Source organism: Clupea harengus, chromosome 2 (assembly GCF_900700415.2).
Source record: "Clupea harengus chromosome 2, Ch_v2.0.2, whole genome shotgun sequence".
Lineage (NCBI taxonomy): Eukaryota > Metazoa > Chordata > Actinopteri > Clupeiformes > Clupeidae > Clupea > Clupea harengus.
In genome coordinates this window covers 14,892,696-14,961,885 of record NC_045153.1, presented here as the reverse complement: position 1 = coordinate 14,961,885, position 69,190 = coordinate 14,892,696, and the positions used below count along the sequence as shown (strand labels likewise).

The 69,190-nt window shown below is 41.5% G+C and overlaps 7 protein-coding genes across 16 annotated transcripts; 3 read left to right on the top strand and 4 right to left on the bottom strand.

The window, feature by feature from the left end:
- The first annotated feature begins 10,497 nt into the window (after positions 1-10,497).
- On the top strand, positions 10,498-27,457 carry pou3f3a (POU class 3 homeobox 3a). Of its 4 annotated transcripts, none has more exons than XM_031584128.2 (4): positions 10,498-12,408; positions 12,712-12,801; positions 20,044-20,138; positions 27,362-27,457. In XM_031584128.2, exons 1-4 carry the CDS (start codon positions 11,200-11,202, stop codon positions 27,393-27,395), a joined length of 1,428 nt encoding a protein of 475 aa, XP_031439988.1. In that variant the 5' UTR covers positions 10,498-11,199; the 3' UTR covers positions 27,396-27,457. The 4 variants fall into 4 exon arrangements, with proteins under 4 accessions (XP_031439988.1, XP_012692693.2, XP_031439997.1 ...); XM_012837239.3 differs by having other exon boundaries at positions 10,498-12,417; XM_031584137.2 differs by lacking the exon at positions 20,044-20,138 and having other exon boundaries at positions 10,498-12,457; positions 27,362-27,439.
- On the bottom strand, positions 26,692-30,998 carry wdr74 (WD repeat domain 74). Its single transcript, XM_012837240.3, has 10 exons — positions 30,831-30,998; positions 30,510-30,616; positions 30,247-30,371; positions 29,876-29,939; positions 29,520-29,663; positions 29,311-29,412; positions 28,686-28,842; positions 27,847-27,989; positions 27,468-27,521; positions 26,692-27,235 (listed from the first exon to the last, which is right to left on the bottom strand). Exons 1-10 carry the CDS (start codon positions 30,889-30,891, stop codon positions 27,050-27,052), a joined length of 1,143 nt encoding a protein of 380 aa, XP_012692694.1. The 5' UTR covers positions 30,892-30,998; the 3' UTR covers positions 26,692-27,049.
- Positions 30,999-32,994: 1,996 nt separating this feature from the next.
- gpr45 (G protein-coupled receptor 45) lies at positions 32,995-38,193 on the top strand. Of its 3 annotated transcripts, none has more exons than XM_031584082.1 (3): positions 32,995-33,176; positions 35,519-35,668; positions 36,026-38,193. In XM_031584082.1, the coding sequence occupies exon 3, from the start codon at positions 36,166-36,168 to the stop codon at positions 37,312-37,314; it is 1,149 nt and encodes a 382-aa protein (XP_031439942.1). In that variant the 5' UTR covers positions 32,995-33,176; positions 35,519-35,668; positions 36,026-36,165; the 3' UTR covers positions 37,315-38,193. The 3 variants fall into 3 exon arrangements, with proteins under 3 accessions (XP_031439942.1, XP_031439948.1, XP_012692638.1); XM_031584088.1 differs by having other exon boundaries at positions 32,995-33,222; positions 35,519-35,664; XM_012837184.2 differs by having other exon boundaries at positions 32,995-33,222.
- Positions 38,194-39,396: 1,203 nt separating this feature from the next.
- Positions 39,397-51,318, bottom strand: cracdla (cracd like a). 5 transcript variants are annotated; one of them, XM_031584057.1, is made up of 10 exons: positions 51,028-51,318; positions 46,796-46,888; positions 46,555-46,705; positions 46,076-46,199; positions 45,833-45,994; positions 44,915-45,082; positions 43,101-44,727; positions 40,602-42,010; positions 40,188-40,287; positions 39,397-39,994 (listed from the first exon to the last, which is right to left on the bottom strand). In XM_031584057.1, the coding sequence occupies exons 2-10, from the start codon at positions 46,842-46,844 to the stop codon at positions 39,816-39,818; spliced, it is 3,969 nt and encodes a 1,322-aa protein (XP_031439917.1). In that variant the 5' UTR covers positions 46,845-46,888; positions 51,028-51,318; the 3' UTR covers positions 39,397-39,815. The 5 variants fall into 5 exon arrangements, with proteins under 5 accessions (XP_031439917.1, XP_031439902.1, XP_031439927.1 ...); XM_031584042.1 differs by having other exon boundaries at positions 51,037-51,318; XM_031584067.1 differs by having other exon boundaries at positions 43,101-44,724; positions 51,037-51,318.
- Positions 51,319-51,407: 89 nt separating this feature from the next.
- On the bottom strand, positions 51,408-54,342 carry mitd1 (MIT, microtubule interacting and transport, domain containing 1). The gene is made up of 7 exons (XM_012837210.2): positions 53,792-54,342; positions 53,569-53,670; positions 53,332-53,468; positions 53,073-53,159; positions 52,425-52,540; positions 51,954-52,014; positions 51,408-51,861 (listed from the first exon to the last, which is right to left on the bottom strand). The coding sequence occupies exons 1-7, from the start codon at positions 53,934-53,936 to the stop codon at positions 51,766-51,768; spliced, it is 744 nt and encodes a 247-aa protein (XP_012692664.1). The 5' UTR covers positions 53,937-54,342; the 3' UTR covers positions 51,408-51,765.
- Positions 54,343-54,571: 229 nt separating this feature from the next.
- On the top strand, positions 54,572-56,146 carry mrpl30 (mitochondrial ribosomal protein L30). The gene is made up of 5 exons (XM_012837204.3): positions 54,572-54,890; positions 55,169-55,246; positions 55,336-55,482; positions 55,721-55,794; positions 55,921-56,146. Exons 1-5 carry the CDS (start codon positions 54,840-54,842, stop codon positions 56,051-56,053), a joined length of 483 nt encoding a protein of 160 aa, XP_012692658.2. The 5' UTR covers positions 54,572-54,839; the 3' UTR covers positions 56,054-56,146.
- A 75-nt stretch (positions 56,147-56,221) lies between these two features.
- Positions 56,222-63,299, bottom strand: txndc9 (thioredoxin domain containing 9). Its single transcript, XM_012837242.3, has 5 exons — positions 63,188-63,299; positions 62,238-62,440; positions 61,899-62,017; positions 57,560-57,814; positions 56,222-57,421 (listed from the first exon to the last, which is right to left on the bottom strand). Exons 2-5 carry the CDS (start codon positions 62,421-62,423, stop codon positions 57,301-57,303), a joined length of 681 nt encoding a protein of 226 aa, XP_012692696.1. The 5' UTR covers positions 62,424-62,440; positions 63,188-63,299; the 3' UTR covers positions 56,222-57,300.
- Positions 63,300-69,190: the final 5,891 nt, after the last annotated feature.

The window sequence follows — 69,190 nt, the reverse complement described above, 5'->3', positions numbered from 1 at the left end:
CAGTGGGAGGATGGGTGAGGGTGGCGGGGATGAAAAACTGACATTCCTACATATAGGATTTTCCACAGCTCCTTGTGGTGCCAGATATGTTGCGGGTATTATTGCTGTTCTACTCCATACCCAGGGGCACGAGGCATTACTGAGGATTACTGGAAAACACTTGGCAACCCTCTGCAAGTTCACAGCAGCACCACTGGACCGGAGTGGTCGCAGAACAGAGAAGATTTTCCTGGTCAGTTGTATCATTTCATTGTGGGATAGCCTGATTCCAGGATTTGTCTATAAAAACTGTAATCCAATAACTAATCTTTACCTTACCTGTTTTATGAAATGCATGCTTGGATTACATAGAAAAAAATAACAATGTGTTGACTACAAGTCATTGAGAGGTGATGCTTTAAACGGTGGAGAACTGCAGGTGGAGTGTAGTCGGTGGGGTAACGGGCTTTTGGCAGATTGCTGGTGTAGCCTTTTGGAGGGAGAGAGTGAGAGAGAGAGAGAGAGGGAGGAAGAGAGAGGCAGAGAGAGAGTGCTGCAGAGGAAGTTTTAAGGTGACCCTCAGTTTCAGCTCTAGGGGGAGAGAGAGGGAGATGAAAGGGGAGCTATGTCTACAGCTTATCAAACTTTAATACACAGGCAGGGGAGAGGAGTCAAACAGCAGGCACTGCTCACTGAAAAAATCATACAGTGAGAGGGGGGAAGGGGGCAGGGGGGGGGGAAGAGAGGGAGAGAGGCAGAGAGAAGGGGAAAGAGGAGAGGAGAGAGAGAGAGGGATGGAGGAAGAGAGAGGCAGAGAGAGAGTCTGTCATGCATACTTTCTCCTTCTATCCTTTTGAAAATTAATATAGATGGGCTTTGACCCTAGTCCTTGACCATCAACCTGCTCTCCTTCTCTCTCTCTCTCCCTCCCTCCCTCCCTCTCTCCCTCTCTCTCCCTCCCTCCCTCTCTCTCTCCCTCTCTCTCTCACTCACTCTACTTTTCCCTGATGCCAACTACCATCTGTATGCAAGTGTGGTCCCACCTGAGTCTGAATGACAGGTCACCTGCTCGTGGTGGCTGAGCACAGTTCATCTGCAATTGCCCTGATGTACACATTACACCAATGATATCTCCACCACGGCACTTAAACCTTTCCTATGAGTCATCCGATAGCCTTTGTGGAACTTAAAACTGTGCATTCCTGAGTGCTTTTTGTTTGCTCAAATTGTTTTGGGACCGTCGATGTCTGAGAATGGATGGCTCATTGGCATGATCTGTATCATGTGCCACCTGTTTTTAATGGAAGCTCACTTTCATTGTTCGCAGTGAAATGGAACAAAGTGTCAGCATCTAAATGTAGTGCTCGTTCATTTACTTGGCTTTTTTGTCTTCTGGTGGGTCGAAAGGTTGGTAGATTAGACAGTAATTATGGTGTAGTTACTACGTGACTACTTTGCTATAAAAGAAGACAAAAGGTGAAGTTGTTCATCTGTTTGAAGAAAAAGATACAGACTTCAACTTATCCTCCAGACTCCAGGTGATAGACAGGTACAGGCAGATTGTTGGGGAAGTGGGGCCAGACATTTAACCCTGACTCACTCCAGTCACAGAATACCCTGTCAAACCAATGGAGCATTTGACTGTATATAGAGCGTGTGAAAGCCATACCACCAATATAGAATCTATGACCGTAACAAACCAAACGGCCGTCCTTTCCTGATGTGTTTCCCACTCATACATACACTAAATCATCAATAAATGCACCCCTCTCACATCTCATCTGACAACCGTCAACTTTACTTTGTCATTTCCCTTCACTAAAGGGCGTGTTGTGTCCTTATGTGCATACAGGCCTTGGAACACAGAATGTCAAACAGCACTGTCCCTGGAAAGGAGGCATCAGGTGGATGCTGTTCTTTGTTGCTCCAGCCCTGCTTGCCAAAAAAGCTCTAAGTCTGGAGAGAAGAGTTTGTTTTGTGCATTTATGTATTCACTCTGCTTTCAAGTCTCCTCTTTCATCTCGCCTGCTTGCCTTGGATTTACAAAGTATGCTTTAGTGCAGGCAGTGAAGTTGACCTTTCTGTAAGAATGAAGTGAAAACCTTTGGCATATCAGGATAGGGCGCTTTGCGGAGAAAGTGGAAATACTGCAGGTCTTTGTTGCACTTTGATGTTAAAAATGTGACCCTTTATTTTCTCAAATATACTCAAGTTAAAGGTAAAATCAACTGATATTGATATGCACCTATATTTCCATGTAAGTAAGTGGTTTTAGTCATGTTACACCTGGAAAATTTCCATTGATTTCCTCAGTATTGCATGTATAAGCTTTTCATTTCACAGCTATGTGTTGATTACCCAACCAGTCAACTGGCACAGGTTTGACTGGTTTTAGTACTATGTGGCTTCCTCTTTGAATTATGTCGATAGCCAATCATTATTCTAACCAGCCGTAACTCCCATTGATAAAATAAGTTGGTGTATATCTCATACCACCAGCATGACAAAAGGCACAGACACAACAGTTTTATCAAATACATTTTATTTTTGAAAGAAATGTGCATTCAAGACATGACATCCCAAAGTGTGAAGTACAATTCTGTTAAACCGTTAACTGTTAAATGTCATTACAATATTGTGGCAGTTAACACCGTTAAACTGGATGCAGAGCGGATCTTTTCTTTCATCTCTAAACTCTATATCACATGAAAGTATATTTTGAAAAACTCCAAGAACAGCAGTATGTGTATTGATGACAAACATGGCACAGAAAATAGTGATTTATTCATACTATAATAGCATTAAAGCAGCACATATTTAGTCTTATCATTAACTTCTCTCTAAGAATTGTTAAAAAAGATTTTAAATCTAGTCCTTTTCTGCATTTCCCTGGTTTGTATGTATGTGTGTGTGTGTGTGTGTGTGTGTGTGTGTGTGTGTGTGTGTGTGTGTGTGTGTGTATGAGTGCCTCTTTGTGTCTTGTGAGCGTGTGTGTGCGTGCGTGTATGGATGTGCGAGGGAGCGCGTGTGTCGTCTGTGTCTGTGAGGGAAGATGAGAATCATCATCTTGCTGTGAGTGGCATAATTGGCTCTTTTCTTCCCTGCCGCTACTTAGCGCTGATAGCCCAATTTAGCCGCCACATGCTAAAGACACTCTCAGAGTGTAATCACAACCAAAGAGAATGGGTTTTACTCACTTTAGAGCTCGTTTTTCGAGATGGTCTCTGTGGACACTGGCGCTGATGGCTCTCCTCGTTCTCCGAGGAGATGCTACAGAGGTTCCACACAAAGATATTCTAACACACCCAGAGCGCGTCCTCGGGAAACCTAACAGGGTATACATCCACGTCTCTTAGGGGCAGTGAAGCCAGCCCATGGCTTGATATAGTGGTAATACTGAGATACTCATTTAGATATTTGGACGGGAGAGGGATCCAGGATAAGACTTCATATCCCAGAGTTCCCTTTATTCTTTTGGAAGTATTTAGTTGAAGAAGGACCCTGAGTGCAGGGGATAGGGGCTTTGAGATAATCTTTCATTTCCCCCTTATTCTTATTCTTTTTTGTTGTTGTTAGTCTCTGTCTGTCTTTCACCAAGCTCTCTCAAATGGTGTTCCTTATGCTTCTTTAACTCTGTCTCTCTGTCCTTATCTCTCCTGGTTGTCCCGTCTTTTTCTACGACTCTGTGTCTGTCCGTTTTGTTTTTTTAGCTCACTTTGCTTTCTCTTTTCCTATCTCTAAAGCGCACAGTGCTTGGTTTTTCTCTCGCTGCAGGCTGTTTTCTTTGGTAGACTGAAACAAGAAATGCAAAGGCGGCAGATGAGAGAGAGAGAGTGAGAGAGAGAGAGAGAGAGAGAGAGGAGGGGGGGGTTACTAAAAAAGAGAAGAACTTTCTGTTGGCATTCATTCTTGTTCTCCAAATGCCATTAAAATACTGTCTGTTGAAGGCAATACAGTGCCTGTCCTTGCAGACAAAAACAAGGATAAAGACGTACAGAAGAAGAAGAAGACAAAGTGTTGGATTGTGCAGTCAGTGGAGCTACAGGTGTGCGGAGCTGTGGAGCCAGGCTGTGTGATACTCACATATACTCACCTCCTGCCTTAACGATAGCATAGAAACATCTGAAATGAATTTCAGTAACATATCAATGGCATACAGAAAGAAGTGTTCAAAAACAACAAAACAATATCACTGCCTAGAATGCTTTCACTCTCAAAATGGTTCTACATGCAATGCCATATGGTTATTTTACAAATAGGTCTACTATAACATGCGTGTAATATAGAACCGGTCGGTCTGAAAACACACTTAGTTCTGTGTAGAACGAATAGATCTTTTTTTCTCAACTGTGTGAGATACAAAAACGAGCCACCTAACTCGGGGCCTTAAGTGCAGGCTATCCATTAAATGCAGTTCTTACGCTGTTTATTATCATCTTCGACTTCAGTAGAAAGCTCTTCTCTGCTGCCTCTTCAATAAAAAAGAGGAAGACAGATTTAAGTCAGTGATTTGCAGTGCTTGAGGCAAATGTGTCAAAGAGATCCACAACAACACTATACCAATAAGGGAAGTAAGCACACACCCAATCAATAATAATAGTAGTCAGTAAACTGTGATGTGGTGTCAACGATGAAACATTTATCAACGCAATAAGTGGCTACTGCAGTGACTCACCCTTTTCCCTGCAAACAAAGGGAACTAGCCTGGTGGTTTAAAGGCTTTGTCTTTATTTCTCTCTTAAGTATGTGACTGAGTTTGGAATACCTGACAGGTGTGTTTTCTTTTTTTTCGGTCACTTAAAAAATTGACAAAATAATTTTCAGTTTTAGGATCAGATCAAGGCTACAGACTAGTCGTTTAGTGGTCAAAAGAGGAAGTAAATAACGGATTGACTTAGAAAACACATAAATCGATTTTGAAAGGCCAGTGTCTGTTCCTGTGTTTAAGGTGACCCATCCCGTGTGGTTCGCCCATGCAGTGCAACAATAACAACAAAAAACATACACAAAGTACTACAACACAGATCAACAAACCTTTGACTTAAAAATATTTATGAATCATTACAGAATCTGCATGTGTGGACCTCTAAAGGTGTTGGAATGGCAAGTTCTCGTGACAGGTGTGAAATGAACATAACTTGTGGACAACGCTAAACTTAGTACAAGGTTCCCAAAATGTGTAATCAAACTGGACTATCTGACTACATGGAGGAGCCTAACCCTGTGTGTCTTTGAAAAATTATAACACTCCTGTTACTTCCCATATCTGTCTCTCCAGCCCTCACTGAGAGCTGTGCACTCTTTGTAGGCCTCTGATATCTGAGCGAGGCTGAAGTACACCTGGAAGAGTTAAACATTGATTTCCCTCATGAATATCAATCGCATCTCTCTCTCCCTCTCTCAGTCTGTCTCTCTCTCTCTTTCTCTCTCTCTCTCAGTCTGTCTCTCTCTCTCTCTCAGTCTCTCTCTCTCTCTGTCTGTAGTTGAAGCACATGAGAAACACCAGAAGAAAAGAGAACACCCTGCAGAGTGATGTGCATTTGCTAAGGAAGATGGTGGGTTGTGGTTTATGTGCAAGTATGATGGGCTTTTTTTATGTCCTACACTATTGTCTGTCCAAGCTGTCTGCCAGATTGCCAGGGATGCAGTCAGCACCAGGCTCGGCAGAGACGTGAGGCCACGGAGTTCAGAGTTTCTCAAAGGAGTGGGTGTAAATATGCTTTTTTTCTCCCTCATCCACAGGAAAACTTAACTGAAAATATGCACAAGCTTAACGGTGTGCAGGTCGCTGATGTAGTTCGGTTTGTCCATGATTCAATTTCACAAGGATTTAGGCGCAATCTGTGGCAGAGGTCCCATGGGAAATATGTACTTTGATTAATGTGAACCTAGGGTATGGTAGGAAAGGGTTTGAGGGTCACCACAAGCCAAATTCCTGTGGGAATCACCACCGGAGCATCTTAACCAAACAAATAAGAACGGAATGGCCACAACGGCAGAGCCCTCCTCAGACCTGTGGCTCTGGAGGTACATCTTCCATGCCAAAGCTCCTTATGTGTTGCAACAGCAGGATTATGAGCTGGCCATAGGCAAAATGCAGGGAGATGGCTATATGACATAATCACTGGATGATAATGGAATAGAAGATTTTAAGGTTTTATTTAAGCAAATTGGCAATAGCACTTAATTGTCCATCAGGTGTGTTTTAGTCATGGTTAAAAGGTTTAAGCTTTATATGTGCAGGGAAAAGTTTAGAGAAGTTCTCCCATCTGTGTGGCAACTTCCGTTTTCTTTGGCGCTAAAGCAGATGTACTCGATTCTAGATTTCCGAACGAAATGAATTTACACTGAACAATACTCAGTTTTGCTCTGTCAGAAAATCATGCAAAATTGACGCACAAAAAAACACAAACACACACAAAAAATGTCCGTGACAAAGGTCAAGCCAATAAGTGTTTGAACAGCAGCTCGGATGGAAAAATGAACAAGAGGAGAGGCCTGAAACGCAACATTAAAATTCTGCCGTCATATCCTGCTGCCAAATTAATCATGGCCTTTTAGTATGTTACAGAGGCTTGTGCTGAAAATATGGCTGTCAAACTACAAACCATAAACATTATGTGTAATTCTGATTGGGTGTTACACTACTTTTTCTTCATTTTAATTAATGAGCATTCAATTATATCTGTTGAAAGTAATAGGCAGCACTAAATCATTCTTGTTCAGGGCTGTCTTCTGCCACATCTTATTAAATTGTTTTGTCTGATTTACATAGCCTGGTCTACATGTGGACCACGTGAACGCGTCAATTATTCCCTACATAAATGCAATAAAATGTTTCAATTCATAATTGAATTTAAGAATTATATAATAACGTTATCACGGCATTGCGCCTGATTAGCTTTTATTTAACATAAGAGGACCTTGGTCTGAAAGACAGACTTAAGTGGTATTACTGCATGCAAAACGCCGAGACATAAAAAAGGAGACGAGATTATTCTTTCTGTCCATGTAGGCCTAATGATTAATTAGATTATTATATTATTATTAAGAGCCATTCCGGGCGTCCAATGATGACAATGCGAGGCTTAGGCATAGGAGGCCACTTCAGAATGATGACAACGGCAGCTTTTCAACCTTTCAACTCCTGCAACTCTCTCCCTCTCCCTCTCTCTTTAACTATGTGCAGTGCGAGGAATCACTGATCATTTTCTTCGCTTAGTCTGAAAACATAGTTGTATGCATGCATGCATTCTTTACAAATAGAAGGCTATAAGTACAAGTTCAGAACTTTAATAAAAAACGAATTTAAGCAACAACTATGCAGGTTTAGTTGATTACGTTAGTTAGTTCGATGTTAGTTCGAAAATAAAACAACTCACCAGGTAAAGTAACGAACTCCTTCAGGATAATTTACAATAATTACAAACGTATTGAATAGTTGTCTATGAATGACATGTTATGGTGTATTTGTAATGTTCGGCTGTCTATGAACTCAAAACAATGCAGAAGCACAAAAAATGCTAAAATTGCGCAAAGTGTGACAGCATCACAGGATTACACAATTCAGATTAATGTTACGCAAAATAAACTTCGATTCATTTCACAGTTGTTTGTTTTTAACAACTTTTATCCTCAGGCTACCAGATCCATTTAAAATGACTCAAAGTCAAGTAAAACACGCTTGAGGTTTAATCAAATACTGTGCAAAATGTCCAATAAAAAGCAAAACTGCACATTCAGTTCAATTCAGTATGTCTTGACAATAACCTAATGCTAGATAGTCTATTCTGCATTTCATTATAGCCTACTTCTTGGTTCAGCATTTCTGTCATCACTGAGTAACAGTCAACTTCACTATACTACAAAATAATATTTGGATGGCTTACTACTTTTTTTTAAAAGGTTTGTACTAGTCTCAAATGAATTACCCTATTTGGAGGCCTAACTTCTCTTACGCGGTCCCTGATGTCCTTTACCCCTTCCAGTGCTGCTGCTCAAAATGCCCCCCCCCCCCCCTTCTCCATTTATCTCACCATGGCAACCGCAGTGGGGGCTCACAAATGTCTCCCCATCATTGTGACGGGCGTCCTCGCGCATCTGTGCCCGACAGTTCATTCACCATTAATCCGTGAGAAAGAGCACAGACAAACTTCACAAGATGAAAGGGGGAAACAAATCAGTTAGGTTACTATAAAATAAACTACTGTGAGACTATATCATACCCTTAGTTTATAGCAAAGTCGAAAATATGTATGCTTCAGTTATCACATAACGTGTAACACACATGGATGTTATAAGGTTATACTTCGTTAAGACCAACCGTATTTTGGGGACAAGCGAATCAAATTCTGAGGCAAGGCCTGTCCGGGAGAGTAATCTTGTGTTGTCTAAACTACCTCACTGCGATGCACCGCTTCTCCGAGACAAGTGTGAATGTGTAACTTGAGAGAAATGTATGTGACTTGTTCTGCCCGAGGGAAACTTTTCTAAAGTGAGAATGATTTATCAAGTTGTTTATCAAAGGAAAGCGCAACTAAACCGTCTATTCGCTCAGGCTGAAGGGGCTATACTCGTGTCTAGTTTTATTCAAATGCACTGTAGGAACCGCAGCATCACCCCCGACTCACGCACATGATGTTTCGCACATACACACAGTAAGAGAGAGAGAGAGTGAGAGAGAGAGAGAGAGAGAGAGAGAGAGAGAGAACAATCTTACATCTCAACCTGTCTACATATTTACTATATGGAGCAAAATATTGTATTCTCGAGTGAACCTTTACCAGTTAAAAACTCACAATTTTCCAAACCCTTTCATCTGAATCCAAATGACCAAAATGATAATAATCTCTCCACTTACCGGTTAGAAAATCTCCCCCGCTTTCACCTTCAGTTTCAAATACACAGCGGTTCCCTCACTTTCCTCAGATTGAACTGAGCTCAGCTCTCCTCTGCTCGGCTATTATTTTCACTTAAATATATGAAAATTTATGCTAATGAAAATCAGCGCTAACTGTTCGTCACTTGCTGTACTTGGGGATTTTTCCCCTCTCTCTCTCTTTGCATACAAAAGAAATCAACCCCACAGCAGGTGATGGGAAGATCTATACAAATAAACGACTGAACACATAAATAAACAGAAAGTTCCATTCTGAGAGGCAAAGCCTTTAACACGTTTTAAAAGCGATTTTCCATGTCCCGTCTGGATGGTTTTGGGGGAAATGTCTTTCCTCGCCACATCTCTGCCCTCACGTAGATCGGCGGTCGCAGGAGACACGTTTGAAACCGCGCACTGTGAAATTCATCGCGGTAATTTGGGCTAAATCCACCGTGGGTATTACTGAAAAGACGGTCCCATGGCGCTCAGCCTGTCCACCCTGCGTAATGTAAACACGACCATGGGAGCTACTCGGGCTTCTCAGCCGGAAACAAAGTGAAATCTGCAGCGAAGGAAAACATGGAATTCTGGCACCGGTTACTGAAATTGGTTAGGTGTAGATTTTTTCATTTGCATTTATTTTCTATTGCAATAAATGTGAGTTTAAAAATTACTCACATAGAGTAGGCATATCTTGATGGTCGAAAACATTAAGAGAAACCAGTTGTGACTCTACCAACCTCAAGGCCCCTTACTTATGTGAATGGTTGAAGCAATCCTTTGACATTATTTATAAATTCCAACTCCTGCTGTTCTTCACTTATCCAAAAGAGTGTGTGCTATATTTGTGGGGAGATTATATTCCAATCCAGTGTATTTGTTTGCGGGGAACCAACTATGTAATGACTGTCATTCACTGAAACCCGCGGATAAGTTACTAACTTTTGAGTTATTTAATTCACACCTCCGTTGTTGCTCAATGACTGGAATAGAAAAGGAATGTTTGGCGTTACTAAGAGTAATGAACGCTCCAGCGTTTCCCCCAAATCCCCCATGGACTGCTCAATTTGCTCTTGTTTGGGTTGCCACTCTCTTTTTCCGCGGTTCAGTGGGGTTTGCCTTTACTTTGTGGTTCCGCTTGGAAACATCTTTTCAACCATTAACTCTATGACGACCGAAGGTCTAGGAACTACTATAAGCAGTGGTTTGTCTTAACAATTTAAGTAATTAAACCATGAGATGTCTTTTTGCAGTTTCACTGTCAGTTTCTTTATATACTGTCCATTCATTATTATTTTTTTCAAGTGCTTAATTGATATAATATGTAGCTGAGTGTGTTCACATCTTTCTTTTTTCAAATAAATTATTATATAGGGTTTATTTTGTCACTTAAAATGTGTAACAAAGCAGTTGCACCCCTGACAATAATGCTCAGCGTTCTTTATTTATGTAAAAAATTGCATCTCATACTGGTAATTCCAAATAAATTATAATTGTTGTGTGGAGCAAGAAACAAGGCTTTCCTGTGCCTTGCTGTAAGCAGCTGCCCGTCGTTGAGGAGTTGGCCAATCAGCAGCTGTCTTGCATTAGGCTCAGCATCCTAATTGGATGGAAGATGTAGATGGTGTGCGCACGCCCGAGCGAAGATAAACATTCGTGTGCTTTCTAGCTGAGAGGGAGGGACAGCTCTAACTATAACAGCAAAGAGAGGGAAGGAGAAGCAGCGACAGTGGGCAATAACAACGTACCCATAAATAAAGGGTTGCATTGAACCTGTCGATAACCAATTCTGAGGCGACTTTACTGAAGCACGAGAGGAAGAGGCGCAAGGAGACAGCTCCACCAGAAAACCACAGCGGAAGCATCCCAACCACAACTTTACAAAGGAATAACAATGCGCTTCTGACATGTCTCCTCCTTTACTGAGCATGAATGGGGCGATGTACTTTCCAGGAGAAATTGAGATCCCTGAACCGCTGAGAAGTTTACGGAACGCCTGACTTTATGGAATGAGATGTTATATTTTTTTAGAACAACATCCAATTGTATTCTGTTGCTAAAGTGATGAGCGTCTCTCACGCCAATTTTTGCTATTATGGATTTAAAGTGTTAAACATTTTCCAACTATTTACTGTTTGTTTCGAAACTTGCATGTGACAGGACGTTGCCCATGGATAATTTTGTTAAAGCATTCCTTTTCTGAGTTTGATTCGGAACCGAGCGAGATACCGCCCATACTTGTGTGAATAATTCATGAAATTGAACTTGGCTGCTTGTGAAGACAAAAGTTACGACAATAGGCTGTAAGGGAGGGGGAATAACAATTTAAAGTGGTCAAGGGGATGGCCACTGCGGCTTCCAACCCCTATCTAGCCAGCAATAGTATTTTGTCGTCAGGCTCGATTATTCACTCAGAGTCGTTAGGCAGTGGTATGCAGCCGGGCAGTATTGCAGTTACCTCAGTGTCTGGCGGATACCGAGGGGACCCGAAGATGGTGCAGAGCGACTTTATGCAGGGTGCCATGGCGTCTAGTAACGGTGGACACATGCTCAGTCATGCCCACCAGTGGGTGACATCGCTGCCTCACGCCGCCGCGGCTGCAGCAGCAGCCGCCGTGGCAGCTGCAGAGGCCGCTTCGCCCTGGTCATCCAGCCCCGTCGGAATGGCGGGCAGTCCCCAGCAGCAAGATGTCAAAAACAATTCAAGCAGAGAGGACTTGCATAGCAGCGGCGCGTTGCACCACAGACCATCTCACCTGGGAGCTCACCAGACGCACCAAGGGGCGTGGGGTGGCAGTAGTGCCGCTCACATTCAAACCATCACCGGAGGACAACAGCCATCCCAGCAGTCTCTTATTTATTCTCAGCCAGGGGGATTCACTGTCAACGGCATGCTAAACGCACCGGGGAGTTTGGTCCACCCAAGTTTGGTGCGAGGGGACACTCCAGAGATGGAACATGGCAACCACCACCATCACCACCACCACCAGCACGCCCACCACCATCACCAACAGCACCACAGCGGGGTGAGCAGCCACGACTCCCACTCGGACGAAGACACACCGACCTCTGATGATTTGGAACAATTTGCCAAGCAGTTCAAACAACGCCGTATTAAATTGGGGTTTACGCAAGCTGATGTCGGCTTAGCGCTTGGCACTCTTTATGGGAACGTCTTCTCTCAGACCACAATATGTCGGTTTGAGGCGTTGCAGCTGAGTTTCAAAAACATGTGCAAGCTGAAGCCGCTGCTAAACAAGTGGCTTGAGGAGGCCGACTCTACAACCGGTAGTCCTACTAGTATTGACAAAATCGCAGCACAGGGCAGGAAACGGAAGAAGCGCACATCTATTGAAGTTAGTGTTAAAGGGGCCCTGGAAAGTCACTTTCTTAAGTGCCCCAAACCCGCCGCCCAGGAGATAACCTCTCTGGCAGACAACCTACAGCTGGAGAAAGAGGTGGTCAGGGTCTGGTTTTGCAACCGGAGGCAGAAAGAGAAGAGGATGACGCCTCCTGGAGTGCCCCAAACACCGGAGGACGTTTACTCTCAGGTCGGCAACGTGAGTGCAGACACACCGCCTCCGTCCATGGACTGCAAACGTATGTTCAGTGAGACATAAAAAAAAAAAAAAAAAACTTTTGTTACAATATACTAATTGGACCATTATCGTACAAGATATTATATTCAATATTTTTGCTACTGTGATATCAAATAGAACCATACTGACATTTGATATTTTTTTCCAAAAGAAACGAAACAAAGTACCCCAGCTCAATCCCGTCTAAAAAGCCGCCCTACGTTTTCAGGATCAAATGTCTCTAACACCCATGACTCTCTGTGCTCTGTCTTTCAGGGGACTTTTTTAATAGATTACTTAAAAGATGCAAGTTTGAACGATGAACGCGACGACCAGAGGGTGACAGCGACACACTCTCTCCGTCAGGTAATTTTGGCGCATTGACAACACAATCAAATCATCTCCCGAAAAGCGAAAAACAAACACGGACTGCTCCCCTTTGTTGTCCAAAGTTGGATTGTTGTCATTTGGGAAGTTTTGGAGGCGAATGGGATCAATCAGTGTTGACCACAAAGGATTTCTGGACACCTCAGTGTTTGACCGAGGACTGACGTTTAACATTTTGACAAAAGAGAACATAGCCTCGACCCCCCCCCCCCCCCCCCCCCCCCCAAATAACTCTTCATCCTCACCTGACCCCAAAGATAGCCTCCCTTTTGTATTTTGTAGTGTTTTGTGGACCAAATTTACGTCAATGGATTTAGAAAAACAGAAGAAGAGAAAATGGCGAAATTGTTCATTTTGAAATTGCACTTACTAGAATTTTTCTTCTCCCGTTGATCCATACACCAGCTTTAGCTGAAGGGTTGTGGCTTTTTCCACTTTACTGCCCTTTCCTTGCAGTATTTTTTATTATTTCTTTCTTTTTTGGTAATTGTAAATCCAGCAATATTGATTCTCATGGTCACATGTTGATTGGGGTTATGTGCTTTATATTTTAATTGAAAGGGTTTGACTATTTTAATCGAATTTAAATATTGCGAGCTGTAATTAATGTTTTCCTGACATTTATCGTTAGCATATATGTGTATCATCTCCCCTGTTTTTATAGAAATTAACTTCTGTTCATTTAATTGTAGGCCCACTGTCTTTCTTCTGGTTATGATAATAATAATAATTATTATTATTTTCAAAATGGCATAAAAGGACAAAGGTGATATCGATCGCTGTTAAAGGAAGGTTTATTTTGTTGTGGATGTAATTTAATTTTAGTTGTGATACCGTCCAAAATGACTGAGGAAAAAAATAAATTGGTTTGTACTGAAATTACGTAATATTATTCTTCGAGTATGTTTTCTGGATGTTGTGAACGCACGCCTGGCATCTATTTGAGCTCTTTTTGATGAGCCGTCATTACAAAGGCTGTTCCTGAAGCGGTCATGCTTTCATATCGGAAATAAGTTTGCATTGTTTTGAGATGTCATAATAGGCTGCTTTGACCTTCTCACAGGTAGGGCGTGTTGAAAAACAAAAACAACTTTCCGCTTTCTTGGCATTAAAGTTTGTGGCCTACAGGAAACTGCTAAGTCAAATGTTGACATGCCTGAAAGGTTTCATATCAGGGTAAAATAAAGCTGGTGAATATGTTGTTCTTCACCTAACATGTAACTTATAATAGTAATGCAAAATAATACGGAATCAATAATATAAAGAGAATTTTGTGACTAATGTTTGACTCGGTAAACCCAAACATATCACATGCTTCGCTTCGTTGTCATTACAAATACAGTACAAACTGCATAGGATCGGAAATATTGAGGTCAACTTGTCGATACTACTCAGTAGCATAAACCATAAACCTACATCATTAAAAAAGGCTAATGCTATCTCATGGATCGGTCTGGCTTATAGTATTCTTCACTGATTTTCTCTGTGCATTCCTTTTTGGCAGACACTTTGATCTATGTTCACTTGTCTGGGGTCTTGTTTGTTTGGGCCATGCAGAAGTGTCATGCAGGGTACCTGTGCTGCATGCCTAAATGTTAGGAAACTTTAATATTTAGTTAAACGCCGAATATGAACTTGTATGAACCATACACAGAGGTAGGCTGTTTATTTAATGAAAGTAACTATTTCCTATGTTCACGACAGGGTTATATTTTATACGCGCTTCCCAAACATAAAATAGATGTTCTATTCTATTTGAACAATGTGCAATCAAATGTTCTACCTTCACTCAGCTAGGTGACGTCACATGAAGGCCATTGGGAGCATGCTTGTGAGCAGAAGGGAATTTGTATGCATGGAAATTCGTATGCAGGCCACGTAGCTGAACGAGTGCAAGATGACCGAGATCGACCATCAGATTGCAGTGCAGACCAAAAAAATATATCGCGCAAATCGTTTGTCTTGCTCCAAATTGCCAACATTGTAAATCTTGTTGTAAGTTGTGCAAGGCTTTGTTATAGTAAATTCTATGAAATCTTTAGCCTATTTTTATTTTGCACTGACCTTGATTTTCTCAGGCTAGTTGTCCTCGCAGAGGTGTAGAGCTGCCACAACCTTCCAGGTTTCACGCTCTTGGGCCATGGATTAAAAAGTTTCTTTTTTCTTCCCAGAAGCTATTGTCTTGGTGACTATTCAGCCAAACGTCGGTCCCCTCTCTTACAGATTTAAATTTCGCGGATGATTTACCAGACACTGGTTGCTTGGCAACTGAATTCAACCTGTGCTAAAAGATTAGGCCTATGCAGCTGTTTTACCCGTGGCCTTATCAATAAAAGCGCAGAATGTGACCTCGAGGAAGGGAAAGCACACAACCAAACACAAACCTGCTGTAGTACCCAGATTACGCCGTATGAAAATTGAATTAAAAAAGGTAGCCTATGCTATTTGTTCTAATAAACAAGGAAGAGACTTGGCGAGATAGTCTACTTAAAATGTTCTTTTCTCTCAGTTGATTAGTTAAATGGTCAAAAGCTGCGTGTTATTCTGTAAAGTGTTTTTTTTGCAAGAGAATTTGAAATGAATTTTGGAACAATATGACAATATGCCTCTCAACCTAAGCAAACGATGGATGTATCGATGTCATTACTGTTCATATCAATTTACAACACTACAGCAATTTGTGGCTATACGGGCAGAGAATCAAATTAAGCTTCTCGTTTTAAGACTCATTTAAGGGAAAATGCATAGAAAAAAAGAAATGATGAGGACCAAACAGAGATCTTTTGGCAGAAAGGGCAAACACACACACACACTCACACGCGCGCGCGGAATCGTTGCTTTTGTGCCCTTTGCTTGCATTGTGGGTAATTAATTTCATTACTGACATTTTTATATAATATAATTTAAAAATCAAGGACATCAAACCATGCGTGACCAAATCAAGCACAAAACCGTAGGCTTACTTGATATTGGAAATGTAATAAGTTGGCAAGCATCATATCCATAGACATTTTCAGTACACTGCAAACTTGAAAGGCCTAAGGAAGAATAGACATATATACTTCGACATATACATAATTAGACAGAAAGTGAATATTTCACGGATATCATGCTCTTAACAGATCCTGTAGCTTAAATCACTTTACAGAAAGCAGATGTTATTTACGGGACTTTGTCACATGTCTCTTTAGCGCCATCTCTTGTTAAACATGCAGAGGGTTTTTTGTTGGTGAGCAGATCAGTCCTTTTAAACTTTCAAAGTTTGATGAAAAATAGCATATATAGAGAGTGGATTTGTATACGAGAGGTTTATTCATGGCCTTCATCTGTAACTAACTAGCCAAGGTCTATATGACAGCATGGCTCGGTGAGGTTTTTTTTTTTGCACTGATATAAGGACCTTGAACTTGAACTGTTATTGCAGTCAGGTGTTATCTAATCTGATTGGTAGCATCTGATCTTATTCTAGAGTTTTCTTGATGATATTTAAATCTTTATACAACAGATACCATTATTCCTTGTTTTTTCAAATGGTCAAACAGTAATAACAGTAATAATAGTAATAATAATAATAATAATAATAATAATAATAATAATATAATGAGGGATTAAGGGAGATGCCAGGCAGGCTCCTCTCCCAGAGGCCTGCTGGCCCACCGTGGCTTACGGCCAGCACAGACCAGCTGCCCAGCAGGTTCCTCACCTCCACAGCGCCTGACAAGGTGAGGACATGTCAGGGCCAGCAGCCCTGGGAGGACGGCTGAAGAGCAGGGGGCCGGAGGGGCCAGGGGCCAGGGCAGCGCTGGAGCCCAACAGGTCCCTCTATAAACAAATGTGTGCACAGAGACACACACATGCAGACACATGCATACACCCACACACATGCAGACACATACATACACACACACACAGGTGCAGGCATATGCATGCATTTTCGTGTACACGCAGGCACATACACGAACACATTCAGACAACAACATATATGCATACATACACAATCAATAATATGTATGCACAAACAAAATATGGAACTATAGAACACAGACACATTTAAAAAAAAAAAAAAAAAAACATGATCAAGCAGACATACAAGAATGCAGAGTTGAACACCTTCTACATTTATCCAAAAATTCTCATATGTGTTCAAGCCACATAGATATTTGTAAGCTACTGAGATACTGGGAGACACACACAGCAACAGTCAGGTTGTTGTTGAGAAGATCACAAGGATGTTGATTCAACCAACCGTCACTTTGAGAAGCGCAGCAAGAACAGAGAAGAAAGCAGAACACCCAGAGGGTGAAGTAACACATAAACCTGTTAGAACAGCACACACACAATAGGTGACAGTGAGGGAGATATGTCAGAAGCAGTAGGAGGTTAAAGCTTGCACTGCCATTCCAGTGCTCCTCTGGAAGCTCTTAAGCAGTGACAAACTGGCCCCTGGACTGTTAATGGATTACCGGCACAAGTGCTCTAGTCAGCCATTTAACAGAGCAAGCCACCGGTGTGAAGAAGGGGTGGATTTACTGTTGTAAGCAGTGCTGTTTTAGCTGTCCTGTAGTCATCCGTTATTACCATACCTTCAGATTCCATGAAAAATAACACAACTCAGAAACGTCATATTATCTCTGAATGAGTGAGAACTATCACATGCTATAAAGGCTGAACATCATAGTGCTTAACACACATGTGTGCAGATGTACACAAGGTGGCAGGCTCATGCTCAGACACACACACACACGCACACGCACACGCACACGCACACGCACATGCACACACACATGCACACACAGACACACAGACACACACGCATGCACACACACAAAGCATGTAACACACACCTTCATCTGCTTATGCGCGTGTCACATGACGGCGCAGGTGATTTTATTCTCATGTTGGGGGTCATCAGAAACACAATCATCATTCATGCGGAGCGCCTGATTCCGATCAGCCAGCAGAACTTCAATCCCCTTCTGATAGGGAGGACAAAAAGTGTAAGGCCCTCTCCACTGAAATGCCATCCCACTAGCAGCTCACTGATGTAGAGATAAGCGATAAAGTGGGAATTAGGAGATAAAAGGGCTTTTTTCTCCAACCCATCGCAACATGGCCTTTGCCCTTCATTTCAGAGTCTGCAAGCCCAGGTTTCAGGTTTTGCCTGTGAAAAGTGAAATAGTTCGGTGAAAAACCTTGCACAGATTACAGCACACAACACGCTCTAGCAATAATTACCCGACGCATAATTGCGATCAGATGCACTTATCCATCCATAGCTTTCAGAAATGTGTCACTTACTACTGGGCTGAGTTTTTGAGAAATAAAAGTAGTTAATTGGTGCAATACACAGAGGACATAATTATCTCTTTGAATAACTGGCAGTGCTTTAATTGCTGGTAATTGTTCCCCAAACCTTGCTCAGAAGTGCTGAACACTAGACGGTTATTATGCATCGTGTGCTAATCCCACTATTCAGTTTCAGTCATTAGGGCCTGTGTATCAAAGCATGATGATAAAGGCTGCAACATGAGAGGGGAGTAACACAGACACGTACACACACACACACACACACACACACACACACACACACACACACACACACACACACACACACACACATGCACACACACATGCACACACTCACATGCATGGTCGTATGCACATGATACTCACACACACACACATACTTAGATGCATGCACTTATGCACATGATACTCACACGCAACCACAGGCATACACACACACACACACACACACACTCACATTCCACACACTCACATTCACGGTTGTATGCACATGATACTCACAAGCAATTACAGGCGTGCACACACACACATGCACACTCACACTCATGCACACCAACCAGCGCACAACCACATTTACATGACCAGTTCCACCATCACACATCCTTTTAACGACACTCTTACACTTTTCTTTGTTGTCCTCACTCAGACAGAAGTAGCACATATACACGCATACGTACACACTCACACACAAACACGAATGCAGTTGCACACACTCAGACACACATACACACTCCACACACGCACACACACCATATGGCAAATTTATAGTCAGGCTGCAGGTCATTGCCATCCTTTCCAGTCGGTGTTAATTATTGCCACATTGCAAAGGCTGGCTAAGCCCGCCACAGAAAGCAAATACTGATTAACATTCTGCGACTTTTGTAGATTTGAGGTCTCGTCTGAATGTGTGAACGTCTGAACTATTCTCAGCCCTTGCCCTCACAGTCTGGCCCTCTGGCACCTCCCCTCCAGCCAACTGGGGTGTTGAAACCAGTCTTCCATGTTCTGTAGGCTGTGCGTCGTCAGGAGTTAGGATAGGATAGTGGCACACATGGTGCAGACACGCTAGTTGGGTTTTTGTCTCGGATGCTTTACTCTTATCGGCTGCAGGTTCACAGCAGCGTGCATGAGTATGCATACCAAAGCTTCAGGAGCACGCCTTCTAAGTGTGCATATCAAAGCATGGTTGTTAAGACTGTAACACATACTTGCATTTGCAATTTCTGTAGTCACAGAGACAAACACACAGACACATGCACAAGCACACATACACAGTTATCATGGGATTAACCTAAAGCAGATTACATTCAACAATATATGCTTTGCATTTTTTTGGGTTGTGTTCATACAGTAATCCCTCTCATGTAGTTATCCATATGGTCCGGCGCTGTGCACATGTGTGTTTCTTGTGCTGTGCTGATTTGCACTGAAATTCAGGCGTTCCAGGCGTTCCGCCCCGCCGGGAATAGGCAGCGAGGAAGTTTCTCTTTCTTGCTTAATTTCCCAGGTTTCAGGTTTCCCCTGTCAACTCAGAAGTCTGGGATATCTTCCTTTGCCAGAGAGACCCAGCCTCTCGCCGCATGGTGCCCCCCCCCCCCCCCCCCCCCTCTCCTCTTCGCACTGAGCAGGGGGAAGTCTGTAATGGTTTCCTTCCTCCAGACACCAAAGGGCCTGACTGGCTGCTCTCTAGCATGCCCCATGGGCTCAGCTAGTGAGATGGGAGAAAAAGTGCGAAGAGACTTCTTCACATCGGAAAACGTGTGAGCGCTGCGGCCATCGTTATGGGCCTGTAGGAATGTTTAGGCAAGCACAAAAAAAAGGTTTTTGACAGTCAGTACGTTTCCTCTGTTGTTCCTGCTGGGCTCTTTTCGGCTAACTATTGATATGTTAAATATTCTTATGGTCTTTTCACAGATGTTGTTACAGGACCACACAGGAATACAGCAGCTAGACAGATATGTGGGCTTTAGAGAGGAAGCCAAAGAAGTACCCAGCTGGAACCAGACAAGGTGAAAGAAAACATGAATTTTCAAAAGGATGTGCATGTTGACAGCCTTATGATGGATAGCCTTCATCTGAATATTCTGCATAAACCTGCACAATGGGAATCACTGATAGGGTGTGAGGAACATATAATATGTTTTTGGGGGGGGGAAATAAGGACTTCAAAGACTGTTTTATTATTCTATTATGTTGCATATAAAGTTCCCAGAAGGCTTACCTGGTGACCCCTTTTTTAGGGATCAGAGAGATGGCTTCAGTTTAAGAGCAAACACTGACCCTATGAAACTAACATGAAGCTCTCCATGGACACATAGGGTGCAGTGATGTGTGAAGATTTTTTTTCTCTCCAAAAATCCATCTATGACAACATGCCCTGTAACTCACATGGAAGAGCACACATCGCTACCCATAAGCCCATGGCACTGCGGTCTCTTGGGCATAGTTTGTTGTTGAAGTAGAGTGTGATCTATGGTCCACCTCTTGGCCCCCTGCTGAGCGTAAAAGAGCAGGGGTCAAGACTATTTCTCTCCTCATTCAGGCACTCGGTTGGGGGCTAGCATCAGGCAGAGTGGCTGATAATCATCTCCAAGACTACAAGTCTGGTTGGGCAAAATCCATCAGCACTGCACACATGAGAACAGGTGTGCTGTGGATTACTCTGCTTCTTCACGTTTCCAGATACCTGGATTCCCCAAAAGACAAGATCAAAATACTTATCCAAGGATGCCATATTTTATCTATAACACATGCTATAAATTCAATTCATACCCCACACTATAAATCCTTAATCTAATCTCAAAACTCCAGTAAGAATTTTTTAGTTTACAGGTGTTCGATCCCAAGGGGCTCTCCCGTGTTTAATCAATTTGACAGCATGCCAGTAGAATCAGAGCATGCCTTAATCTAATCACTGACAGGGAAATATCTAACATTAGCATAGTTGATCTGCAGTGTCATCCCAGTTCCACATAGCCCCTACTAAAGAGAGAGTTCCTAACTCCAGAGCTCTCCAGAGCGTTCACATTACAAACCCATCTGAAAACACCAACATGCATTATGTATTATATTACCATATGCCATTTGCTATTACCGTGAGGCCAGACTATAGGCATCCCGCAATCGCAGGCTCTGTCAGAGACGCTTTAGATGTCATCACAGGGCTGAAATGAAGTGAAAACCATTTGTGAGTAAAGAAACAGATGTTGACACTGCGTCGCTACGGCACTCAGTCCTGTTTACGTAAGGACAGGAGTGGCACTCGCGGGCAGGCCCCGGTAGGCCCCGGCAGGCAGGTGGCTCTCAAATGGATGTTTAATGGTGAATCAGGAACGCTCACCAGGGGAACGGCTAGCATTTTTTATTCTCCCCCCTTCTCTTATCTGCGCAAATCACATCTGCAATTACAGGGCGGAAAGCATCGCCTTTAATTGATCTGGCTTGCCGATTTGTTTCGATTTCTCGTTAGCTCAGTGCACACTCTCACCCGCCCACCGCTGATAATGAATTGAGTCGTTAGGCAGGGTGTGCCTAAGCGAAAGTGACTCTAAACACTCAGGGTGCCAGCTGTGAGGTGGCACCCAGGCATGGAAGTGGGCACTAAAATGGCACCTTGCAGCGGAAGAGTCATGCACCTGTCCATTAGGCGTTCCTGAGGCCTCTAGGCTGAACAGTTGGGGTTGAGTGAGCAGCAGCTGGACACAGACAGAGAAACAGGATAGTGATGAAGTCGCTAAACTAGACAGGGCTGTACAACTTCTACTGCCTGAACTAAGGTAACGTCTACGTATCTACCATAGATACTGTTTACAATCTTAATGCTGTTTATGAAAGTCAGTCCAGTATTAGTGTCATAACTGCTCTCTTTCAACTTTAGGAAATGAATGGGCCGTTGTAGGTATTTTAGTCCCCCCCCCTTCCATGCTGTAGTTTGTGTAAACTTGTGCAGGCAGGCATAGTGTATAAACGTTTGCCTCTATGTGTCTTTGAGTATGGACATGATACTAGTCATTTTTCTCATGTAAAGATGATACATTTTTGTCATTTTATATTGTTTTCTCCTGAAGGTAGAAATGTCCATGTACAGTTGTGGGAGGGTTTCAGCTAGGCCTTGTGTGCAAAAGTGTTCAACCCCCCTGAAAGTCATCACTATTTTCTGATTTTCAAAAGATACTTACACATATTTTCCCGATCAGTATTTTAATTATGAACACCTATGTTGTAGTATATCTCTAAAGGCTACATCAGTTATATCTACTAAAAATAAGTAAATTAAAAACTAAAATATTCTGCTTGTATTCAACCACTATACATGAATGCTTGATAGAGAACCCTTATTTTGCAATAACAACCTTAAGTCTTTTGAAGTGAGAGCTTTGGACATCATTCGCATTGTTTTTCCCTCTTGCAAGAGTTTAAATGGTTTATCTAGGTTGATGGGATGGTGGTCCTGGACTGTAGTACCACAGTAGGATTCTCTCAAACCGTTATGAAAAAAAAAAAGTTTTTGATAGTCAGTACGTTTCCTCTGTTTTTTAGTGATGGTGTCACTAAACTAGACAGGGCTGTACAACTACCACTGCCTGAACTGAGGTAACGTCTATCTACCACAGATACTTTTTACAGTCTTAATGATGTTTCTAAAAGTCAGTCCACTTTTAGTATCATAACTGCTATTTTTCAACTTTAGGAAGTTCTTGGGCCATTGTAGGTATTTCACAAAAGACTGCAACACGTTTTCTTGTGAGTTTGTGTAGAATTTATTACCATTCAGTTATTACCATTTATTCAATTCTTAAAAGTTTCAGCAGATGACAATTATCCCCACAGCATGATGTTACCACTGCCATATTTCACTATTGAGATGGTGTTTCTTGAGACGTTGGCAATGTTAGATTTGCGCCACGTCACTTCAAGGATTGACGAGAAAGTTCTATCTTGGTCTCATATGACCATACAAACCTTTTCCTATATCTTAAAAACCTTTTCCTATATCTTAAGCAACATCCATTCATGCTTTAATGTGGATCTTCTAAAACAATGGCTTCTTTTGCCACCCAGTAGAGTCTAGTTTTATGGAGAGCTCTTAAGATTGTGTACATCAATGCACCCCGATTCCAGATACAGAACTCTGTAGATTTTTCAGGGGTGATGGTTGGACTGTTGTGGCCTCCCTCCTCAGTGAATATCTTTCTCAGATGCTTGGATTGGGGGACAGCCTTTTCTACAAAACATCTGGGTGGTGTGATGAAATTTCTACTTGGCTCAATTGGACATCAAATCACTTTTCCTCACTTAAAGCATCTGAAACACATTGTCTCTAGTCTTTGTTTCCTCTGCTATTTCACAACCTGGCTGATGACTCTTAGACGGAGAGATTTCTATATCCAGAGGGGTATCTCTACTTGAGCCACTCATAGGCAGTTCCTAATTATGATCAGTTGTGGTCAAATAAATCGTGCCTCTGTATTATTTTGGAATAATGTATCCGGAGCTGAAATGCACAGGGGTTTTTAATACTTATATGCAAACTTTTCATTTATTAATTTTTAGTGTTAGCTGACAAATAACTTACATCGCGTTTGGAAATATACTAGAGCATAAACGTCTGCAATAATAATACTGACTGGGAAAAAATGTGTATCTTTTGTAATTGTAAAAATGGCGATGACTTCAATACCTTTGTAAGCCACTGTAATTATGAACGAAGGCCTCTGTGTGCTCAGTACAAGTTTTACATATCCAGGCCCTTGGCTATTGTCTGAATATTACTTATGTGTCTCTACCAATAATTCATTTTTTTTACACTCATGGCTAAAGTACAAGCTGTTTATGTAGGAGTATAAGGACTTATCATAAGACTTAAATTGTGTCAAATAATTTTACATTGATAATGTAATACCAAGTTTTGACATTATATTGCTTATTTTGCCAACTACCAATATAATTAATGAATACAAAATATACAGAATGCATTCATCACTGGAGGCATTATGTACATATGTTAGTTTGATATAAGTCAGACTCTCACATTGTAATGTATACTGATATATAAAAAAAGATCACAATATGTGTCCAGTTAATTCACGTGGCCATTGCTGTATATTGAGATGCCATTACCAAATAAAATTTGAGACATTTCACTAGACATTAACTCTTTTGAAACAGCGGGTGAGTGATACCACTTGAGTGATACCACAAAGTGTCCTTCTGCAAAGCAAGTTCATTTTCTACTATTTTCTACTACAATTTCAGAATGAGCCGTTGCGAGTATTTGTACTGCCCCCATGTGGTTACTCAGTTATACTCTGGGTCTTTCATGTTCAGTTTGATTGCTAGTAACACAACCTAGGAATTGTCTACTGCATAGTTTGGCAAGTTGCAGAAAGATTGCACTTGTGTTAGAATCTACAGAACCGTAAACTAGAGTTATGTTCTCCCCAAAATAACTGATGACATTCTATAATACCTGCTGTGCAAGCTGACTGTGGACTATGGTCTCAGTTCAGGCCCTTCACAAAAACACTGACCAAAGTCTTGAATAGCAATCTTTTTTTTTTATATAAATATCGATGAGCTGAGATGATTATGCCATTGCTCAGTGTGTGTGTGTGTGTGTGTGTGTGTGTGCCATTGCTCAGTGTGTGTGTGAGTGTGTGTGTGTGTGTCATTGCTCAGTGTGTGTGTGTGTGTGTGTGTGTGTGTGTGTGTATGTGTGTGTGTGTGTGTGTTTGTGTGTGTGCCATTGCTCAGTGTTTGTGTGTGTGCCATTGGTCAGTGTGTGTGTGTGTGTGTGTGTGTGTATGCCATTGCTCAGTGTGTGTGTGTGTGTGTGTGTGTGTCATTGCTCAGTGTGTGTGTGTGTGTGTGTGTGTGTGTGTGTGTATGTGTGTGTGTGTGTGTGTGTGTGTTTGTGTGTGTGCCATTGCTCAGTGTGTGTGTGTGTGTGTGTTTGTGGTTATGTGTGTGTGTGTGTGTGTGTGTGTGTGTGTGTGTGTGTGTGCCATTGCTCAGTGTATGTGTGTGTGTGTGTATATGTGTGTGTGTGTGTGTGTATGTGTGTGTGTGTGTGAGACAAGAGAGACAGAGAAAGTGAGATTGTTAGTCTGCCCATGATTGCTCATTGTGACCTTTGGTCCATGAGATGAGAGAAGGGAGAGCTTGCCCCTTGGTGTGCACAGAGTGATGGGAGTGTAGAGCGGGCCCCAGCCCCTGGCACTAAAGCGCCCCATTATAGGAGCTTTGTTCCCCGGGGTGAAAACACCATCAAGTCCCATTTCACCGTAAAAGACATCAGAATAAACATAGAAATGAATCGGAGGGGCACAAACAGTGATGAGCACTCACAGCAGGTCAGTGTCTCAGAGGGACAGGAGTCTGCCAGGCATTTGTCCTTTGTCCTCAGGAACTGTCCTTTAAGGGAACTGGTTCCCTAATGTCTCTCCCAGTGCCACATCTTTGGCCCTGATTTACAATTTTAAATACGACATCTACTCATCTGCCAACTCCATTCGCTCTCATCTGTCCCTTTCCTTTTTTTTTTACCCCGTCAGGGTTATGGGTTCACCTTGGGCAGGAGCCTGTGCTTCGTCTATGATGGAGCAGGGAGGTACGTGTGTGGGGATGGGGGGTTGGGTTGATAGATGGTAAGCGTGTGTATATGTGTGTGTGTGTGTGAATGTGCATGTAAGTGCGTGTGTCTGAATAATGCGTCAGCATTGTCCTCTCTCCCGCTGCACCCCCACCCCATCTCTTGGACAGCCTCAAGGATCCCTGCTGCTCATTTAAATAGATATACACCCTAAGATCTGCTCAGACTTCACCTTTTATCACAGAGGGGGAGGGGGAGAGGGAGGACGAGAGGGACAAGGATGGGCCCAACTCCTGTAATAAATAAGCATGGGGACAGACGGGAGACAGGTCACTAGGTGTCCTTCTCTCCAAGTGCAGGGTTGTTTCGAGCTTTGGAACTGAAGGCCAGTCAGCAATGGATATTCTGCTTTTTCACATAGCCAATGATTCTGCTTTAGTAGTAGCAACTTCCTTACAACAAAGGTGACCATATAAAAGCAGGCAAAGATTTCTGATAGGTGGCTAGGCATGACTTCTTTTACTGCTGAATGTGAACTCTTGACAGTACACAACTACCCTGCCATATCTGAGATTTATGGTTTCATGTACTTCTTTTAAACACATAAATACAAGAGTAATCTGCTATTAAGCAACATACAGCTACAAACACACGTCAATGAACAAAGACAGATAGACGGATGAACTCCAATCCTAAATATATTTCCTGTCTAGGAATCCACAACCCTCTTCATTCCGGGTCTGTTTACTTCTCTATATTGAATGAGATTTCATTAGATAGCTATAAAGTGTTTCACAAGCACACAGCCTTAGCAGTCAGAGACAGTGGACATGTTTAACACCACGCCCTCTATCCCCATGGGCAAGTGTCATGACCGTGACAGTCCGTGATGGACACAAATTGGATGTTTGTTTTGGTCTCTTCAACTCACACAAATTTGGCTGAGTCATGAAATTAAGGCACGGACCATATTTTAAAAGGTAATACAGAGTATATTTACACGTACATATGTCATAGTACAGTTCATGTAAATAGATGACAGCAGAGAATTGCAGTCTTTTAAATCCTGCTCATCATTTCAGTATGACTACAGTATGATACCTGCCTGATTCCTACAGAGGAAAACAAGCAGAGCAGAGTGGAGTTATACCACTTGAATGACCAAGTCACAACAAAGATTCCATTCCACTCATATTTAATAACATGAAGGGTTAGGTATAGTAAAGAATCTGGAGATGCTAGCCATCAGTTTCAAAATACGTGAAAAATCTATGCATGGTTTGGTTTCTCTTCATCATGTATAGTTCTGTCTTTCCCGTCCATTTTCAGTCATTTCTTTGCCATTTTTCTTTTCTTCTTCGACTCTGCCTCTGTGACAACTGCTTCTGGCTCTTCATTAGCGCGTTTTTTCGTTTTATCCGTCACCGTTTCCATGGCGTCCCACACCTCATCCTCTTCGGCATCTCCCTCCTGTTTGACCTCCTCCACGTCCCCAGACAGGTCTTCTCCACTAAGCTGAGGAGCAAAGAAAAACAAAAACAAATTCATTATTGCAATCTCTAATTTTACAAAAGTGAATGACAAACCCTTCAAAATCTTGTTTTCCTTTCCCCCCCCCCTCTTCATACCATCTCTCTACAGATGCCATCAACATATGATTCCCTTGAGAGATTGAGTCAACCCTCAACACAAAACTGTCTACATAAAAGTATCCGTCACGTCTGCCACACACCAGCTGGCTACCTACCTCCAAACAACTACTGGAGAGCAGCACACAGTTGAGTCTTGACTTCAAGTACACCTACCGGGGAGGAGAGAAGAAGAAGAACAAGAAGGAGGCTGATTGTGATGTCACAGAGACCAGACAGCAAAAGGAGGCAATCTTGACAAAACTGATGGATTGCACTTGTTGTTAGATTAAATCATTATCATGTGTCTGTGGGTGGGGCTATGCAGAGCATTCCTTTATAAGAGCTCTGCGTAAGTCCTGTCCATGAAATGCTTACAAGGATGGATGGTAATATGCATACAGGAAATGTAATTAAGTATTTCTTTTTTTTCATATATTACAAAAATATATATTACTATGTGTGAGCGTGAGTTTGTCTATGTGTGTTTATCCAGACCTTGTGCTGTAGTTTGTGGTCCTCGAGGTTGTGTACTCTCAGGAAGCGGTCCAGACCACAGGAGGCCACTAGGGGGAGTGTTGGGTGACACTCCAGCCCCCGAACGCCCCCTGCCAAATTCTTCAGACACCCACGCACCAGGCCTAGAGCAAAGAGACAAGACACAATGTCAAAGCACTCCCAAACACACACACACACACACACACACCTAGGTAAAATAAGCGCATGAACGATTTGCGCTCTGGTGCCTCAAAGTTCTGCGTAATTTTTAACTGTGAACATCTTAAAAGGGATGGCAAAGATGATGCACAAAAACTCTTAACTTGCCAACTTGCTGAGAACCTCACATTCACACAACAAGATTGACTGAGTGAAGTGAGAATGAAGGAGAAGGAAGAGAAAGAAACAGAGAGGGAGATGAGTCCAGGTTAGCAGTGTGGTCCTGAGATAACACAAACAGGTGAGCAGACACGGTTTACTTTGAATCCCCCGGGTGGATCTGTTACTGTGGTGGCAGCAGGTACATCAGTTTATATCTGTGTGGTTACATAACGCCTGAATATCCCATACCTGTTCGCCCCTCTGAATCCGCAACCATACAAGCTCTCAGTGAACACAGCCTTGTCTCAACACCAAGATCAAGGGATTGAAAGGGAAGATGTTGTATTAGGCCTAACACTTAGTTCCCCAAGGAAGTCAAGTGAAGTTTGACAGGAGACACGTAGATCCTCTAATTACTAAAATATGCTAACAGAGCGCACAAAAGGAAATGGGTTTACATCCGCAGAAAAAAAAAAAGCCACCACCAGGACAACAGCAAACCCATGCCCGAAATTAACCTTTTCGCAGGTCCAAGATGGCCAGCTGTCCCTGTGTGTTCCCCACCACCACTGATCCCCCGCTGGCCGGCAGAGCGAGAGCAGTCAGCGGATACTCCCCAAACTTCGCCTCCAGGACCGGCCGCCTCTGAGGGGAAGATGGGTCATACACCCGCACCTACCAACCAAGGAGCAGAGAGAGCCTGGATGATTCATATATACATACATACATATATATACAGTACATACATACATACATACATATATATATATATATACACACACACACACACACACACACACATATACACACACACACACACACATTTATATATATACATACACATACATATTCATACAGACTTACATACACATACACACCATCCTCAATTACAAAACTAGATTTGTGTACAGACTCCTAGTAACAGAGGACCTTGAGGTGATGGGTCAGCACAGGGAAAGGCACTGGCACAACTACAGGCAATCCTGGACGCAGGAGTCACACCTGACCCACACACTTCATCAAGTATGGTATAAACTTGATGCATTCTTTATTACACAGTTCCACAGGAGACATCTGTCTAAAGATGCTGTGTTTTACATGGATTGAGACCAAATGAGTTTGTCCAAGCAAAGAATAACATACCTGGTGATGCCCTGTGCATGTAACGATCTTGTCTGAGTCTGGGATGAAGGCTATGTCTCTGACCCAAATTGGTACTCTCAAGTCCAACCAATCTTGTGCCACCTGCCAGACAATTCAACACACAAAATATCATGACAAAAATGCACCCAATAGGAACGAAGACCTGACCTATCATAACTGCTCAAAATCGTGTAATTGAGTACACTTACGTTTTTGGCTATAAAAATGGGCTTGTCTGGTCTCTCAAGGTCCCATACTTTCAGTGGATTTTCCTTCCCTCCCGTGGCCACTCGACTGCGCTGTGATTTGTTCTGTCGCATTCGACACACGCCACCTCCCGCATTCATCTCAACCTAGCCCCAGACCAACATAAGTATTCAGGGCATGAGGGGGGTGGGGGGAGGCAAAAACATTAAAAAAATTACACCAGATTCATTCAAATCCAATCAATTTCAGATTCTCTATTCTGGATGTTGATATAATGAGCACAAAGCAGATGATCAAGTGCATTCTGAGTCACAAATCGTAAGACTACCCATGTTGAGTGAGTGCGCAACGCACTTACCGTGTCAGTGCTACCCTCCTTCCAGACCTTTAATAGTCCTGACTCCACACAGGTGACCAGAGCACTGAGAAAAACAGCAGCAGAAAATTGTCATGAGTTGAAGAGACCAAAACAAGCATATCCAATTTGTTTCAAAAACTCATGCACTGACTGAGACTTTTAAACACATAGTGACGTGATGTCATAGGACAATGGATGTTAGCACAGATTGCATGAAAAATCTTGAGTGAATTTATGGTATGAAATAATATCTACGGTGAACATCACTGTCCATTGCCTTACTGTTGACAAATGTGAACGGAATGTCACATAGCATGGAGAGGAATCGCTTAGAATTGAAATTGTACATACACACACAATTCATGACTAACCTGTCAGTAACAGCCAGGCCAGTGAACTTGCCCTGTGTGTGGTCCCCACATTCCCTAGTCTCTGTGAAAATGCCCTTTTCTGTGCTGAACGTTTTCACCACACCATTGGCACAGCCTACTAGTACCTGGAGGAAAACAATAGGCATAACACAGCAGACAAAACAGATTGGCCACTAACAAGGCAAAGCATTACATGCTACTAAAATGGTGAAACGTCAATGGTCAATATTATAGTCAATGGTCAAGCTTCCATCGCTCCTCACCTCTGACTCCTGTGGATCTCCCCATCCCAGAGCACAAACTTCCTGGTCTCGACTCAGACAACTCATCTCACAGAAGTTGAAAGCTTGCTTCTTTTTTAAACTTATCCCTTTAAACCAAAACACATGTCAAACATAAATATTCAAGAACGTGCATTTTAAGACTTTAGAGTACAGTCACACAAAGCCTAACACAACTACTTGCAAGCTAACGTGCAAAGTTAACACTGGTTAGCTGGCTAGCACTAGCTTTCTCTCTCGTTGACAACCCACGTGTTCCCACAAGCACCCTATGAATCTTAAATATGCATCGCATGATGGTACCTTTCAGTATTCCAGTTTCGGAGCCGACCCATATCGAACAATCCAGGCTATTAGAAACCATTTTAACTCCCGTTTCTTAGTCTAGAGGATGACAAGTACCTAACACGCACAAAACAAACTACGGTACACGGTACATTACTTCTTCGTGGATATTTCAGGAGAAGCATAGGCCAATAAAAGGGAACATTACCGCCCTCTTTTGGCTTGGTGTATATACTATGGAATCAGGACCATGGAAAGCAGTGGACGTTGTCCCGTGATGCTGCTTTTGTAGGCTACTCGAGACAGAAAGTATTAATTAGCCCATGTGTACGCCTTAATATGAAGGAGCGAAATGGATGCTGCCTCCATACCAAGGTCATGCAACGCGCATATTTTTAAGACCATGTACAACTTTGTGTGTTTGCAACACATGCCTCATCCTGTGAAGTCAATCTGTATAACCATCTCAATTTTGCAAAGTAATACACTCTTTTTTGGGGGGAGGTGAGAGGGGATCATTTTTTTCTCAGTTTCAAATACTTCATGTCTAAATAAAGTGACACATGTATAATTATATTCAGAACAGAAGACCATAAAAGGGCCTCAGAAAAATACTTGCAGGCTACTCTACGTCGTTATTGCATTAGAAAAGTTCTTTCAACAGGATACATTTTCTCCATGATATATTTCCTCGGCGTCTCGTCTTGAAATGACTCTCACTCTGATATACTTTCCTTTTCAAACAGATAGCGTAGGATTAAATCTTGTCTGTTGGGATTGAATTAGGGCAAACATGTGACTTGTAATTGGCAGCGAGATGAATTTTCACACCGTTGCCCAGAACGCGTACGTGATCCGCATAACTGCGTAGGTCCTATATGCTGAAAGCACAGAGTGGAAAAGACCTGAACTGCCGCGCTGTCTAACGGCTTGGCTTGATCCCAATTTAGACAAGCACACCGCACACCAGTTAATGGCGTCTTGCCCCGCATGACCAGCTCCTAGAATGGAAACGTGCGGATGCAATTAAAACCACTCCAAATACTGATCTATATGCCTATGGTAAGAAATAGACTTGGGGTGTAATATTTATTATTGTGCGAGTCCTGTCAGTGTTTGAGTTCGTTTAAGATGGCATGTTGCTATACACCCTAACTTAAACACACAACTAAAGTGTTGCAGTGTTCACTAGGCAATTTTGAAGTTCTAGCGAGATTTGTTGGAGAGTGTCGCCATCTGCTGACCAAATCTTAATTTTTCAGAATGAGAGCGCGAATTTCAAATTAGATTAGCAGCTATAAATCAAAATTATATTTTAGGAGAATGTTGCAAAATGTCGACTTCCTTGTCTGTGGTTTGTGGGGGTTGCAATGACCAGACAAGTAGGCCTAAGGTAGCACACGATGTGCTCTTTTATTGGAAGGTAATCCAGTACAGTGTTATGTACTCTACGCAGTTCTTTAACATATCAAAAGCGTTTTGAAAGAAAAAAAAGTTTGACTAGATTATTGAACGAGAACAAAGCACTTTAACATCTAGCCATACTAGCTATACTACCCTACTCTACATTTTGTCCTAAAATGAAATTAATGTTTCCTATCTCAAACACATCGTTGCATTTTGATATCTATGAGACTCACATGCTTTGTGTGTGTGTGTGTGTGTGTGTGTGTGCTCGCGCGCGCGCGTTTGTGTGTGTTATTACATGTATGTGTGTATTAGGGGGATGATCCAAAGTACGATTTAATATAATATTGTTGGCCCATGAGACCGTAGGTAATGAAACATTAACGTGTATGCAGCACACATTGCGCACTGGTTATTGGTCGTTGTTCACGAAGTACAGTAGCTTTCGCTGATTGTCAGAGACTTGTTTACTCTAGGGAATGAACAAGGATGTTGCCAGGCATGATCACAGTACTCGTGCTGTTTTTTTTAACAGTGTGGTCCATTTAACCCTGTCAATTCTTTGTAAACGAGTGAGAGACATCCAAGCGAACAAGAGCGTGTGTGTGTGTGTGTGTGTGCACGGTGGGTGCGTATGGGGAGAGAGTGTTGTGGTGGCGCACCCTGTTTTATGGTTTTGGAACATTCAGTCATATTCACAGCGCGACTGTAGACACCATACTATCTCTGTATACCCCGTCAAACCCTCTGCTGACTTGTAATGAAAACGGCACAGCAAATCGATTAAGTCCCTTTCCTGACGTCACTAGTCGGTCACGTGTTGATCCGCACTGTGGCTGGCAGATGGGGTCTGTGGTCTAAGGACGAGTCTCGGATTGTGGATTTTAATCAACACTGGTTAAATCGTGATACACTGTTATTAGGCTCAGGCAATCCAGAGAGGATCTAAAAATGCTGGTATGAATGCAGTTTTATGAGTGATTAGTCGGATTACTTAAAAAAGGTAATTAGATCACTTCACATAATTCGAATTATAAAGTAATAAGCGCAATATCTCGCTCTCATTAAAGAGGCGCTTGTTTTCCTCTGCTGTTGTAGTATTGGCAAACGAGAGGGTTAGCCTACGTGTCATCAGTTTAGCATTTTCAGATGTTAATGTATCTGTAATGTAAAGATTTAATGTTAACCTATCTTAATCGAGCGCATCATTGAAATCTAAGTCTGTCTCGTTTTCTATGATGCTTTTTTAATTATTATTTGCCTATATCGCGTTTGAGTCTACATATAGCCTACATAACGTGCATTATCTTTTCCAATATTTTACTCAGGCGATACATTAGCTCCCACCCCTTGTCTGCTACATTCCACTAGCATAAATCAATCACTTAAAGACACTGTAAGATACGTAATGTCGGATTTCTGTGGTATTTAACCGAATCTAAATGGACTATATCTTGCCTGACAAAGAGACCATTTCATTTACATTTTCATTTCAATTGGCTGTCAGGTGATGGTCCAAATGTCTGCATCTCTGTTAACACCTCCATCTGAGGACTCTTAAAATCCATACTAGAGTGCATTCTGTTTTCATCATCATATTTTTTATTCCAGCAGTTGTGATCAAGGTCCAGCTTTTTTCTGTGTAATTGTCAATAACACTCGCAATGGAAAGATGCTGTCAGTGAAGGGCCACTATGGTATCTTAGCAACTATGCAAGGAGGTAGTGCTGCTGGGGTTAGATCAGTTAGTTTTGCATCTTGTATGTTGTTTATTACAGTGTATTTGTGTGTTTATGTGTGTGTGTGAGTGTGGGAGGGGGGGGGGGGGGGGGGGGGGGCTTCTGTGTTGCATTATCCCAGAATCAAGTACTTTAAATTTTAAGGTGAAAGGAATCTCCTGGGTTTTTTTTGCATTCAAAGTTCTCGGCTATTGAAACCTTTTCCTTTGCAATGGAATGGAATGTAATTAATTAGTTAATTAATGAATACGCTTGTTGTGCTCTTAAGGCTATAGTGTATCTTCCTGAAAGCTTATACCAGCTTATAGCTCAGTTGTAATGGCGGAGTGAAATCTTACTCAAGAACAGTCCATATGTGTACAATGCTGATGCTCTGCAAGTGAAAGCCCATGTGTCCACTGATGGAAAATGACTATCTGCTGTTGAGCGCATTGTCTGGTTGCCATGGAGCTGATGACCTGGTTGTCTCAGAAAAACATAGAGATGTGATAGGAATTTTAAAGCCTTTTGCCGCTTAAAACATTCCTCCTTTTGAATGAAGCCAAATGATACACAGGATGTCAGAACACAACCATAAAGCTCATCTACCTTTTCTTCACATAAATATTTCTAAATAAGTATTCATTACTAATATCTGCTGTAAGGTTATATTTGGTGTATAATAGATGTTTTGATCAATGAGACTTGCATTATGGTAGGTAGGCCTACATAACTCTGAAAATCTGGAAAGTAAAACTTTTCAAGGTGCTAGTTGTAGAAACAGATCTGATTAGAGAACATGTACTTTGTTCCTGTCACGTATTGCCTGCCTTTCCTAATATTAGGTTTATGGCCTCTAATGATGTCACTCTCAGGTTTGTTTTTGAAAATCTAGCCTGTCTTTTTTGCTTAATGAGAACAATTTGAAAGAAAAAGAGATTTCAATCTCAATAGGACTAACTTGGTTAAATAAATAAAAGATAGAAGAAATGATCCTACTCATACCAAGAGATTTATCCTGCTCTTCACCAATATGGCCTTTTGAAGACATTTCTGTCTCAAAACAGTCTGATTTTCATTTGTATTGTTAATTGGTGCCATTAACCACTGACTGTTTGATTACTTACATTACACCTCTTTACTCAGCTGAAAAGTCTTATTCCTGTTGTCCTGCTATTAGTCTCCAATATATCTTGTTCTTGCGGAGAGGGAAAATGCAAAAATAATTTGTCATCTCTTTCGTCATTTGACTTAAATATGGTCAGATTGACCAATAACCAACCAATATAGCAAACTTGAGGACACATACTTGATGGTTTCCTAGTGATAGTATCCTGATGATATTGCGCTGGGAGTTTCCCCTTTCATAGCTTTCAGCAAAAGCAAACATGAACTCACCACTGATGGGCTTTTGCCATTGGGGCAGAACATGCATTGATTCAACATCTATATAAAAGTGTTTGCCCCACGGGCAGGATTCTCAAATAATAAATGATTTATATCACTCCTGATTCTGCAGGTTCTGCAACACAATACAACTGGTTTTATTTTATGTTTCTAAAAATGTGATCTTTCTTACAGGGTCTCGAATGCTTGATTTTCTTGGAAGTGGATTCTGGGTGCATCTAGGATCTTGTGGTCCTTTGCTGTGGAGAATTAAACCCCAGCATCCCCATTCCCTCCTAGTGCAGTGCAACCCTGTGTAACCATGGCAACTGCAGCATCCTGTGAGTGAGTAGCCTTTGAATTGCTCTGTTTGAAATAGTGATGCTGCATATGATTGGAGGTGTTAATGTGTGTGCCCGTGCCTGAGCGCAAGTACCTCTATTACCTGACCTCAATGTTTCAATGAAAATGTGTCTTGATTGAAATTGACCTTTGACTCGTGCACATTTCTGTAGCCGTCAAAGCTGAGTGCACAGCTAATCTACTGCTTAACAGTTTATGGTAATTCTTCAATCCCCAGTGACGTCATTGCCACCAAACCTGTTACGAGTGGCGTTTTGAATTTTTCGTCATTCCTCGTCTTAACTTGACGCCCAAAGAGTTATTCACTGGGTACATGAGTGTATGTTCTCTCTGTTCTAGATTGATCCATTCAAATCAAGCTAGGGAGGAGTGACGGACAAACAGAGTCTTGCAAACACACACACACACACACACGCACACAATAAAGGATGCAGCATGCATCTTTGACCCTGGATTGACGTATCCTGGTAACAGTTGCCATGTCGGGGTGCAACATGAGCTCATTGGAGGGCTGTGCCCTGCTGGAGCCCCTGGAGATGGAGCTGCCCGAGGCGGAGGAGGATGAGGGGGACACCAGCCTGATGCCCGTGTCTCTGCGGGTCACGTTGGCGGCCATCATGATCTTCATGATCACCATCGGCTTCCTGGGCAACTCCATCGTCTGCCTGATCGTCTACCAGAAACCCGCCATGCGCTCGGCCATCAACCTGTTGCTGGCCACGCTGGCCTTCTCTGACATTATGCTCTCGCTGCTTTGCATGCCTTTCACTGCCGTCACCGTGGCCACCACCGACTGGCACTTCGGCGTTGGCTTCTGCCGCACCTCTGTCATGCTCTACTGGCTGTTCGTGCTCGAGGGCGTGTCCATCCTGCTGATCATCAGCGTAGACCGCTTCCTGATCATCGTGCAGCGGCAGGACAAGCTGACCCCACACCGGGCCAAGGTGCTCATCGCCGCCTCCTGGGTGCTGTCGCTCTGTGTCTCGCTGCCCTCGGTAATGGGCTGGCGTGCCGGCAAAGCGGAGGCGCCGCGCGCGCCCCAGTGCATCCTCGGCTACAGCGAGTCGCTGGCTGACCGCGGCTACACGGTGCTGCTGGCGGTAGCCGTGTTCTTCGTGCCGTTCAGCGTCATGCTTTACTCGTACCTGTGCATCCTCAACACGGTGCGCCGCAACGCCACGCGCATCCACAACCACGCCAGCGAGGGAAGCTTGGGCATCAGCCACTCCAGCAAGCTGGGCCTGATGGGCCTGCAGCGCCCGCCGCCGCTCAGCGTCGACATGAGCTTCAAGACGCGGGCCTTCACCACCATCCTCATCCTCTTCATCGGCTTCTCCGTGTGCTGGCTGCCGCACACGGTGGTGAGCCTGCTGGCCGTGTTCAGCCGCCGGTTCTACTTCAGCGCCGCCTTCTACCCGGTGAGCGTGGGCGCGCTGTGGCTCAGCTACCTGAAGGCCGTCTTCAACCCCGTCATCTACTGCTGGAGGATCCGCAAGTTCCGGGAGGCGTGCCTGGAGTTCATGCCCAAGACCTGTCGCTTCTGCCCCAAGGTGCCCGGGCGGAGCCGGCGGAGAATACGGCCCAGTAACATCTACATCTGCAGCAGCGAGAGCCAGTCGGCAGTATGAGGCACAACACACATTTCCTATTCCTAAAAGAAAAAATGGAAGGGCTACACTCTCTGAATATTTACTGTGGTTGTTTCTATGGTTGTACGTTTTAAGTCACTTGATGTCAAAGTGAGGACAGTGTTACTGTGTGATGATATGATGTCACGTTTTTACAATATAATTCATCTGTAACGGTTCCCTTAATCATGATCATTGATCATGAGGGTCATGTTTGTTGGGGAGACATTCTCTGTTCCGTTCTCACGCCATACTGTTATGCTGTACTTTTTATGCAATGTGTTTTGGTTAACGGGTGGTCCGACCGTGAGGGACAGGTGTGTTCTCTTCTGTGTAATATCTCTGAAAGTGCAGTTTTGCCCCTGGCTATAAACATCCAGCCAGTGGTGTTTGTAAATGGACTACATTCAAACTGATATTTGCTTTACTTAAAGTAAAATAAAAACAAACAACAGAGAGGATTTTGAAAAGAAGAAAAAAAAAACATTTCTCTCACCCACTCCTTCATTTCAGACCAGTCGAAATGTCAAAGTAAAGTCTGGATGGAGGTGGAGGCGTCTCCCTCTCTCTCAAGTTCCTTGTCATTAGATTTAATTGTAAGGTCTTATTTCAACACAAAGATGGAGTTAGAGTGTTACTTCTTTGCTTTATTAAAGCATTGATACAAGAATGTCGTATGTGTATCCATCATGTTTTTGACAACCAAGGAAAACTCGAGCAAGGTTTATAATGGAGAATGTTAATACCACAATGAACTGTATATGAATATAAGCAATATAACCATGATTTACACAGATGTATCTTGTATCTTGTTTCTTAAAGAAATGTTTTTGTCCTGAATTGTGAGGAAAGAATGTAATAAAATCGTTTGTGTTATAACTGATGTATATAGTTCTAATCCTTTATGCAATAGCCTATTTAAAATCCTATTAGAATAGCTTTAAGCAGATAATTATTCATTAATAGCAACATTAAGCAGGCATTTAGTCATCACAGTGTACAACATTTCCACCTGTAACAGTGATTGATTGTTGTTTCATTGTTGTACATTTTACCCAGTTTGATTTTTCAATTCTCACTCTTACATAACCATCTCACCCACACTCTTTCAGTCTTAGGAATCATGTTGGATCCTGAAGCATAGTGATAGTAGATGTTACTATACTGGTATTAGTACTAGCACTAGTATTAGTAAATCATTTTTTTACTAGGACGAGAGGGAACCTTTGCTCTGAGTAAGGCACCTGTAGCCAAACAATGTTAATGAGTGAACTGAAATCTCTTTTATTTCCCTGCACCTCTTAACAGAAAAAACTGAAGGGAGCTGGAAAGCAGTGATATCTTCCCAGATGGTTTTAGGCAAATTCGCAACAGACAGATAGCAATGATAGAGTCCTAAACCCTTGTTCAAAACTTTATCGTCTGTACAATCCTGTTTCCTCAAAAATGGTTGGACCAAAGTCAAGTGAAAGTGTTCTGATAAGAAGGGACTGAATTGTTGTCAGAGAGACATTTCTCTTCAGTAAGCTCGCTGTCTGTGCTGACCTGAGGGTCATTACTTTATGTATTTTAGATGATCATTGTCATTTCTAAAGTTAGTTGTTATTGTGTATTTGTAAAGACTAGAAGAGGGTGGCACCATACACCCCTTTCACTTCAACTCCACCCACCGTGGAGGACCATTAGTTAAACATCACACACCACTTCACCTTAGCTCCCTCTGAGCCCTTTCCAGTTCATTATCTGCAGATCATGGCCCTACAATTACAGTATTGTGCAGGGCAAGGAATCCAGCGTTAATTAACCCCCCCGGGACATTTTATGGGCCAGTGGTTCTGCATTTGCAAAGCATTTTTTTTTCACAATCTTGGATGGAAGTCATTCATGCCTACATATGGTACCCATGTCAACCACGTTTACCAACAGTTTTTCAGATGTTGTTTCAAATGATCTTTAGAGGTAGAGAAAATGTATCTGTTTGGAAGTAAGAAAATGAGCAATGTAGCTATGTGATGAACTGCAACAGCTAATGCTGGCTCTAACAGCATGATTAATATCAAAATCATTAACATCGCCACAATGTTTTTCATCAACAAACAAGGCTTTACCTATTTTATTTATTTTATTTTACTTAATTGACATTGGTATAATCTGTTCATGAGGCAAAGTCAACAGAATGGGTTAGCCCAGGTTGGTTACTTAACTATACACCTTAATTACTCCATATTTACACAATTCTTATATATTTAAATGTGAATGTTACATATTTATATTTTAAATATAATAAATATTTACCTGAAATTATACACCTCTCACATATATGATCAAGGGCATCATGAATTAAGGACAAAGAGATAAAAAAAAAGGAACATAGTGGTAGGAGGTCAAGAAGTCAATTGATTGTTCCCAAACACAAGACCACAAAGGGTGCTGGAAATCTGTCTGATCTGTCAGGGTGCCAGGTATCAGGAGCTTCCTCATTCCGTCCTTCCTAAGCCCTCTCAGTCCGTGGTGCTCTTATCACTCCATGCTAAAGACTTCCTCTTGGCCACCTCCATCCAGGACGGCTGGCCTCCCTCAGAAATAGGCTGCTGGGGCGAGGACGCAGAAGCAAGTGACCTCTTCAGTGACCTGTCCTCTCTGTCTGTAGGTCTCGAGGGGACAGAGCTTGGCACCAAATCTGTGGAAACCAGACAAAACCACTGAAAATCAGCATCCACCTCACATGTGTAGCACACACATACCACAATGTATATGAAAAACAGGAGACAAAAACAGACAGGAAAAATATAAATGCACAGAAGCATGCAGAAACATGCACACAATATTCACACTAAAAACTACAAGACACACTTAAGATCCGGTACCAGTACCTGTGTCAGTCTTTGAGTCTCTGTTGAGGTGCCCTGTTCTAACTGACGTCAAAGACTGAGGTGAGGATTGGGCCTCTGAGGTGGTTTTCGATGACTCAATCTACAAAAAGACATGCATAGGAGGTATTATATATTATATAATATTACATATTATTATATAAGACTAAACAAAATACCCCAAATTTGAACATCTGTATTTATGTAACATGCCATGTTTTCTTTTGGCCATTCAAATAAAAACATCGAAAAACATTTCATGTCAGTGCATTATTAGTACAGTACAACACGCTGATTCTAGGTCTATAGTCTATTACTCTATTCTATTACTACACACGCAGAATTGGGTCTAGAGCAAAGGCAGTCTGCTAAATAGGTCAGCTGTGTATTTTTATCAGGAACACAAGTCGGAGCTACCTTGGTGCCTGCAGAGGCTCCTTTGTCTCCCCACTTCTCCAAAAAGGCAGCCTTGCTACCTGAAGGAGTCGTCCGAGGCTCCCATGCCTCTGCTGTATTTGCCCCGCTGCCTCTTCCTGAGGCAGGTTGGGGCAGATCACCTCTCTTCTTGACTGAGTTGAGTCCATCATTGTTACCTTGTGGGATGGACGGTGGAGCTGGCTGACTCTGTTGTTTTAGATGGGAAGGAGGCTTTGGGCTGGATGACAGATGTGAGGTATCTGTGGACTGTGACGGGTGGGGTATCGATTGGGTGGAGGAGGGTGGTGGTGATGGCTGTGTTTTATTTATGATGGAGGAAGGTGGTGTTGATTGAGCTGTGGCCTGCTGAGATTGAGCCTGTTTCACCAATTGTTTTGTGGAGATGTTAGGCTGTGTGGCTATGGACTGTGATGCACGGAGCTGTGTTCCTCTTATGATGGTTTGTGTTGCTGGTGATTGACTTGCAGTGGGGGGTATTGGTTTTGGATTGGATGCTGCTACTGGTAGCTGTTTTGTGATTGGCTGAACTTGGATGGAATGGAGGACAGCTGTTGGTGACTGGCTTGATTCTGTTGGTGATGCATCCGGCAGGGCGGTCTGTTTGGGCTTTCTGGTAGGCTGTCCAGATGGTTTTTCACTGATGGTAGACTGTGCTGGTCTTACAGCAGGTTGTAACACTGCAGGCTGAGTTTCAGTTGTAGGCGTGGGTTTCATGTCTGTTTGTGGCCCAGGGAACTCTGAGGGTTTGCTATTGAAAAGCTGCTGGAAGGTTCTTGTCTTCTCCATTGCCATACTCATCCAGGACACTTCAGAGGAAGCAGTCTCTGATTCTTTAACAGATTGGGCTGTAGACTTTACATCATCTGATTGTGGAGGTGGAACCTCCTTTGAGGGCAAGGGTACAGATGCCGTCTGCTTAGTTGGTGAAGATGCAGCCTTCCTCTTAATAGAGGGCGAGGGTACAGGTGCTGCTTCCACAGTGGGAGAAGGTATGAACTCCTTTTTGGCCGGAGGTGCCACCGGCAGAGTGGGTCCTTCGGGGAACTCTGGGAGTTTGCTGGTCAGGAGCTGCTGAATGGTCCTGGTCTTCTCCATGGCCATGCCTATCCATGAGGAATCAGAGCTGGCAGCTTCTGGCTCTTTAACAGGTGGAGGTGTAGGCAATACATCATCTGACTGAGATGGACTGGCCTCCTTTGAAGGTAAAGGTGCAGATGACACCTGTTTGGATGGTGCGGGTGCAGATGACACCTGTTTGGATGGTGTGGGTGCAGATGACACCTGTTTGGATGGTGTGGGTGCAGATGACACCTGTTTGGATGGTGTGGGTGCAGGTGACTCCTTGGAAAAAGATGAAGATGCAGACACAGCTGATTGGTTTGCTTCACCTGTGGGTAGTATAAGGAATTATATTAGATGGAGAATGAAAATCAGCTACAGCTAAACACTGACAATGTAAGATAATTTGTGCTTATTCGGCCCTGAAAACATGCAACATACAGTATCTAGGAATCCAGGGCAAACCAGGAATGTACCAAGAACCAGTCACAACCATGGAAGTCATGCCTACTGTTTCATACCATGTTTTTAAATAATTCTCCTTGAAAAGTTAGACTGGCAGTGATTGTTCGAGATTCTGATAAAAAGACAGTTGTTGTTTGAGCAAAACAATGGCAAACCAAACTAATTGGTTTATGCTGGTATTATAACCCTTGACCAGCTTCACAGATAACCCTAATGATTCTTGATAACCTTAAAGATTCACTTCAGTGTGTTTTACTGACTACATTTGAGCATGCCTAACCTACTTCAGAGATGTACAAATGTATTTTGTACTCCCTCCTAACACAGACAAGCTGTTGTTTTTTCAACATCTGGTTTGGTAGACTTTTTGCTGATCAGGTGTAATAGTCACGTGTTATTGAATAATGTTGACTTTTACAGCAGGTTGTCACTGAAGACATAAAAACAATCAGTTTGGGTGAGATAGAAGGAGGCATGGTCAAACTGAGAGAACAGATTTCCAAGGTTGTTGACACGTGGCTATCAAACGATAACAGACAGATTGGGCGGTTAAGTGTTTTATGAGAGGTGGTAGGGACAGCCTTAGTGGCCGTCTTCCTATAATGTCTGCCTATGTTTATGATGGCAATGGCACATGAAACTTAAAGACTCCTTTTCCTGCTTTAGGTGTGATAATAAAATGCTGATGGGTCACAAAGTAAAAGGGTAATAAAGAAGAGTGACCTTATGGCTACATGAGAATAACATTTCCCATGTTTAGCTAGAAGTGGACATGGCCTCTCTCCGTAGTCTGGATGAGTGTTTGATCCTGATTAGATAATCTTTCCCTTCAGAAACTTCAAAGTGAAACTGCCAACCATATAAAATAACAGACTAGTTGTTGCCTAATAAAAGAAACATTAACCTGTCTTTTCAGAACTCACGCAAAGCCAAAGAGAAGGAAATCAAACCCACCATCCTGTCGAAGGGACCTAGATCTTAGCCTGCTATCAGCATTGCCAGCGGACCGGAAGGATGAGATGTTCTGCCCCGCTGGTGTGGCTGTCAGAGAATCACAGCCCGGTGAAGCAGCAGATTTGATCAGAGAACCCGTCCTGTTGGCCCTTGAGACAGCTGGAGGAGCATCCTTCTTCATCGCCAAATCCAATGCCACAGCCTGGGCGCCTTGTGCTGTGCTTAGCGTGCTGACATCAGCACTATGCCGTTTAATGCCGACCTCTGACTGAGCAGTGTCAATCTTGTATTTGAGAGACAATGAGGTGGAACGCAATTTTACTCCAAATGCATTCTTTTCTCGCTCTTCCGTTGTCGGTTCCTCCTCTCCGTGTTCTCTCAAGTCTTCATGGGCCTCCTCAGCCTCCTCCACACCATCCTGACCCTCCTCCTCCGTGGCCTCCTCTCCGGTCTCATGTTGCAGAGCCGAAGACTCCCCCTGATCGGCACCACTGCTGTTCCCCCGTTGCATTGGGGTCTCTGCAGGAGCAGTAGGAGGTAGTTCTTTGGCTTTCATGTCACCCTTTTGTACACCACGCTGCTCCTGACACCGGTGGGTTAGGTATGGAACAGTTGGTTTGGTTAAGTCTTTCTTAGCTCCTGTTTCTTCAAACATACTGGTGAAGCTCCCAGTTCTAGTTCGATCTTTGTTGTGAGCCGAGGAAATAGTAAAACGTGGCGATCCAGACGTGGGTCTTTGTTGACTAGGTACTATATTTTCTATAGCTTGTGGTTTTACTATTTGTATAGGTGCTGATACTTTAGCTGGCTGTGTTAACATCCCACTCTTTAATTCCTCTTTGATTGGAGTTTTCTCATTTGTGCTAATAGATCTCAATGGAGTGACCTCTGACCTCAGAGTGACGTCTGCCATCACAGGCTGAGCTTTCAGAGGAATCTCAGTCTGCGGATTTAAACTCTGATTCCCCTTTCTGTCAGCTGTTTCAGTCTTATTCTGGAGTACTGGCATCTGAGATCCAGTGACGCACTGCTTATCATTCTCCCTTTTATTTGCTAAAACACTGGCAGGAACTCTTTGTGGAACGGCAGTCGATGGGGCACTGCTTTGGGCAGGCTTAAGGGGAAAAATACCAAGATTCTCTCCTACTTGCCTGGTGCTACCCACACTCTTTGTCTTTGGAGAGCCAGGGGCCTTTGTTCCCACAGTCTCTGAGGCCATGTGATTCTTTTTGGGATCGGCTGCTGGAGACATAACAGGGGTTGCCTCTGTTCCAGAGGTAGGAACAGAATCCATGGGAGGTTCCGGAACGGCGGGCAGTTGGGAACGAAGGGTGGACATCCCGACAACATTCTCGGTCATGAGAGGACGTGGCTGGATTGGGGGTCGTAGGGGTGAGGCAGGTTGATGTGGACCATTGGTCGCCATCAAAGACCTCTGAGTAGAATTAGGCAAATGGTTCTCATCTGGGGGAGTAGCAGGTCTCCTCCCGGTTCGTAGCACCTGGCTGGAATGGGATCGGAACCGGATGGACTCCTTAGAAAGCACAAGTCCTTTCTCATCTTCTTTGTTAGGCATGGGATGTCCCAGGTTGTTCATGCTTTCAGATCGTGCTCGAGAAGCCGGCTGCTGAAAAAGAAGTGTGAAAACAGTCAATGCAAAAAGACAAAGATATGTATGAGTTCCCTATTTTATGTGCCAATGAGAAGTGCAAACTCTTTCTTGATTTAGAACAGCATGTCCCATACAAGACAAGGCCATTAAAGAGCACTTTTTAAAAGCATTTGGTGGAAAGAATCATAGTTCCTCATCTTACTGATGTCAGCTTCCTGATTTTAGCACTGGCCCTCTGGTTCCTGGGCTTCACGGACATTCGGTGACGAGCAGCAGAATTGTCCAGGCAAGGGGTGAATTGTGCAGGGGAACTGAAATCAACCCCAGTATCCGAGGGAGCCGAGACGATTGGTGCAGTTGGGCTGCCGGTCTGAGGAGGGTGATATAATGGAGGATGACCACACCACACCGTGAGATAGATAAAAGTTATGTAAAATTAGCTGAAAGAAGTTTCTCAGTTTGAAATTCTGTAATGAAAACATGCATTGCATTCAATGGTTTGCTTTATAGTGATGATACTTAGTGACAAGGCAAATGGCTGAGAAAGGGAATACTTATTTAAGTACATTTGACACCGAAGAAACTCAAAGTAGGCCTACTATGCTTAGTTGGAGGGGGCAACTATACACTGTAGGTAATCGGTGAGAAGCCTTGTCCCATATGTGATTCACACGAATGAGAAAGGGTCCTTAGTGAAGGGGCACAAGTGAAAAAGATTTTTTCTTGACACACAGTAGAGAGAAAACACATTTTTTGTTTGCTTTTTTTGGCACAGAATATAAACAATGAGGACTTTCAAGTAGAAACTGGGAGGGGTAACAACTGGGGCCAAGACTAATTTAAACTGAATAAGAACACGCTGAACACACATTTTTTGGAGTAGTGTTCTGGGACATTGTTGATCCAGAGGGTTGACACTGTGCTATATGAGTCCCAGCCCAGTAACAACTTTTCTTTACCATTTCTCAAAGTTGAGCTGTGTTCTGAAACAGTGGTTGCTTAGGTGAGTTTAGAAAAGGCATGGTATCCTCAACGTTTCTTGCATGGAGTGTCTATCTTATGTTTAAGTCAAGCATTAACTGAATGCTTTTTCCATGTAATTGAAGGGGGTTGCTGTTACCTTGTAGGATGCTCTCTGAGGTAAAACCCCATTGAGAACGATTTCAGGAGGGCTTTGCGGGAGCCCGTCGTCTTCTGAGCTGCCGCTTGCATCCTCTGGCCTCTTAATGGACATCACAAGAGGGGGATGACCGAGACGCAGGTTCTGCTGTTGTAGTTTCATCTGTCTCACCACAGGAATGCCCATCAGCCCTCTTGTGTTTGTGCAGTACATGTCTAATGCAACATTGTGTGAAGCACTCACCTGTAAGGTTTTGATACGACTCTGCACGTTCTCTTGAGACAGAACACGTGGTGGTTCCGTTGAGGACAGACACAGGTCAGCAAGGAAGATGCTGTCATGTGACAATGCACGAGACCCCATGTTGCTGTTGTGAAAATATGAAGCCAAATTAAACCATGTGAAGCAGCAATGCACAAAAGACAGATACTGTAATGTGAAACAAAATGAAACATAAATAACATAAATAAAAATAAACATAAATGTTCATTATTTTCCTTTGACTAAATATGGAATTATCTTGATAACAGTTCATGTGTAAACAGCTTGAAATGACATCATCCCCGGCATCATCAAACCATTCATGGTGGGCAGATAACAAGTTTGATATAGATAAGAGCAGGAAAAGCTGGACAAAACATCTACACAAAGCCACCTGCACATGCTCAATAGAGATATGAGACAGGACGGACAGCTGTCAGACAGGTTTTTCGAGAGGTCACCTGAAATTCTCCTCTACGTCCAGCTCCTCATCCTTCCCTTGTGTGATGTCACTGTCTGACTGGCTCAGCTTCCTCTCCCCTTTGTCCTCTTTCGTCTTGGTCTTTCCGAAGAGACGTGTCTTTAGAGTCTTGAGTTTTGATTTCTTCTTTCCTGTGATGTTGATTAATACATTATTCAGATAATAGATTACACACACACTGCATTGTGGGTATCAGCGGGTGGTGATGAACGTTTTCAAACCTGTGGGGTCGTCACTGCTGCCCTCAAGGTCCCCTGAGGATAACTCCATTTCTTGATTTTTGTTTAGATTTCAAAGATTTGACATCTACAATGCTGTAAAGAGAAAGATACATCCATAAATCTATTCAACAGAACGACAGACAGAATGACAGGTAGGAAATCTGGTATCAATCTGTTATTACAATCTTATTGTATGTCTGGTGAGGCTGACATTCATTTCTTTACTGCAGGGGTCACATGACCACTGTCTAGACTCATATATGATGATTACATTAACTGTAACATGTAAATACAAACTTTATTTCTGCAGGGCACAAGAACCGTACTTAAATATCCTTTATCTTTGGCTAAAAGACTCAACTGAGTTTTGAATGAGCCTTGCCTACATTTCCTACTTATTTACGACACAAATGTCTTGCATAGAAATATACACACATCCACATACCGTCTGTTGTTGAGTCATTTGTACTTACAGACATGCAAGATTAGCCTATATGTTTGCCTTCTCATGTCTCGTTTGAACTAGAACAGACACACCTGTTATAATGATACCAAACCCTTTTTTACGGCGACCAGGCTAAATGCTCATTGGCTATGCTCTGATAAGTAAAAACACGCAATGCTGATGAACAGCATGCAAAGTCCATCCTCTGACCTGCCTGAGATTTCAGTGGCCTGTTTTCACGTGCAAAAAGAAGCAATGCTCTTGTTTCTACTGGGTCATTGTTTTTACAGAGGGGAACTCAATGTGAGCTCAAGCAAACACGTACCGACACATACTTTCATTGCAGTCAATTAGAGCAAAACACTGATGCCATGGAGATGTGAGTAGTGCCAATATAAAAGAGAGAGACGAGTTGAACAGACATAAAGAACAGCTCCTGAATGCTCAGCATTCAGAGTTTCAATTATCATTTAGAACCCCTAGGTCAGGTCCATTTACATTGTAAGGACTTCAACTATAGCAGTACACACCCAACAGGACAAAATGGAGATTATCCAGAGCCTTAATAACATAAAATAGAATTCCCTGTAAGATTTCACTGAGTCCTAATCCCACAACAACAGCTTAATCACAAAGTTGCTGCACATCGGAGGTATTAAAATGGCTCGGTTGGAACTACCAATCATACATCATACAAAGAAATGATAAATGGCATATACAGATATATATGAAGAAAAAGACGATCCACAAAGCTGGTTCATAAACAGGAAATGAATTCAAATCACTACATACACACATACAAAGTATATACGGCCTTCCAAGAGTAACCACAAACCGAGCCGGAAGAACTGTTAAATTCACATTCACTATTTCACTTACCCTCTGCCAACAAATATGATTTGGTAACCACTTCTCCTTCTCTCATATATCCATATACTGCTGCTCTCTCTTTACAGCACAACCTGTGCCCACAACCTCAAGTGCATGCTTTCAACACAGAATAGAGCCAACGAGTAAGGTACTATAGAGAGAGAGCGAGAGAGAGCGCGAGAGAGGATGAGAGAGAGAGAGAGAGAGAGAGAGAGAGAGAGAGAGAGAGAGCAAGAGAGAGATAGAGAGAGAAAGAGCAATGAAGGGAGGGGTAAAAAGACAGACAGACAGACAGACAGACAGACACAGATAATTTCAAGTGTAAGCGAATGAGCATGAAAGCATGCAGTGGTTGAAGGGGGAGGCAATGGCAAGACAAGGTTACCGCTTGACAATTGGTGTTGGCAGATGGAATCAGGAAATCACTCACAAATACACATATTCTCCCCCTCTCTCTCTCTCACACTCACACTCACTCACACACACACACAAACACACTACTAGCACACACAAGCACACAGTGGCCCATGGATTTAAGCTCCTTATGAAATGCTAAACTGATTTAGAGCCCAGGAATGAGAGGAAAAACAGACAAAAAGCAAAAGCCATGAGAGAAGGGGAAACGCATTAGACATGATGGTATCACACACACATTATCAGTCAGCCTAATTACCACTAACTACAGCCAAATATGAGAGAGGGAAACAGAGAGAGAGAGAGAAAAAGAAAGGAATGGTCCTGATAAATATTATACTTTTTACTTTTTATTATACAGCTTTCTGGTGACAAAATAACATATATTGCTATATGAAACAAGGTACCATTCAGTATTAACATTCTTGACAGAAATGCCCACATATTCCTTCTAAGATTGTTATCTCATAGTAGTTATGATTACTGAACTGTTAGGGGTTTACTCTAAGGTTAACCGAGCTATAAACCTGAAATTGTTAACCCTGAGGATTTGCATGTGCCAGAGGGGTTGGTATTTTTGCATGCAAAAGAATGATCAGCATGTAAAGATAAGAGGTACAATGCGTCACTGTACTAACAAATCTGTACTAACAACCTCAAGTAAGGGAATAGAATAGTTATACGTCGTTGACGCCTGTTTTTAGGTCGAGAACTTTTTTTTTTTTTAAATCAACTGGCATTGTTTTTATCAACAGGTAGGCTATTGTCTTTATGAACTGAAATTGCATCTGGCAAATGGACCATGTCAGCATGTCAAATAAGGTATAAAAGTTAAAGAAAAATAACCTTTCCATATGTGTGGTTGCTATCACACTAGAATTATGTTCTACTTAACAATGTTTACCAGTGATGCCAAAAAGAGCTCAATTTAAGACAAGCGCCCACTGGACAATCTGTCTACCTCCTCAACCACTGCTGTGATTTAACATGATAAGATGTGGGAATTAGTCAGATACCCTATAGCTAAGGGGTCTGAGAATGACTTCATTGTTTTAAAACAGCAGATTGAATTCAGTTGAATCCTTCATATATTTTGTTGAAATGTGGTGCTTCTGTAAGAGGACACATCAGGTTTCAAGGTCCTTCTGTCTTTGAACTGAAGTAGCAAGGTGTCAATAGCAATACGTTTATTAGTAGATTGCATGGTACCACTAATCCCCAAAAGCAGTGGAAAAGTCAAACATTATTCAAAGATTATCCCCAGCCATACACAAGTCTTAAGTCCTCTCCTCGTCTTTTTGACGCCAGACCAATCATTTCTGTCACGGTCCAAAAGAAGTACTTCATATAGATGACCCAGCCGCACTGTTAATACAGCTATGACATCACATGGATGTGGTCATGGTAAATGGTGACAAGTGAAACTAAATGTTTTATGCTTGATGAACATGATCGTCGTTCTGTACGTCGGTAGGCCTTACATGAAGTGCTCTGTTATTTCTGACTAATTTTCCCTTGTGTTTTTGATGACCTAGAACAGCAAGCCACTCTCTGTCTCTATATCCTCTCTCTCTCTCTCTCTGGTTCATCCTACAGAACAGAGAGAAGCTTTGCCCCAGATATACAAATCTAGGCTGGGATCAAGGGATGCCTACAAATCCCACTTTTCTGTATTGCCTGTGCAGAAGGTCAATGCTAACATCTAGGTCATGTACTCTTCATACATCATATCATATAGTTTGGTGATGTACTTATGTTGACAATATTTTCACCATATACTTTTCTGTCTTTCTGTCAAATCTCTAAATATGGCACATTTATGCAAGTGACACCTTTCTACTTTCTGGGAGAACCTGGCGGTTGCCAAATAGTGTTAAGCATGGATTCCAAATATGCTCTCTCGGCATTAAACAATCTCACATCTTAAACTCCAGTGAAGAGGAATCATGTATATTAAACTAAACTATTACAAGTAATACACTGATATGTCATAAGCTATATGCAACAATTTAAAGTCCTTTAACACGTGTGCTCCGACACGTGAGTACTCTCAGGATAGCCTATTACGTTCAGTTTTCTGGTTGATTGCTGTTGCTATTTTAGTCCTGTTTTGAGTTTGACTTTTCTATTTGAAAGCACAAAATCGAATGAGCAGAGCGTATTGAGATTAAGCAAGATTAGTGATAGATTAAATCCTGTCCCACGGGCAAGCCGTCGGAACATTTCATTGAAACAAACGTTAATGTTTCCTAGTAAAAGGGCTGATAGACCAGTCCTCAGGCTATCTTAGGCTACAATTTGTATCCTCACCAGACTTTCATTTCAGGTATATCTTAATAAATAATAGCCAACAGATGATCCTCTATCTAGTAGGCCTACCTACTAATTTCGTGGAAAAGTCTGCTTAATTGTTCTAAAACACCAACATTCCGTATGCTGACACATAAAACATGACGATTCAAAACACATTTCACTCGATAGCAGCGATTCATTTCAAACTTACACTACTTACATGTGCTCGTTGTTGTAAAATTGCTTCTATATTTTCCCACTTGAGCGCATCTGTGAGTAGTTCGCTCGGCAGGTGTTGAAGAGCTCCACCGCTGTCGTACCGCGTCAAGACACACGGGCAAAAAATTAACCCTATAACCACGGGTTTTTAAACAAACAACAATCAGGCCATAATAAAGTAATATTTAGTGCTTGTCCTCTGAATGAGACGTATAAAAAAGGACGTCTCTTTTTCTCTGGGCATTCATAGCCATAGATCTAAAGAAATGTTACTTTGACAGACCACAACACGTACAATTATTATCAGTCTCTTTTGTTACTGACCAGCAGATGGTGCTATTCTACGACAAGGAAAAAAGCCTGACAAAAGAGTTTCTGAAATAGCTTACTTTATTTTAAAAACCTTAGAACCCACCAACATATATCAAAAGCATTTCCAACACATAACAGAGTTGTCACCATTAAGAAATTATGGCATATTATTATGGTCCATCTGTACATTAAGACATTGTTACACATCATGTGGTCCATCAATATCAGCAACATAATAGGTAAAGAACTTTGGCATCACTTGTAACTTGTGGTCAGTTATTTTTATGAGCACTGCAGCTCAGCAAAAACATAACACACTACTTGATTATTGTTGTTATGAGAAAGCACTTCATATCTCTCAAGAATATCTCTCTTTAAAAATTAGAAAAGTAAGAGGGCACAAAATAGTTATCCGGCTCTAACTTGTCTTTGTGTGCTTTGTGTGAAAAACGTCCACAGTCGTCTCGTGACACTCTCTCAAGTCGTAATCACAATATCCAATAGAGAATCTTCCCTGAGGAAAAGAAATGGGAAGCATTAGCTCTAATTCTGGTGATATCAGGTCAATTTCTAGACAAAAGTAACAGAAAAAAGTAATCAACTTGCCTTAGTCTTTTTAAAATAGTCAAGTCCTCGTCCAATCTTTATGATCCAGCCATTATCAAATCTGTAAAAAGTTCCAAGATTTACTCTCCATGCATACATAGTTTTTAGAGGTGACAATATAAAACATTTTTGGTAGATGCTACTGGCTTTTGGATCCCACTGAACTTGAGTTTCAGACTCCTGATATATCTTCCTTCATCGTTTCTCATGTTTTAAGAGTTTTGTTATTTATGAAAAAGAGTGGCATATGCAGGGCTACTGTTCAGCTGTAGTACATTTGTTTGGTCATTTTTCAACCAGTATAGCAAATGAGTCCAACAGCTACTGTTTAAATACTATGTCATGTGGGACATGTATAATGTCTGCCATGGATGCATTGTGCTAACATATAAACCCAGATTAGATTGAAGTCCACGTGTAAAAACCGATTCAATATGGAGTGGGCGTTCCATAACTGGGTTGGTGAATTACCTGATCTCTCTGTCGTGGATGGTGGAGGAGTACTGGATGTCTAGGTCAACCCTTCGCCTCTGAAGCGACTCCTTGAGTTCACTGAGGGCATTGACCTGCTGAGCAGAACTGTCTCCCTGTAGAACGATGGCACACAGGTGATCCTTAAAGAGGTACTTTTAAATCCTTAAACAGGTACTTTTTTAGCTGTAAATTAAATGATATGACTGTACTGTGATGAAACACATCAATGCTGGTGTAATGCTGACTTCACTACATCATAAAATGGGCGGCCCACCACCCCCAGCTGCCACCTGTGAGTCTCAATTTCAATTGCTGATCGAGACTCAATCATTCCCAGAAGTTTATGCCCCCCTCCTCAGCCCTTTGCCCACTTTTCAGCATTTTCCAAAATTATGCTGTGGGTGGAGTTAGACTTTAAATATAAGGATTAAAACATATGTACATTAATCATTGGATCCATTAAACAAAATCACAAACACAAACAGACGACCGAAATGATTTGGGTTTCAACTGTAAGGCAACAATTTTTAAAAACAGCAGTGTCTAAAATGACATGTCAGATGGATAACTGACAGCCCTGAGGAGGACAAATAAATGTCATTTTCATGGCAAGGTGGCCATTGTGTGATTGGGCTAATCACTCACATCATCTTGAGAGGTCAGGAGGTGAATTTTCTTGACTTTGCCTTGGGTCTTCAATAGCATTTCACAGAAACGCAGGAAGTTGTAGAGCTGCAGCCAAGAAAGTAGAAGTCAGACAAACATGGCATTATTCTTTCTACTGCAGAAAGTCTGTCAACCTTAGACTAATGACAACTTAACCACAAATCCGGAACTTCTAAAGGGCGTCAAGTGAATTCACCATGTTCTTTGATATAATTATTTGATGTAATCAATCCCTCACCTGATGAACATGGCGAATATAAGGGTCCTCCACCCAAACCTCAGTCAGGCCCTCACTGATGTATGGCTTGAAGAGGACTTCATAGCTAAATCCTGTGTCACAGTCTGCTATCTTGATCTGTTCATGATATTTGCCCTCTGATGATAAACAACATTGCATCCGACATTAACTGTAATTACAGCTGAATGGGTACTATTCAGGGGGACTGTTCACATAATGCTCTTTCTGTTGACTTACCCTCTTTAGCTTTATTAAGATGCACTTTAATCTGTTCAGCTCTTTCCATATACCCCTTGATCTTCTCCCTATAGTGCACTTTTTTGGAATCATCCTTCACAGCTGTGAGAGGAAACATGCATTAAAAACACACCTTTTCATGCATGTTCAATGTTAGTGCATATTTTCATAAATGCACAGTCATAGAAATTTAATTGGATATTAAGATAGGTCGATACGAGACCTTTAAGGACATCAATCAGCAGCTGGATCCCTTCCTGGTAGCACACCAGAGACTCCTGGAAGCGTGAAATTTGGTCCAACTCCACGGCCCTCTTCAGAACAGAGATGGCAGACGTCTCCATCCCAGGGATGTTGTTGAGTGACATTATTAAGTGAGAGAAACTCTAACTTTACCTTAAAACACTGTCAGACTGTTTCATTGATTCCCTTGCTCCTTACAGTAAACACGTTGTATTTGCTATACGGGGAAGTGCACGGTAATTTTCGTCTCTTCTTTCTAAATTAAAATGTACTGTGAAGCTTCTTAACCCATATAGCTAACCAAAACTACTTTTGCCGACCAGATAACTAACAAGCTAGCTACCTCATTTTTTTATTAACTTAAATCTACATTCTCACCACAAAGCAATATGACGCCTGAAAACACCAATCGTGGACCTCATTACCCATGCTGTTTACGTCTGTCAACCTAAACATTTAGTGAAAAGTAGCAGCACACTCACTGCCAAACGACACTTCCTCGTCAAATGCAGTGTTTCAATAAAAATAATCCCTCCAACAACACAGGGAATTTGGCTATCTTGCTTTACCTTTTTCTTCAGAAAAGTGTTTGTCTCTCATATTTCAGATTAAATAACACATTCAATTTTGCAACAACCCGAACAGACAGGAAAATATACCATTTACTTCTAGCCATCAAACCTTAGTATAATAATTAGTTTGATCGGAAAGTAATTTCAGGCAAAATTCCCTGTCAGTATGGGTTTAAAGGACGTACTTCCGGTTTCCTGTTGAAGTCCCATGTTTTCTAATGTGACAGTGACAAAAAAAGCTAAGGGCTTTCGTTTTCTGATTCTATGGGCTATATATTATAGGTCACCTTTAAATGTAGTATATGTATGATGTCTTATTTAAGTAGCTACATCTCTAACGACAAAGTTACGTGTTTTAAATAAGATTGTTATCAGCCAACGCTAGCTAGCAATAACCTTGGCATAGCTAAGGGAATTTACTTTTCCAGTTTAGCATTGTTGCCTGCGAGGGACGCGATGTCGGGGTTATATCGTGCTCTTCAGAAGTCTTCTACTGCTGTTATTAAGGTATGCTAACAATCTGTGTGTGCAATTATGTGGTTTGGCCTTACCTAGCCAAGCCCTTACGCTACTCTTAACAGTTAACATTACATGGGAAATATGATTAACTCCCACAGATATGCAAGGATGCATTTTACATTAGCTGGTTGTAATAGTGTTTAGATGATGTGGTGTGGCCTTATAGGTTAATTCTTTTAAATCAATTTTAGAAGGAAGGTGTACAGTCTAAGTCTAGTCTTACAAGCTGATCGAAATGTCTGATTTTGTGATGCCTTATTCTTTAGAATATGACCGAAGCCAGTCAGCTCCCATGGTACTGTCCATCACGCAGCCTTTTCAGAAGATCACGCGTTCCCAATGAGGTATGTTTATTAGGTTCAATACATAATTTGAAGATGTATACCCATTGCATTAAATCCCTGTATGTAAACAGACACCATTTTCCTTTAAGGTGTTTGAAGAGCGATCAAAAGAACATGAGAAACATGGTGGTGACCCAGAGCAACCCCACAAACTGCATATTGTCACACGAGTGAGGACGACAGTGGGGCGGCCCTACTGGGAAAAGAAGGTGGTGAAGAGCCTGGGGCTGGAGAAGGTGATTAAATCCGTAGTGTTGTTTGAAATCCTTTAAACTTGTGTTATATATTATTATATTATTTACACTTATATGCAACATGGTACCACTTCACCTTCACCAAACTTCAAATGGTGCGCTCAATTACATCAACAGAGCAGGAAGGAATGAATGATTGGTAGATGGAAAGTTTTCTCTGTTGTAATTGGGATTCAGTTTGGAGACTCAAGTGTTTGCCATGTTTCATTTCCATTTGTAGGCTCATACACCTCGTGTCCATAAGAACATACCCTCTGTGAATAATCACCTGAAAATAATAAAACATCTAGTGAGGTAAGTGTGCACTAAGAGTTTTGGAAACTTTATTTTACTGTTTGCATATTGTTGCATGCACTAGTCAGTGTAAAATTCTGTCAGTGATGCACATGTTTTTTTCCCCCCCATTTTGATTTTTCATAGGATTCAGCCATTGAAATTACCATATGGTCTTCCTGCTGAGGAAGATATGGCTGACACTTACCTCAATAGCAAAGGAGAACTGGTAGTACGGAAACTGCTCAAGCCAGTGGAGCACAAAGCAATTGGCTCTTAATTCCTCAGTGCTCCCACCCCACCCTCATCACTTGTACACACATCAACCAACCTGATCATATATTATTTGTTCAATAAAACTACATACAACTACTGTGGATTGTTGGTTTGGGAACCAGTATGGTATAGAGGCAACATGGAGTTATATAATAATAAAACAGGATATTGAAACTTTTAACATTATTTATTAAGATAAAGTATTACTTGAACAGAACTTAATTTAGACTGTAACTGAGAAAACATTTGTTTCTGGAAGGCTGCACGTTAGCTTCCATGGCACTTGATAACTCTCCTGGCTAGAGTGAACCCCAGATCACCCAAATCGAATGTAGTCCACTTTCAGTGGATTCTTCACAATTGGAGTACGTTATGAAATGGAAGATGGCCCCCTTTTTAGATACTAGCTAATACATCAAGTGACACACTGTCAGGATGTCCTTGTGAAAAAAAAAAAAGTTTTAACCTAATCTGGGACACATCAGTAGGATGCTGATCATTTTGTCCCTTCTGCACATCCTTTCAAAAGAACAAAAGTACTCCATTGACTGAAACACGTACATAATAGGATCTAGTGAGCACGTAGGAACAATTAAGTCAAAAAAGGTTTACCTGTAAGAATTTGTTGTGATTTGCACAGAATAGCCTCATTAGTGTTTTCTACATAATGAGAAAATAGCATTGATAGCAGACAATTACAGAGTTGCAATGGTCATGCCTATTACGTTTGAAGAGAGGTGAGTTTTGAGTCAAATCTTCTATTTTGTTTAAGGTACACAAGACACCTTGATTACGGTCTGAAAAATCAGCATTAGCCAATTATGTGGCAGGTTTCAATCAGGATACAAAATATTTTGATTTACATGTTAAGATCCGAGGTTGGTAAGACATCATACTCATTGGAGCTGGTGCCTTGAAAGTAACAATGCTGACTCCGTTATCATGAGAATGATTGCGTTTTTCATTTAATCATAGAAAACCACTTGTCATTCCTAAAGAAAGCAAATGCAAACGAGGCACACTGAAATCCATAAATATATGTTATTGGCTACTGTTTAAGTCACACTAAAAAAAAAAAACAGACTAGGGTTGATTTGTTTGTACATCATCAAATATGACCTAATTAGTGGAGTAATGAAGATCACTTATAGAAGAATAAAAGGAACATGGAAGTACAAAAGATGTGCAACCAGCTTTGTTGAGGACTGTATGAAGGCGCCTAAGATTGAGCAAGAGCATCGGCAGAGTCCTCTAGTCATCGTCGGCCTCAGAGTCCGAGTCGTAAGTTTTCCCTCTGATCGTCCTCTTCTCCACCTTGGTGAACTTTGACCCCGACTTTGATGCTGCTGTGGGGGGCTCCATAAGGTTCCCACTACAAGGTAGAAGACAGTTGGGGAATATGGTGTCAGATACTCAAATGTGGAAAAATCTCTTTACAGTCACATTAGCCAAGGTAGTTTTTAATCTCAAGCTAACTGTGAAGATAATTAATACCAAATAACACCCTTACCTGTAGTTGATGATGTCTGAACAGCCTAGCCTCCACTCTAACATCTCTGTGGTGAACTCATCGGTGTTGCCCAGGTCGGCGAAGCCCACAATGTAGTCCTTGGTTTTTCCATCTTTGACCAGGGCCATCGACGGGATGACTTTAATCCGCAGCCTCTCCGTCAGGAAGGGGGCCTTCTCTACATTGATCTTGAGGAATTTTGTTTCCAGGTGCTTCTTTGCCAGGATATTTAGGTGTTTGTCCACAATTTTACACCTTTCAAAACAAAGCCCATGCAATTATGCCATTGTTTTTTCAAATGTTTCTTTCAATGGTACTCAATGCAGACTTTAACAGTACGTCAAAACACAAACAGCTATCAATATTTGACTGCAAAATAATAGTCCTCTAGAATATGAGTAGAGCACCTAATACACTTCTATTTACCTTTTAATATATTTACTTGTTTGGATAACTCCTGCAATAATTTGACAGTTTTTGAGGTACGGTTTTATAGGCAACTAGTTTTGGGATCATCCTCAAACTCATTTTGATAGCATATGGTCATGTGAAGGACCGATAAACACCTGTGTCTTTCCCACTAGCCATCCAGGATATGCACTATGTAGTTCTGTGTTTCCTGGCTGGAACACCTTGCAAAAATGGAAGAAAGCTATACTGCCAAAAGACACCAGTTAAGCCCGAATTATAGATCTGCGTCGGTGTCCGTCCGTTTTACGGATGGGCGGGGAAACAGATTCGGACGGATTCGGACGTACTGTTTTTGATTTATACTTCTTTGACTGCTGTGGGTGTTGAAAACAATTCACCGCCAGAACAGTGGGTGGAGCAGCGTTTTTTTGGTCACAGACGAGCTACTACGCGACCTCTTTGAGTGATAGAATTCATCGATTGTTTATCTCCCTCCTCCCAGCCGTCACGTCATCAAGAGCAACAGGTGTAGTCACATGGGTCTTTGAGACACACTACATTACAATGAATAGTCTGTCTAACGCTATATATTCACTTGAAAAGGCAAACTTATCTCCATCATGGTAGGTATTATTTGTGTGAAAAATAGTAGCAATCTATAACAAAATTATATGCTTATCTTACATACACTATAGAAACTATTAAAAACGATTCAATGAAATGAATACTATCTCATTTTCTTTGGTATTTTTTGTCATATTCAGATTTGTAATGATGATTGCTGGGTAATATGTATGCTGTTGTCCAATGTCAAGTCTCTATTTGATCATGTGACGAGACGATATGATAGTTTAGGCGCAACATCTGAACGTCAAGACCAACAAGCTGACTGGGCAAATAAATATCTGTGACAACGTGATTACAGGAGGCAAACTGGTATCAGGGAAGAAGTTAAAAATAAACTGTCATCTGGAGAGTTTAAAAGAATACAAAACGAGGGGGAATCTACTGTATGGAGATATTTCTGCTTAGTAGTCAACGCGGATTTATTAAACCTGGATGGTTGGGGGAGAGAGATGAACGTCAAAACCGACAAACTGGGCCAGAGGCAAAAGCACCTGCAAGCTGAAAACAATGGCTTTCAAACATAAGCGTGATAAGGCCCTGAACATTCCATATTTAAATATCTTAATAAGTAGTCAAGTCAACGTGTCTGCCTCACGTGACGTTTTTGAGACTAAAATAAATCACATTTAGGATAATAGCCTTCTTGTGTGCGGGGATTTTTTTTATGTCCTAGCTGTGACAACGCGATTACAGGAGGCAAACTGGTATCAGGGAATAAGTTAAAAAATAAACTGTCATCTGGAGAGTTTAAAACGATACAAAACGAGGGGGAATCTACTGTATGGAGATATTTCTGCTTAGTAGTCAAGGCATTGAACATTCCATATTTAAATATCTTAATAAGTAGTCAAGTAAACGTGTTTGCTTCACATGCTTCTCCCCTGTACAAAAGCGTCGGCTAAATGACTAAATGTAAATGGATTAGACCTCGATTGTTGGACTATGTAGATCGTTTTATAACGAACTTTGTGCACTTAAAGTTTAAAAAAAAAAAGAAACTGTCATCTGGAGAGTTTAAAACGACACTCGAGGGGAAATTTACTGTAGGCCTATGGAGATATTTCTGTCGGATGGCATCATATTCTATGCGGATTCTAATGAGGCTGTTTGATATGTCCAATGTAAGAAGTGTGAAGCTTTAATGAAATATGATTGATGCCATCCTCTTTCTCCACAACATGGATTAAACATCGAGGGTTGGACTATGTAGATACTTTTATAAGGAATGTGTCAAGAAAAAAGATAATCTTCAATGGTAAGACTTGTTTTATTCGCGCCTCTTCTGGTGTAGCATATAACGTGAGTTTTATTTAGGCATATCAGATGCATAGCGTGTGTAATGTGTAGGCCATTTCATTCCGTTCTTGCAATGTGAATAATTCATTTCAATATGCTTATATCCCTTTTGTGCGCGCTTGTGCGTTTAAAGGGGCTTGTTTGTGTGAGCCAGTGCATTTATCATTCATCTGTTGATGCTCGAGTTTAATAAAGGCAGGCTATTCTTAAGAAACGTATGTAAATGTGTCAGTAGTATGAACAGTTGAGACATTGACTCATTGGGGTTCGGACTAAATATTTTACTTGCTGTCGGGCTGGGGTAGGGCTGGGACAAGTCAGCGCGATAAGGCATTGAACATTCCATATTTAACTTGGCATAGTCTCCCCATAATGACGTGCGGCGGGCACATACTTTTCTCGATGTGATGCAGCGCATAGACATATATACATGTCTATGATGCAGCGCCCAACGATGTTCTTTAACAATGTTCCTTACTGTTCTAATTGCATGTCGTTGTTCTGTGTGTTTATACAGGTGTGTGACGGTAGCACAGTCTGTTCGTGATAACTTGTAGCAGGGCATAAAGCCCGTGCCATTTTTTTGTTTAGTGTTTAATTAAAAGCCATAACAAATATTCCACACTTCCGTGATTTGTTACAATATCTTAATAAGTAGTGAAGTCAACGTGGATTCTATGGATTCAATTAATTTATTGACACATCTTTTCAGGACGGCCACAGCGCTTTAAAACGACGTGTTTATAAGTTACATTATTCAAAGATGGTCGATAAAAGGCGAGATAATCGCCAGGTGTAATAAGCCTACTTTCTCATTATGTGTGTGTGTTAGGGTTTGTAATGCAATGGTGTTGGCTGCAAGTTAACTCCACTTCACGTTAAGGTTAGCTTTTGTATATGAGCATTCATTTCAACTGTTCCATCATCTGAAATATCACGGTGTCGAAAAACAAACCTTTGATCTAAACAGAATATTCAGTATGGAATGGGAATATTTCAGAGCAGGGCTATCTTTTATCGCGTTTGACAAATATGCTCCGATTGCTGTGATGTCTCCTGTGAGAATGGGATAGTATTCTCTCCTATGAATTCGCGGTCATTTGAGCGTCCTTATAAGTGTTTCAGAAATATCTTCAGACCTCTTCTGTTATGTTTGTTCATAATCAACTAGAAGAAGCTTGTGAGACGGTCTACAGGCTATTCATAAAAAACATACGTAAATGTGTCATTAGTATGAACAGTTGAGACATTGACTATGTCTGGTTGGATTCCGACAATATATTTGAATGGCTGTCTGGCTCGGGCACTACTCTGTCGGACGCAGGCCGGGCTCGGACAGAAATATTCGGCTGATCCACACTCTATAACAGAATAGGAACAGATAGGGAATGAAACAGGAAATGTGAGATTCCGGAAATGATGTCGTTAGGAAATGATTTCGTTAGCGGACCAATCACAGCCAAGGGGGTATCCGTCGCTATCCGTTCGTATCCGAAAAAGCTACAAAAATCGAGAGGTGCACGTCGGTGTCCGTCCAGCTCTCCGAAGGGCTCGGATGGGCGTTCCACCACGGGGAAGGGTGTTGCCAAGGCGTGGCTATGTGTCCGGACGGACACCGACGCAGATCTATAATTCGGGCTTTAGTGTGTTGGCAAGCTTCTATCAGTGTCAACTGGGCTGTTAGTGGTGTTTGCAAGGTTTTTGCACGTCGCCTTTTAGGTAGTTAGCGTGCTAGTTTTGGAACAGAACTCCTTATTGCTGCTTTAACTCTCACTCGTGTCTGTGTCATCATGGAATGAATGTTTGCCTAAATAAGCAAATTCTTAAAAATGTTTTATGAACTCACCCTCTTATTTAACTTAGATCTAGTTAAAGGCTAACCATACTTTTAACAGAATAACACTGGAGCACAGGGGCTCCTATCGCAAAAAAAAAGAGGACTTTCGGTTGACTTGCATTAAGTTCACAGAGCTATGTGGTAATTGAGCATAAAGGGCTTGCCTACCTGAAAGTGGAGTCCCTGTAGAAATGGCAGACCACATTCTTGCTATCCTTCACTTCGGAGAAGAAGTCTTTTTCACTTGGGATCTCTCTATATTCTCCATGCCCTTTAGCCATCCACTCCTAAGGAAGGTAACGTTATTGAGCATGGGTGAATGTGTCAAGATTAACAAGATAAAGAAAAATAGGAAGACGAGGACCAGGACTTAATTAGGTGCAGATATCAGAATGTATGTCACTCACAATACTGCTGCTGCTTCTTCATCATCTTCTTCATTGCAATGTTTACATTATCCATATATGAGAAGAATATCTCTAGTCCAGGTTCAACTATCTGCATTACCTGCTTCTGTTTCTGAGCTCTTTTGAGGGCTTCCATCCTTCTCTCTTTCAGCCGCTCCAGTTCGTCCTCGTCCGGCCGCTCAAGTCTCTCCAGCTCCGCATCCAGCTGTTCCTCTACCAGCCGTGCTGACTGGAGCACTTGGTGCTCCAGCGCCTTCGCAACGATATCCATTGAATAACCAGCCATTCCTTTACAAAAGCAACCTAAAATGTCACAGATCAAGTCAGTATGTTGATCCTAGCTTCATGGGGTTGCAGGTTGCTTCTTCCTGTGTCCATGGTAACAGCGACTTATGCTAGTAGCTAGCTACCTGCTAAGTGTCTATGCTCCGATTTACACCTGACTCACAAACGTCTTGAACCAAAAATAATAGACAGTAACAGTGTCTTACTGCGTGTTGTAAGACACTGCGCTGAAATTGTGGATAGGTCCACGTACCCTCCCAACTACAGCTAGCAAACGCTGTGCTGAAACCAATACAACAAAGGAACAAGACCTACAGACAGTAACGTTATCCTAGTTTGTTGTATCCTAGCTTAAAACTAAACGTCACTTTGCACAAGCACGACCAACGAGGTTAGCTAGTTAGCAATGATTAACTAGCTAGGTTTATTCGTGAATTAATACAAGCACTTAACGCTACCTGACGTAGCCAAAGAGGAAACGTACTCCTACCCAAAACGCAAACAATCTGTTGAAAATGATTTAGCAAAAGAAACGGTATTTCCTACCAGTGTTAGCCACCAGCTGGCTAGCTAGCGATTAGTCGGTAAAGTAGCAAGCTATTACTAGTTAACATTACCTCGAGTAGCGTTAATGTTACTATAGGTTGCACTGGGATTGATTCTGTAATTTTCATTCGAAGAACCAATTAAGGTTATTCAACATGCCACACTATTTGGACGTTTAAAATAGGATTTTGATAGTTATCACTGGCTAGCATTACTTACCGACGTCCCGTTCCACTGCAGACTACAGACAGGCGGTTCACAACTGCGCTGAGCGTACAGTCTACGTAAGGGCGGGGTCAGCGCAAGTTACGCAATACGCCCTGACCACTGATCTGTGCTTATATTATTTGTGCAGTAGGTTTGGGCTTTTTTGCATTCATGCATGGGCTCAGCTACTTTGCTATATTTGGTCTTATTACAGTGCATGAAATGCCCTGTATTGTTATTCCTAGGCTTCTTATTCTTCTTCTTCTTATTACAGTGCATGAAATGCCCTGTATTGTTATTCCTTCGTTTCTTATTACAGTGCATGAAATGCCCTGTATTGTTATTCCTTCGTTTCTTATTCTTCTTCTACTTCTTATTACAGTGCATGAAATGCCCTGTATTGTTATCCAAACTTTTCTTATTACAGTGCATGAAATGCCCTGTATTGTTATTCCTAGGCTTCTTATTCTTCTTCTTCTTATTATTCTCTTTACCGACTTCTGCGCTTAATTCAGCTTGAACCGCTTAACGTAGAAACTTCGTTCAAACTTTGCTGCGTAGGTCTTGTTAAGGACACTTATGCTATGTATTTTTCATTTTTCTAAACTTTATACTTTTTAAAATATTAAAGAAAAACTAATACAATTTCTCCCATTGACTTACATTGGGCCATTATGACATCATAATAGGGTCTTTAAACTGGCTTGCACCTGTGCTTCACTGACACCTGCGCCAAGGTTCCAAGGCTCCTCTTCTCTCTGTCCCTCTCCACTCAACTGTATAACTAGGAATATTATTCTTTCCTTCTTCCACTCTTCTTCTTTCCTTCTTCCACTCTCCTTTCCTTTCTTCTTTCCTTCTTCCACTCTTCTATCCTTCTTCCACTCTTCTTCCCTTCTTTTACTCTTCTTTCCTTTCTTCTTTCCTTCTTTTCTTTCCTTCTTTCACTCTTCTTTCTTTTCTTCTTTCCTTTCTTCACTCTTCTTTCCTTTATTCTTTCCTTCTTCCACTCTTCTTTCCTTCTTCCACTCTTTATTCCTTTCTTCACTCTTCTTTCTTTTCTTCTTTCCTTCTTCCTTTCTTCTTTCGTTCTTTTACTCTTCTTTCCTTTCTTCTTTCCTTCTTTCAATCTTCTTACTTTTCTTCTTCCTGTCTTAACTTTTGCATTTCATGCACTGGTATTTCCTTCAGGAAATGCATTTTCTAGTTCTTATTACAGTGCATGAAATGCCCTGTATTGTTATTCCTAGGCTTCTTATTCTTCTTCTTCTTATTATTCTCTTTACCGACTTCTGCGCTTAATTCAGCTTGAACCGCTTAACGTAGAAACTTCGTTCAAACTTTGCTGCATAGGTCTTCTAAACGACACTTATGCTATGTATTTTTCATTTGTCTAAACGTTATACTTTTTAAGATATTAAATAAAAACGAATACAAATTTTCCCATTGACTTACATTGGGCCATTATGACATCATAATAGGGTCATTAAACTGGCTTGCACCTGTGCTTCACTGACACCTGCGCCAAGGTTCCAAGGCTCCTCTTCTCTCTGTCCCTCTCCATTCAACTGTATAACTAGGAATATTATTATTTCCTTCTTCCACTCTTCTTTCCTTCTTCCACTCTCCTTTCCTTTCTTCTTTCCTTCTTCTACTCTTCTTTTCTTTCTTCACTTTTCTTTCCTTCTTCCACTCTTCTTTCCTTTCTTCTTTCTTTTCTTCTTCCACTCTTCTTTCCTTTCTTCACTCTTCTTTCCTTTCTTCTTTCCTTCTTTCACTCTTCTTTCTTTTCTTCTTTCCTTTCTTCACTCTTCTTTCCTTCATTCTTTCCTTCTTCCACTCTTCTTTCCTTCTTCCACTCTCCTTTCCTTTCTTCACTCTTTCTTCCTTTCTTCTTTCCTTCTTTTACTCTTCTTTCCTTTCTTCTTTCACTCTTCTTTCTTTTCTTCTTCCTTTCTTAACTTTTGCATTTCATGCACTGGTATTTCCTTCAGGAAATGCATTTTCTAGTTCTTCTTCTTCTTCTTCTTCTTATTATTCTCTTTACCGACTTCTGCGCTTTATTCAGCTTGAACCGCTTAACTTAGAAACTTTGTTCAAACTTTGCTGCGTAGGTCTTGTAAAGGACACTTATGCTATGTATTTTTAATTTTTCTAAACTTTATACTTTTTAAGATATTAAATAAAAACGAATACAAATTTTCCCATTGACTTACATTGGGCCATTATGACATCATAATAGGGTCATTAAACTGGCTTGCACCTGTGCTTCACTGACACCTGCGCCAAGGTTCCAAGGCTCCTCTTCTCTCTGTCCCTCTCCATTCAACTGTATAACTAGGAATATTATTATTTCCTTCTTCCACTCTTCTTTCCTTCTTCCACTCTCCTTTCCTTTCTTCTTTCCTTCTTCTACTCTTCTTTTCTTTCTTCACTCTTCTTTCCTTCTTCCACTCTTCTTTCCTTCTTCCACTCTTCTTTCCTTTCTTCTTTCTTTTCTTCTTCCACTCTTCTTTCCTTTCTTCACTCTTCTTTCCTTTCTTCTTTCCTTCTTTCACTCTTCTTTCTTTTCTTCTTTCCTTCTTCCACTCTTCTTTCCTTCTTTCACTCTTCTTTCTTTTCTTCTTCCTTTCTTAACTTTTGCATTTCATGCACTGGTATTTCCTTCAGGAAATGCATTTTCTAGTTATTCTCTTTACCGAACTTCTGCGCTTAATTCAGCTCGAACCGCTTAACTTAAAAACTTCGTTCAAACTTTGGCGCGTAGGTCTTGTAAAGGACACTTATGCTATGTATTTTTCATTTTTCTAAACTTTATACTTTTTAAGATATTAAATAAAAACTAATACAATTTATCCCATTGACTTACATTGGGCCATTATGACATCATAATAGGGTCTTTAAACTGGCTTGCACCTGTGCTTCACTGACACCTGCGCCAAGGTTCCAAGGCTCCTCTTCTCTCTGTCCCTCTCCATTCAACTGTATAATTAGGAATATTAAGAGACACCTTCCATTCTCTACTTTTTTTTCTCTCTATCTTTCTCTCTATCCCTCTCACTCTACTTTCTCTCACACTCCATCTCTCTGCTTCACTCCATTTTCTCTCCTTCTTTCAATATTTTCCCTCTTCACTCTCTCTTCTTTCCTTCTTTCCTTCTTCCACTCTTCTTTCCTTCTTCCACTCTTCTTTCCTTTCTTCACTCTTCTTTTCTTTCTTCTTTCCTTCTTCCACTCTTCTTTCCTTCTTCCACTCTTCTTTCCTTTCTTCTTTCCCTTCTTTCTTTTCTTCTTTCCTTCTTCTACTCTTCTTTCCTTTCTTCACTCTTCTTTCCTTTCTTCTTTCCTTCTTCAACTCTTCTTTCCTTCTTCCACTCTTCTTTCCTTTCTTCTTTCCTTCTTCCACTCTTCTTTCCTTACTTTACTCTTCTTTCCTTTCTTCTTTCCTTCTTCCTTTCTTCTTCCACTCTTCTTTCCTTCTTCCACTCTTCTTTCTTTTCTTCTTTCCTTCTTCCACTCTTCTTTCATTTCTTCGCTCTTCTTTCCTTCTTTTTTCCTTCTTCCACTCTTCTTTCCTTTCTTCTTTCCTTCTTTCACTCTTCTTTCTTTTCTTCTTTCCTTCTTCCACTCCTTTCCTTTCTTCACTCTTCTTTCTTTTCTTCTTTCCTTCTTTCACTCTTCTTTCTTTTCTTCTTCCTTTCTTAACTTTAGCATTTCATGCACTGGTATTTCCTTCAGGAAATGCATTTTCTAGTTCTTCTTCTTCTTATTATTCTCTTTACCGACTTCTGCGCTTAATTCAGCTTGAACCGCTTAACGTAGAAACTTCGTTCAAACTTTGCTGCATAGGTCTTCTAAACGACACTTATGCTATGTATTTTTCATTTGTCTAAACGTTATACTTTTTAAGATATTAAATAAAAACGAATACAAATTTTCCCATTGACTTACATTGGGCCATTATGACATCATAATAGGGTCATTAAACTGGCTTGCACCTGTGCTTCACTGACACCTGCGCCAAGGTTTCCAAGGCTCCTCTTCTCTCTGTCCCTCTCCATTCAACTGTATAACTAGGAATATTATTATTTCCTTCTTCCACTCTTCTTTCCTTCTTCCACTCTCCTTTCCTTTCTTCTTTCCTTCTTCTACTCTTCTTTTCTTTCTTCACTCTTCTTTCCTTCTTCCACTCTTCTTTCCTTTCTTCTTTCTTTCTTCTTCCACTCTTCTTTCCTTTCTTCACTCTTCTTTCCTTTCTTCTTTCCTTCTTTCACTCTTCTTTCTTTTCTTCTTTCCTTTCTTCACTCTTCTTTCCTTCATTCTTTCCTTCTTCCACTCTTCTTTCCTTCTTCCACTCTCCTTTCCTTTCTTCACTCTTTCTTCCTTTCTTCTTTCCTTCTTTTACTCTTCTTTCCTTTCTTCTTTCACTCTTCTTTCTTTTCTTCTTCCTTTCTTAACTTTTGCATTTCATGCACTGGTATTTCCTTCAGGAAATGCATTTTCTAGTTCTTCTACTTCTTATTACAGTGCATGAAATGCCCTGTATTGTTATTCCTTCGTTTCTTATACTTATTATTATTCTTTGTACCGAACTTCTGCGCTTAATTCAGCTCGAACCGCTTAACTTAGAAACTTTGTTCAAACTTTGCTGCGTAGGTCTTGTAAAGGACACTTATGCTATGTATTTTTCATTTTTCTAAACTTTATACTTTTTAAAATGTTAAATAAAAACTAATACAATTTCTCCCATTGACTTACATTGGGCCATTATGACATCATAATAGGGTCTTTAAACTGGCTTGCACCTGTGCTTCACTGACACCTGCGCCAAGGTTCCAAGGCTCCTCTTCTCTCTGTCCCTCTCCATTCAACTGTATAACTAGGAATATTATTCTTTCCTTCTTCCACTCTTCTTCTTTCCTTCTTCCACTCTTCTTTCCTTCTTCCCACTCTCCTTTCCTTTCTTCTTTCCTTCTTCACTCTTTCTTTCCCTCTTCTACTCTTCTTTTCTTTCTTTCACTCTTCTTTCCTTCTTCCACTCTTCCTTTCCTTCTTTTACCTCTACTTTCCTTTCTTCTTTCCTTCTTTCTTTTCTTCTTCCACTCTTCTTTTCTTCTTCACTCTTCTTTCCTTTCTTCTTTCCTTCTTTCACTCTTCTTTCTTTTCTTCTTTCCTTTCTTCACTCTTCTTTCCTTTCTTCTTTCCTTCTTCACTCTTCTTTCCTTCTTTCCACTCTTCTTTTCCTTTCTTCAACTCTTCTTTCCTTTCTTCTTCCTTCTTCCACTCTTCTTTCCTTCTTCCTCACTTCTTTCCTTCTTTTACTCTTCTTCTTTCTTTTCCTTCTTTCACTCTTCTTTCTTTTCTTCTTCCTTTCTTAACTTTGCATTTCATGCACTGGGTATTTCCTTCAGGAAATGCATTTTCTAGTTCTTCCTTATTATTATTCTTTGTACCAAACTTCTGCGCTTTATTCAGCTTGAAAAACCGCTTAACTTAGAAACTTTGTTCAAACTTTGCTGCGTAGGTCTTGTAAAGGACACTTATGCTATGTATTTTTCATTTTTCTAAAACTTTATACTTTTTAAAAATATTAATAAAAACTAATACAATTTCTCCATTGACTTTACATTGGGCCATTATGACATCATAATAGGGTCCTTTAAAACTGGCTTGCACCTGTGCTTCACTGACACCTGCGCCAAGGTTCCAAGGCTCCTCTTCTCTCTGTCCCTCTCCATTCAAACTGTATAACTAGGAATATTATTCTTTCCTTCTTCCACTCTTCTTCTTTCGTTCTTCCACTCTTCTTTCCTTCTTCCACTCTCCTTTCCTTTCTTCTTTCCTTCTTCCACTCTTCTTTCCTTCTTCTACTCTTCTTTTCTTTCTTCACTCTTCTTTCCTTCTTCCACTCTTCTTTCCTTCTTCTACTCTTCTTTCCTTTCTTCACTCTTCTTTCTTTCTTCTTTCCTTCTTCCACTCTTCCTTCCTTCTTCAACTCTTCTTTCCTTTTTCACT

What these genes read in the sequence shown, in the direction of transcription:
- mitd1 (XM_012837210.2), bottom strand. Translation starts at nt 53,936, where the DNA reads ATGTCACTCAACAACATCCCTGGGATGGAGACGTCTGCCATCTCTGTT. An exon ending in ATATTCGCCATGTTCATCAG is followed by an intron (nt 53,160 to 53,331) that starts GTGAGGGATTGA and finishes TCTTGGCTGCAG; the next exon opens with CTCTACAACTTCCTGCGTTT. An exon ending in ATCCACGACAGAGAGATCAG is followed by an intron (nt 52,015 to 52,424) that starts GTAATTCACCAA and finishes AACTTTTTACAG; the next exon opens with ATTTGATAATGGCTGGATCA.
- cracdla (XM_031584057.1), bottom strand. Translation starts at nt 46,844, where the DNA reads ATGGAGTTATCCTCAGGGGACCTTGAGGGCAGCAGTGACGACCCCACA. An exon ending in CAGCAGTGACGACCCCACAG is followed by an intron (nt 46,706 to 46,795) that starts GTTTGAAAACGT and finishes TCAACATCACAG; the next exon opens with GAAAGAAGAAATCAAAACTC. An exon ending in GTCGTATCAAAACCTTACAG is followed by an intron (nt 45,995 to 46,075) that starts GTGAGTGCTTCA and finishes GTGGTGAGACAG; the next exon opens with ATGAAACTACAACAGCAGAA.
- mrpl30 (XM_012837204.3), top strand. Translation starts at nt 54,840, where the DNA reads ATGTCGGGGTTATATCGTGCTCTTCAGAAGTCTTCTACTGCTGTTATT. An exon ending in CTTCTACTGCTGTTATTAAG is followed by an intron (nt 54,891 to 55,168) that starts GTATGCTAACAA and finishes CTTATTCTTTAG; the next exon opens with AATATGACCGAAGCCAGTCA. An exon ending in AGAGCCTGGGGCTGGAGAAG is followed by an intron (nt 55,483 to 55,720) that starts GTGATTAAATCC and finishes TTCCATTTGTAG; the next exon opens with GCTCATACACCTCGTGTCCA.
- pou3f3a (XM_012837239.3), top strand. Translation starts at nt 11,200, where the DNA reads ATGGCCACTGCGGCTTCCAACCCCTATCTAGCCAGCAATAGTATTTTG. An exon ending in CGACACACTCTCTCCGTCAG is followed by an intron (nt 12,802 to 20,043) that starts GTAATTTTGGCG and finishes GTCTTTTCACAG; the next exon opens with ATGTTGTTACAGGACCACAC. An exon ending in CCCAGCTGGAACCAGACAAG is followed by an intron (nt 20,139 to 27,361) that starts GTGAAAGAAAAC and finishes ATCTCTCTACAG; the next exon opens with ATGCCATCAACATATGATTC.
- txndc9 (XM_012837242.3), bottom strand. Translation starts at nt 62,423, where the DNA reads ATGGCTGGTTATTCAATGGATATCGTTGCGAAGGCGCTGGAGCACCAA. An exon ending in GAGCTCAGAAACAGAAGCAG is followed by an intron (nt 62,018 to 62,237) that starts GTAATGCAGATA and finishes TACCTTCCTTAG; the next exon opens with GAGTGGATGGCTAAAGGGCA. An exon ending in TACAGGGACTCCACTTTCAG is followed by an intron (nt 57,815 to 61,898) that starts GTAGGCAAGCCC and finishes TTGTTTTGAAAG; the next exon opens with GTGTAAAATTGTGGACAAAC.
- wdr74 (XM_012837240.3), bottom strand. Translation starts at nt 30,891, where the DNA reads ATGGTTTCTAATAGCCTGGATTGTTCGATATGGGTCGGCTCCGAAACT. An exon ending in CATCTTGGACCTGCGAAAAG is followed by an intron (nt 27,990 to 28,685) that starts GTTAATTTCGGG and finishes TCTTTGCTCTAG; the next exon opens with GCCTGGTGCGTGGGTGTCTG. An exon ending in ACCACAAACTACAGCACAAG is followed by an intron (nt 27,522 to 27,846) that starts GTCTGGATAAAC and finishes CCTCCCCGGTAG; the next exon opens with GTGTACTTGAAGTCAAGACT.
- gpr45 (XM_031584082.1), top strand. Translation starts at nt 36,166, where the DNA reads ATGTCGGGGTGCAACATGAGCTCATTGGAGGGCTGTGCCCTGCTGGAG.